The sequence below is a fragment of the Heptranchias perlo genome, chromosome 1, assembly GCF_035084215.1.
Source record: "Heptranchias perlo isolate sHepPer1 chromosome 1, sHepPer1.hap1, whole genome shotgun sequence".
NCBI lineage: Eukaryota > Metazoa > Chordata > Chondrichthyes > Hexanchiformes > Hexanchidae > Heptranchias > Heptranchias perlo.
The window spans coordinates 164,394,347-164,466,435 of NC_090325.1; the positions used below are offsets into that span (position 1 = coordinate 164,394,347).

General features: G+C 42.3%; 2 protein-coding genes across 5 annotated transcripts; one reads left to right on the plus strand and one right to left on the minus strand.

Annotated features, from left to right (window-relative positions):
- Window positions 1-12,882: 12,882 nt before the first annotated feature.
- On the minus strand, window positions 12,883-39,269 carry cetn4 (centrin 4). Of its 2 annotated transcripts, none has more exons than XM_067993363.1 (5): window positions 39,188-39,269; window positions 23,058-23,213; window positions 21,679-21,807; window positions 21,426-21,563; window positions 12,883-13,052 (listed from the first exon to the last, which is right to left on the minus strand). In XM_067993363.1, exons 2-5 carry the CDS (start codon window positions 23,187-23,189, stop codon window positions 12,963-12,965), a joined length of 489 nt encoding a protein of 162 aa, XP_067849464.1. In that variant the 5' UTR covers window positions 23,190-23,213; window positions 39,188-39,269; the 3' UTR covers window positions 12,883-12,962. The 2 variants fall into 2 exon arrangements, with proteins under 2 accessions (XP_067849464.1, XP_067849455.1); XM_067993354.1 differs by lacking the exon at window positions 39,188-39,269 and adding an exon at window positions 38,623-38,780.
- Window positions 38,958-45,714, plus strand: bbs12 (Bardet-Biedl syndrome 12). 3 transcript variants are annotated; one of them, XM_067993331.1, is made up of 3 exons: window positions 38,959-39,254; window positions 42,489-42,643; window positions 42,745-45,714. In XM_067993331.1, exons 2-3 carry the CDS (start codon window positions 42,635-42,637, stop codon window positions 44,884-44,886), a joined length of 2,151 nt encoding a protein of 716 aa, XP_067849432.1. In that variant the 5' UTR covers window positions 38,959-39,254; window positions 42,489-42,634; the 3' UTR covers window positions 44,887-45,714. The 3 variants fall into 3 exon arrangements, with proteins under 3 accessions (XP_067849422.1, XP_067849432.1, XP_067849441.1); XM_067993321.1 differs by lacking the exon at window positions 42,489-42,643 and having other exon boundaries at window positions 38,958-39,254; XM_067993340.1 differs by lacking the exons at window positions 38,959-39,254; window positions 42,489-42,643 and adding an exon at window positions 39,491-39,612 and having other exon boundaries at window positions 42,745-45,712.
- The last annotated feature ends 26,375 nt before the right edge of the window (window positions 45,715-72,089 follow it).

A 72,089-nucleotide genomic window follows, 5' to 3' on the forward strand; every position in this document is an offset into this window, starting at 1 on the left:
TGTTTGTAGTTAAACATTTGGAGTTTTTTTTTACTTTTGACTGAAGAATACTGCTTTAATGTTTACCTTTCTGCCTTCTGCTGTGGAGATTCAAGTTTTCTCCCCTGACCCATTCAGCAGAGCATACAATGGGATTTCTATTAGGAGTACTCCTCTATCTGAATATCTTGGAGGAGGGATAGGAGAATTGAGAAATGCAGGAAGGCCAGGCTGGTCAGGGAGCAGATAGTACCTGTAAAAGTCACCATTTTCCTAATTTTTTATGCAACAAGCTCATTTCAAGTTGCCTCTGGAGATATTTGCCAATTAGCTGTACACAGTTGCACCAAAAATGTCACAGATGCATTGTTTTCAAGAGCTCGCCAATACGTTCTTCCCTAGCATCAGCAGGACAGGGCACTGCAATTTTAGAGTGGCAGGATTCTTCAAGGTACAAGGAGTGAAAGATTACACCTATGTGGCTATATGTGCCCCCTTGGACAATCCCATGAAATACGAAAGGCTACCACCCATTCAATGTGCAGCTCGTTTTGGATTAATAGCCCCAAAACATGCAAGTAAATGCTTGCTTTCCTGGTAGCTGCCACACACTGTCTTCATTTCAAGACAGTCCATCATTCCATCACCAGAAAGGAAAGTATCTGGGTGCATTCTATCAAATCAAGGCTACCCTCTGCCACCATTATTGATGATACCATGTGCTTCCTGAGAACACCAGCTGAGCATGGGTACAAGATCCATCCAGTTACCAGAATCATTATAGAGCAAACAATTGGTATTCTAAAGGCATCCTTCTAGTCAAGGACTGGAGAAAATGGAATGGATTATGGGAATAAAAAAGAAAAGAGTCACATGTGCACAATCCCTGGCACCTCCTAGTGCCTGTTTCCATGGTTCATTGGTGTTAGTAAAAAACCTCTTAAAAAAATCTTGGTAACGCATTGATGTCTTATGGAAAATTCCACTCATAAGACTACATTTTTATTGAACTGGCAGTGATTGTTGTGTAAATATTAAATTCGGCTGAATTGAAAAACTTGCCCTACTAGTCCCATCTTCAGTATGAGGTCACACATACGGACATAGGACACTGCCATTCTAATCAAATGATCTATACGGCAATGACCAAGGCCACTGTTTTAAAGGTCAATGTTGGGACTACTGCTCTTCTCAAAATATAGGACATAAGGAGATTAGAAGATTGGCCAGGCAGATGTGATATCATTATTGCAGAGAAATGTGAGGTGATACATTTTGGGGGAAGAATCAGAGGAAATACACACCAAATCGTAAAATTTTAAAAGTAGAGGAGCAGCTACAAAACTCTTTAAAAGACTAGAATTTTTTTTATGCAGAGGATCGTTAAGCCATGTAATGCCCTATCCAAAATGACTGATGGGAACAGAATCCGTAATAGCTTTTAAAAGAGAAGTGGATAAATATTTGAAAGAGAAAAAAATAAAAGGATATGAGAAAAAGAGATGGGGAAGGTGACAAAGTGGAGAGCTCTTTTGGAGAGCTGGCACAATCTCGATGGGCTGAATCACCTCTTTCTGAGTTGTAAAATTCTATGATTCTTACAGGCATGCAGAAAGAGATACAGTAGATGGGTACATACGAAGACAGAAAAGCTACTGCTATTTTGACTAAATGTCAACAGAAAAGTTGAACTGGGTTGTCTCAGCTTTAGTCAGCTGCATACAGGTATGAGTGGGGCTGAGATTCCTAATTCCAACCACAGAAACATATGCCCATATTAATAACTAGAAAACAACCAGCTGATATGTGACAGACAATTACAGGTCCCACAGACTATTATTTAAAACACAAAACTAAAATTCTAAGAGAGCATCTGTCCAAATGTTTTACCATTAAAATGCTAAATTTAGTAAACATTCAACAAAAAGAAATGATAAAATAATGAAAATCATTTGAGAATAACTAAAGAAATCTACAGAGAATGATCAGTGTTGGTTTGCATAATTGCAGGTCAATGACAAAAGTGGTTAAAAAATGATTTCCCCTATGTCCACACGTCTCCATGTATAGCCGGTTTTATAGTTAAATGTGTGGCAAGCTTTCCCTGAACAGAATTTGATTCCAATTCCATCTGCAAAAGAATGTGCTTATGAACGATCTGCCCATTAACATAATTGAGACCTCTAGTGTTTGTTGTGCAACATAGCAGCTTATACATCATCTTTCTCATTATTTCTATTTGTCAACCTAAATACTTCAATACTTCTATTGTAGTCACACCTTGAATAATATTTCTGTTGCATTTACAAAGTGAGAGAAGATAAACAAATTAACAAAAATATGCAAATTTTAGAAAGCTAGAGGCTAAATTTCTCCCTCCTTCGAATCATAGAAAGTTACGGCACAGAAGGAGGCCATTCAGCCCATCGTGTCCGTGCCGGCCAAGAAAGGGCTATCCAGCTTAATCCCACTTTCCAGCACTTGGTCCGTAGCCCTGTAGGTTACGGCACTTCAAGTGCACATCCAACTACTTTTTAAATGAGTTGAGGGTTTCTGCCTCTACCACCCTTTCAGGCAGTAAATACCAGACCCCCACCACCCTCTGGGTGAAAAGATTTCTCCTCAGCTCTCCTCTAACCCTTCTATCAATTACTTTAAATCTATGCCCCTGGTCACTGACTCCTCTGCTAAGGAAAATAGGTCTTCCCTATCCACTCTATCTTGTCCCGTCATAATTTTATATACCTCAATTAAATCTCCCCTCAGCCTCCTTTGTTCCAAAGAAAATAACCCCAGCCTATCCAATCTTTTCTCTTAGCTAAAATTATCCAACCCTAGCAACATCCTCGTAAATCCCCTCTGTACCCTCTCTAGTGCAATCACATCTTTCCTGTAATGTAGTGACCAGAACTATACACAGTACTCAAGCTGTGGCCTAACCAACGTTTTATACAGTTCTAGCATAACCTTCCTGCTCTTATATTCTATGCCTCAGCTAATAAAGGGAAGAATCCCATATGCCTTTTTAACCACCTTATCTACCTGCCCTGCTACCTTCAGGAATCTGTGGACATGCACTCCAAGGTCCCTTTGTCCTCCACACCTCTCAGTATCTTCCCATTTATTGTGTACTCCCTTGCCTTGTTTGTCTTCCCCAAATGCATTACCTCACACTTCTCCGGATTGAATTCCATTTGCCACTTTTCTGCCCACCTGACCAGACAACTGATATCTTCCTGCAGTCTACAGCTTGCCTCCTCACTATCAACCACACGGCCAATTTTTGTACCATCTGCAAACTTATTGATCAAGACCCCACATTCAAGTCCAAATCATTAATATATACCACAAAAAGCAAGGGACCTAGTACTGAGCCTTGCAGGACCCCACTGGAAATAGCCTTCCAGTCACAAAAACACCTGTCAACCATTACCCTTTGCTTCCTGCCACTGAGCCAATTTTGGATCCAACTTGCCACTTTCCCTTGGATCCCATGGGCTTGCACTTTTTTACCAGTTTACCATGTGGGACCTTGTCAAAAGCCTTGCTAAAATCCACATACGCTACATCAAACGCATTACCCTCATCGACCCTCCCTATTATCGGCTCAAAAAATTCTATCAAGTTAGTCAGACACAACCTTCCCTTAACAAACCTATGCTGACTGTCCTTGATTAACCCATGCCTTTCTAAATGACCTTTTTTCTCCCAAGCATGCTACACTTATCACGTCATGTCTCAAATTACTTATATACTGTATCCCAAAATGTTATTTTCTGAAAGAAATCTATCTAACTTGCATTTGAGTGACGAAACAGCATTGCCTCCTGAAAATTATTGTCTTCCGACACTAACAGATGTGTGGATGGCAAGACTTGCACAAAAATACTGTCAAAATAGATTAAAAGTTTTAGTAAATCTCTAGGAACAATTTACTACCTGTGGGAGTGAGACTCCATAGTTTCATTGTTCCCTTTCAGGGCCTCCAAGGTTCAGTGGCATGTCAGGACCATAAATCATGTCATTAACAGGGTCCTGTACTCAACCTTTTTAAAGTATTTTCAAGCCACAGGAAAAGTCAATGATGAAAGATGCAACCACTTTGAAATGTTAATGTCACTCTTCTTCATGACGAAGTCCTAAGTCTGGACCACTCTATTCTCTCACATGAAGACAACATCAGGTGGCTGGAATTGGGAAAGAAGCATGGAACAAATAGCATTTCAAAGTAGTTGCTTCTTTCATCATTTGACTTTTCCTGTGGTCTGAAAAAAAGTTTTAAAAGGTTGAGTACAGATACTAGCCCCCATCTGGTTTTGCCTTTACAAGATGAAAATCAAACCTCTCCACCCTATAAAGATTAATTTCCTCTACTCTGAACCGGAAAAACTGCAGTCAGGACATGCAGTATAAATCATAGATGTTTGAAGCTATTTATACGCTTAAATGTTGTAGGTTGTGGAGGCGGGTTGTTCCATCTGCAATAAGAATAAATAAAGTAAATTCAATCTAATGACACAGCCAGTTATTTCGGTTCTCAGCTGGCAAAGAAAAATGGAGAAAACAAGAGCGCAAATCATCAGAGCTGTTCTAGTACAGCCTTAAGTGGCTTAAGGAGGCATTTTAGTAAATGGGTGCCTGGGAGCATGTCATCTGGCCAATGTCTCAGCAATGGAACAGCACATGGCGTAGAAATCTAAGGAAAGAGCATCAGCAAAATAAAAGGATTAATTAAGTTGTTTATCTCATTACCAATGCCAATATTAGTTAGTGCCATGGAGGTGGAAAAAAAAATGCAGTTTAAAAAAAAAACCTATAAGTGATTTAATCTTCTAGTAGGTTGTGTAGTAAAAACTAAAGCTAATCTAAAAAGTCCCCTTTTTTCCAGAAATATTCTATGTGTTTATGATACATACACAAACCTACATTTCAACTTTTAATGAAGGCGGCATGCAATTCTCCCAATTTTTCACCAGTTCCTCTTAGTCTCCTATAGTCACACAATAATAGCTCAGTGCCCTGCTCCCAGAACTCCATAATTGCTAGAACTGCACTTATATGACAACACTGAGGCAAGAATACCATAACAGACACAAAATTATGGGTTGGAAGCATGCAATTCCTCAATATGCATTTCTGGCGTATGCCAGGAGCAGCTCTGTAGAATTTCTATCCCATAATGCTCTCTGAATGGACAATTTTTCTAGCATTTGCTCTCCCTGCTCCAGTTTTATACACAGGTTAGGAAAAGCAGATGGTCATGATGAACTGTGGTGAGGATCGTTAAATGATATTAAATTAAGATAGTGCAATCCCACTATCTTAACTTTAGGCATCAACAAATTTAAAGGCCATGATTACATATTCTGGGGTTGTATTTGCCTTAATTTAAAAATTATGTCCCGTTGAGGGTACTATAACAAGGGGACATAGATTCAAGGTAAAAGGCGGGAGGTTTAGAGGGGATTTGAGAAAGAACTTTTTCACCCAGAGGGTGGTTGGAGTCTGGAACTCACTGCCTGAAAGGGTTGTGGAGGCAGGAACCCTCACAACATTCAAGAAGCATTTGGATGAGCACTTGAAATGCCATAGCATACAAGGCTACGGACCAAATGCTGGAATATGGGATTAGAGTAGACAGGGCTGATGGCCGGCGCGGACACGATGGGCCGAAGGGCCTCTATCCGTGCTGTATAACTCTATGACTCTCTATGACTCTATGACTCTAATAGATGTCAGTAATTTCCAAATTTAAGAAAGGTAGTTCATATATCATAATGCCCCAGAAACTGCTGGAATAGCACATCTCACGGTGAGCTACGCGAACTGGACTTTTTTCCTCAGCCTTCAGATCGCACTATATTTACGCCGCAAATTGCTGGAAATGCAAATTGATAATAGCGTAGCAATGTCAACGTCACATCTGAGACCTCATGAATGTCGTGCCCCATGGTCTGTCTCCTTCACCAATGAAACAAAAGGATAGACGAAGAAACAGAGTGAATGACGGAGAAGGAAATAGGGTGAATTAGAGTCAAATTAGAGACAGGAAGAATAATAAAGAGGGGGAACGAGAGTGGAGAGAGAAAAGAGACAGAAAGGAAAAGTAAGAGAAAAATTAAAAGGAACAAGCAGAAGAAGGACATTGTAACCCAGTTGTGTTTGGGAATTGTTGTATTGGTCCTTGAGCAGTTATGAATGAATGGTAGGGTAGGTGTGTGAAATGTACAATCATTTGTGAATCATGAAGTGTCGAATTAGCATGATCAGGAACAGTGGAACTGCTTTCATAGGAATTGCTAGATGAAAAAAGATCAAGATCCATCTAGTTCACATTCTACCATCCTGGTAGTTGCATGGTACAATAATACATATAATTATTATAATAATAGTAATTATATGTATTATAATCATAGTAATCAATCTCTATCAATTACTCTACAAAAGACCCAGATATGAGGTGAGGAAAACACCAGTGGTGAAGAGCTTTAGGAACCGTAGGTCCAAAGTCACCTTTTTCCTCCCAAGCATACTACACTTATCACGTCATGTCTCAAATTACTTATATACTGTATCCCAAAATGTTATTTTCTGAAAGAAATCTATCTAATTTGCATTTGAGTGTCTGAAAATTATTGCCTTCCGACACGAACAGATGTGTGGATGGCAAGACTCACACAAAAATACTGCCAAAATAGATTAAAAGTTTTAATAAATCTCTAGGAACAATTTACTACCTGCGGGAGTGAGACTCCAGTTTTATTGTTCCTTTTCAGGGCCTCCAAGGTTCAGAACCATAAATCATATCATTAACAGGGTCCTGAATTACCAGCACTAAATGGCTGCGGAAGGATTAATTTGCATTAACAACGTAAATCCAGCAATTTCATGACACGTAATTTATTTCAATGGGGAGGCTCATGTTGAGGTGGCAATTTTTTTCAGTTTGTCGTGGCTAGTGACAGAGTGGCATAAATCATCCAGCAATTTGTGGAGAATCGGGAACTCATGGCGTGTCTCTTCACCATAAATTGCTGGATTTTTTATGAACTAATAATGGTTAATTCTCCATTATTTTTCTAGCAATTTCTGGAGCAATGAGATTTTAAAAAGGCTTTAGTTCTTCATAACAGTCTATTATTAAAAAAGTGTTTCAAAAATATATTAAACGTGATATAAAAAGAAAGTCATGGCAAGACAATTTACAAGCCACGAAATAGGATTCATATTATGCTTGAGGCGGACACTAACCAGAACTTGCTGGTCGAGACTATTATAATTTATACATATTTCACAGCTGGCCAGGCTATAACCTACATTTCCCACATTAAAATGTACAGGCATTACCCTGTCATTGTTTAAAATTAACCTCGAGCATAGACTAGTAGTCACAGCCACACTGTAGAAAGCCCTAGTTTAGCAGTGGGTTTCCCAACTTAAAAGCAATTCTACCCAGTTTTCCTAGAACTGGGGCAATCAGCTGGGCAAATTTTATTTTCTCTGATGCAACTTCTTTTGCGAAACCTCCATACGTACGGTTTTTAATAAGACAATGCATTTCAACTCAAAAAAAACCTGACCACAAAAAATCCCCCAACCACACATACACTCATTAAGAAGCTGTGTGCAAACCTATGGCAGATATTTTTTGTTTTGTCACAGATGCAATAAAATACTTAAATTGTATCAGTCTGCAAATGTCACCATTCTCCCCTTTCCTGTATTAAAAAAAAAATCAAATGATTAGTTTGGGTTCATACTATGGTTAAAAATTGTCACACCAATTTTGTATTGCCATTTTAAAGTCCTGAAAATCATCGAAAGAATTATAGTAATCACTTTTTAAGACCTCTCTTTTAGATGACTTTTATGAACTATTGACACCAAAGATTTAGAAGTGTTAATGAGCTGATATCCACAAAGATTTCACATCTGAAACAACCAAACTTTAAAATCTGGCTAACCAGCTTCCTTCTGCTGGCTATCAATCCATTGGAGACTATGATTTGAAATCCCAAGATACAGAATGGTACAGAATTTTTTCCCTATCTTTGCAAAAGGAAAGTTCCATTTATACCTTGTTAATGAGATTTGTCATCGCATCATAAGTGATTATTTTTTCTCACTCCTCCTCTGACACCACTGACTCGTGGTTGGGTACAGTCCCACGGGTGCTGGCAACTCCCCATACCTCATCCAAATAACCTTTTTTAATGTGCAAGCTTAAACAAGTGTCAATGGTGTATTTAAGCACTGGGGAAGGGGGAACAACACAATCGAGCTAGTCTTATCTTAGCATATCTACACACACCTGCACATTCCATCATTAGTCACTGGATCACAATCAGAAGCTGGAGTCTGGGGCAATTTTTCTCTCCTTAGCCTAGGCAATTTTTAAACACCCCTACCACTAGTTGAGATCAACTAACTCAGCACAGACCAGGGATTGAACCTGATCTGAACGGTTCATTACCACACCTGGTAGTACAATAACTATCTGGGCCATCAAGGATAGCGTGGCAAAGTGGAGTTGAGGGGTAGATCAGTCATGATCTTATTGAACAGCGGAGCTGGCTCAAGGGGCTGTATGGCCTACTCCTGCTTCTATTTCTTATGTTCTTTAAATTAATACAAACAAAACGTAAGTGGTAATGATAGGACTACAAATCACTCAAGATCATTTCTGCAGAACTGGGTGGCACCATGGGTTAGGACATTGTCCTTTCCCCCTTGTGATCTCAGTTTGAATCCAAAGTAAAATGAATCTAACCGAGCTCCTATTGGGTATGAGCCCCAGCACAAAACTGGAGTAGGAAAGTGTTGTTGTAAGGTCAACAACAGTGAAGTTTAGTCACTTCATCAAGGAAGAATGGAGGTGAATTTACTCTATCAACCCCAAGTTATATTTAAAATAAAAACAGAAAATGCTGGAAGTACTCAGCAAGTCAGGCAGCATCTGTGGAGAAAGAAAGAGTTAACATTTCAGGTCGATGACCTTTCGTCAGAACTGGAAGAAATTAAAGATTTAACAGTTTTTAAGCATGTATAAAGCCGGGGGGAGGGGGGGGCGAAGGAAGGGGAGGGGAGGAAAGAAAAGAACAAAAGGGAAGGTCATTGATAGGGTGAACGGCAGAAGTAATTAAATGACAAAAGGGATGATGGTGCAAGGTAATGGGACAAGTAAAGAAACAAAAGATGGGTCTAGAGGAGCTGTAAATGGTAACAACAGAACCATTACCAGCACCTGCTATCCGAAAAAATGGGAGCAATGGTTATGATCTGAAGTTACTGAAATCAATGTTGAGTTCAGAAGGTTGTAAAGTGCCTAATCGGAAGATGAGGTGCTGATCCTTGTGCTTCATTGGAACAGTAAAGGAGGCCGAGGACAGAGAAGGGGAGTGGGACGGAGAATTAAAATGGCAAGCGGCTGGAAGGTCAGGGTCACACTTATGGACAGAGCGGAGGTGCTCAGCAAAGCGATCACCCAATCCGTGTTTGGTCTCCCCAATACAGGAGACCGCATAGTGAGCGGCGAATACAGTATACTAAATTGAAAGAAGTACAAGTAAATCGCTGTTTCACCTGGAAGGAGTATTTGGGGCCCTGGATGGTGGGAAGGTAGGAGGTGAAAGGGCAGGTGTTGCATCTCCTGTGCTAGCACGGGAAGGTGCCATGGGGAGAAGAGCGAGTGTTGGAAGAATGGACCAGGGTGTCCTGAAGGGGCCATTCCCTCCGCAATGCTGAAAGGGGAGGGGAAGGTGTGTTTGGTGGTGGCATCACGCTGGAGGTGGCGGAAATGGTGGAGGGTGTGGAAGCTGGTGGGGTGGACGGTGAAGACAAGGGGGACCCTATCATGGTTCTGGGAGGGAGGGGAAGGAGTGAGGGCACAAGTGCGGAAAATGGGACGGACACGGTCGAGGGCACGGTCAACTACAATGGAGGGGAATCCTCGGTTGAGGAAAAAGGAAGACATATAAGAAGCACTGATTTGGAAGGTGGCATCGTCAGAACAGATGCGACAGAGACGGAGAAACTGGAAGAATGGAATAGAGTCCTTACAGGAAGCAGGGTGGGAGGAAGTGTAATCAAACTAGCTGTGGGAGTTGGTGGGCTTATAGTAGATATTGGTTGACAGCCTATCCCCAGAAATGGAGATAGAGTTCTCGAGGAAGGGAAGAGTCGAAGATGGGACCATGTGAAGGCGAGGAAAGGGTGGAAATTGGAAGAAAAGTTGATGAAATTTTCCACTTCGGGGCGAGAGCAGGAAACGGCACCGATACAGTCATCAATGTAACGGAAAAAGAGGTGAGGGAGGGGACCAGAACAAGGAATGTTCCACGTATCCCACAAAAAGGCAGGCATAGCTAGGCACCATATGGGTTCCCATAGAGACACCTTTTATTTAGAGGAAGTGAGTGGAGTCAAAGGAGAAGTCGTTCAACGTAAGAATAAGTTCAGCAAGGCGGAGGAGGATGATGGTGGATGGGGATTGGTTGAGCCTCCATTCAAGGAAGAACCGAAGGGCCCGCAAGCCGTTCTAGTGGGGGATGGAGATGTAGAGAGACTGGACACCCATGGTGAAAAGGAGCTGGTTAGGGCCATGGAACTGGAAACTTTTAAATTGCGGAGGGCGTCGGAAGAGTCACAGATGTAGGTCGGAAGAGACTGGATAAGGGGAGAAAAAGAGTCGAGATCGGAAGAAATAAGTTCCGTGGCGTAAGAACAGGCTGAAACGATGGGTCTACCGAGGCAGTCCTGTTTGTGGATCTTGGGAAGGAGGTAGAAGTGGGCTGTGCAGGGTTGGGGGACTATGAGGTTGGAGGTCGTGGGGGAAAATCCCCAGAGGAGATGAGGTCAGTGACGGTCTGGGAAACTATGGCGTGATGTTCGGTGGTGGGGTCATGGTCCAGGGGGAGGTAGGAGGAGGTGTTGGAGAGTTGGCGTTCAGCCTCCGCAAAGGAGAGGTCTGTTCGCCAAAAACAACAGCGCCGCCCTTGTCAACAGGTTTAGTGACAGTGTCAGGGTTGTACCCGAGAGAACGGCTAGTTTGGAGGGAGGTAGGTTAGAGTGAGTGAGGGGAGTAGAGACGGCCGACGTCACGCCGGCAGTTCCCAATGAAAAGATCAAGAGAATGTAAGTGGCCAGAGGGAGGGGTCCAGGTGGAACGAGAATTCTGAAAGCAGGAGAAAGGGTTCGCTGTGCGGGGGGCAGGGGGGAAAAGATGCCTGGCCAAAGAAGTGGGCACAGAGACGAAGGCGACGGAAGAGCTCAGCATCGTGTCGAGCTCGAAATTCATTGAGGTGGAGGCGTAAGGGGATGAATCTGAGGCCTTTGCTGAGGACTGATCATTCAGCGTCACAGGGGGGAAGCTCAGAGGGGATAGTGAAAACATGGCAAAGGGTGAGATTGGAGGGAGGGACACCTATAAAGGAAGAAAAAAAGTTTCTTTGTTAAAGCGCCAGATGAGGCGAAGGGTGAAATGGAACTGCGGATCAGGACAACTCTGAAGTAGCTCTGAGAGTCGGTGCTGCTGAAGAGAGCGGTCGAGAGCGGGCATGTGGCGGCGCAGCGCGTTAAGCGCAGATCTCAGGAATCGGCAACAGCAGTGGATTGAAGAACGCTGAATATTATGGAGATATCTGTAATCATGGGTGGATCCGAAACATGAAGGGTGGAACTTAAGTTGGAATCCACGTGGAATAAGTCGGAGCTGGAGACAGTTGCCGAGGAAAGAGATGTGGCTGTGAAAGCGAGTTTTATTAGATACCTGATCAAACACGAGAAGGGAAACAGAAAGCAATGAAGGTGAACAAGGTAAAGCTTTTACCATGTTATATTTGAGCCAGGAATGCATGATATGGCTACCCGAAATGGAATGCTTTTCCATTTTCCAGCGTCAACATCCCACAACCCGATGAGCTTGTACACAAAAAAAATTGAATTTCATCAAATCTCAATGATGGGAAATACATAAAACATATTTAGCTTGAAAAACTATACTGATGTATCTCACAAAACAAAACTAATATCCTTTGAAGCCTTTTCTAATACAATGAACTCATTATATTAGTACATGCAAGAGTTTCAAGTCACAATTTGACATCTGTGTTATTAAAGCTGGGTGATTATTTTTTCCCCTAAAAACCAACACCAATAAAGGTTTATTACCGAAGTAGACTTTTCAATATTCAAAAAGGTAAAAATAAAAACAAATTTGTAAAAAAAAATGCCTGCATACTTAAATTTACTCCAACTGACAGTTCCCTGTTGCCCAGTAATTCCACCAGAAACCAGAAGAAATATTGAATATGGGACATGTAATCCATTTATTAAAGAAAAATTGGACTCACCCACAGACCAAGTGCAATAAAGATTTAAGAAAAAAAATACAAGCTGGAGTGAACAGCACCAATTTTTTTTTAAAAGTCATTTCAAATATTCAAACATTTCAATTTAACATTTGATATAAAAGCACCACACATTTTTATCAGAATGTAATGCACTTATTTTGCATTTTTTTTTAAAAATACAGCATCGGCACAAGGATAAATGCAATAAATCTTAATTGCGTCACATCTTTACCGGAACTATTCTTCTGTGGCACTTCAAGGCACATGCTCTATAAAGAGAAACTGGAATGTAATAATTGGGAATGTGACTGTAAAGTCATTATAACTGCTACTTCAGAATATTAATGGCTAGAGTACTATAGAAACTGAATTACACAACATCACCCAGGGGCAACAAGGATGAGCAGAAATATAATTTATAGATCTCTTCCATGGAAATTAGTAAACTATTGATGATAATGAAGGACAATGTGTAGCAATTGCTTGAATTTGTGTTTTCTGGGTTTATTTTAAATAAATGGTACTGAATTCAAATATACCAAAACTCAACAGCTTTTCTTCATTCTTTATTACTTAAATAAAAACAAGTCACAACTAGTACTACTTTGGGACGGTACGACAATATCATAGAAATTAATAAAGGCTTGTTTTTTTCATGATCCGCAAAAATTCTTGTTCATTTATCTCACCATCACCATCACGGTCAGCTTCATCAATCATTTCCTGTTTATAAATGAGAAAAAAATCTTTAAACATGTTATTTGAAGTGCCAATTCTTGCTGTAGGACCATGAAACTGTAAATCCATTGAGAAATATATTTTAAAAAGCTATCACCAGAATAGTATATAAACACATGCTTGCAGATCTCCTGTGGCCTTGGTTACAGTGAGTGTGAGGATATGGTGTCTTATGCGAGATAACATAATGGGCCAGAACTTGCTGGAGCAGGGCATCTTACGGCGCACGCCTTTGGTTCGACTTTTTCCTGCACCCTTCAGCTCGAAATTCTTTTGGGCCGTAAATTGCTGGAAGAATGGGCTTATAACGGCGAGGCAAGGGCAACGGGCATCTGGGAACTTAGTGGGTGGCAGGACCAACAGTCTATCTCCTTAACCAATAAAATTTAAGGATTGAGAAAGAAACAGAGGAACGACGGAGAGGAGACGGAATTAGAATGGGTGAATTAGAATCAAATCAGGTACAGAAAGGGAAATAAAGAGAGGGAAAGAAAGATTGGATTCAGAGAGAGAAAAAGACAGAAAGTAAAAATTTTAAATTTGTTGTTTTTAAAATCCATAACAATAATTTGCTACATGCAGGAATGAGATTAAATTGTTCCCTTTCTGGGCCAGAGAGGTTGATTAACATTGCATTATCAATTATCACATCGTTAAAAAGGTACTTACGCTTTTAAGTTCCAGCCCTGTCTGTGACGAGTTACATAGGAACAGGAGTAGGCCATTCAGCCCCTCGTGCCTGCTCCGCCATTTGATAAGATCATGGCTAATCTGCGATCTAACTCCATATACCTGCCTTTGGCCCATATCCCTTAATACCTTTGGTTGCCAAAAAGCTATCTATCTCACATTTAAATTTAGCAATTGAGCTAGTATCAATTGCCATTTGCGGAAGAGAGTTCCAAACTTCTATAACCCTTTGTGTGTCGAAATGTTTTCTAATCTCGCTCCTGAAAGGTCTGGCTCTAATTTTTAGACTGTGCCCCCTACTCCTAGAATCCCCAACCAGCAGAAATAGTTTCTCTCTATCCACCCTATCTGTTCCCCTTAATATCTTATAAACTTCGATCAGATCACCTCTTAACCTTCGAAACTCTAGAGAATACAACCCCAATTTGTGTAATCTCCCCTCGTAACTTAACCCTTGAAGTCTGGGTATCATTCTAGTAAACCTACGCTGCACTCCCTCCAAGGCCAATATGTCCTTCCGAAGGTGCGGTGCCCAGAACTGCTCACAGTACTCCAGGTGCGGTCTAACCAGGGCTGGATTTGCACAATAGTTTAATGGGAAACTTTTGTGCAAATCCAGCAAGTTCTTAAAATTAATGGGGAGGCTAAGGGTGAGATGCTGTTGGTGCGAAGCAAATGGTGGAGCAGCGTAAATCAATCAGCAAGTTCTGGAGATTCGCAACTCACGTCGTCTCTCTTAATCCCCTGAACTTGCTGGTGTGTGTCGTTAACACGGCGTTATTTTTCCAGCAAGACTCAGCCCAATATATCAGGCCACTCATGTATGGTGATTACAATTTGATTACCGTGTAGTATGGGAGTGTTAATGTTAATTTTGGATTCAAAATATGCACTAATACCCATATTGTAAGTTAGTGCCCTTTATTATGTTTGTTTATCTATGCACTCCATTTTATGTCTTACTTTAAAAAAATGTAGGATGCACAGGAAGATGGTAGGGAAGATGTTCCATGTTGTAGGTAGGTAGATAGATGTATACTGGGAAGAGAGAGGGGTTAACTGAGGTATGGTAACAGCAGGAGGGTGGTTTTGGGCGTGGGAGTACTGCAGTGGCAAAAGTGGCCAGTAAGAGCACTGGAGAAGGGGTTTGGTGGGAATGGGAATACTGGGAGGGAGGTCCTTGGTAGTGGGAGGGAATTAGGGGAACAGGGAGAACTGGGAGTTAGATGTCAGATGTCTGGGAGCAATTTGGGGTGGGTGGCAAAGTTTGGGAGCAGATAGGATCCTGGGCCCTGGGTGTAATGATGAGTGGGGTTGAGATGTGGAAATAGGGGGTGGGGTGGTGACGCAATGCGAACCTACTGGGAAAGAGAATGGAAGGTTCTGAGATGATGGGCGAGGAAGCTTTGAATTCTGGGAGGATTGCGAAAGGGAGCATTTTTATGAAGGGAGGGTGATGGAGAATGAGGGCTATAAACCTCCATACATTCGCCCCTCCTCAAATGATTTAGAACAATGGTTTCCTTGCACTGATCTGGGAATCTTATCTTAGTCAATTAAAGTTCTTACTATGCATTTAGCATCTTAGGGAGCACTTTAAAGAACGTAAAGCAGTGGCCAGGTCACAGTCATCAACATGGTGACAGAGTTGTTCTGGGACCAGGACAAAGGTCACTGGGATTCAGAGGGAGGAAGGGGCTTGTAAGCAATTAGAGGTCACTGGCTCACAGAGCAACTCAGGAAAGGGGAAAGGCATGTTCAGGCAGCCTGCAATGGACCCTGCCTGATTTCTGCCTATTTAAATTAATGGACGGATAATTCAGTGGGCTACCTTAAAGGTGTGCGATCCTCTTCCCCTAATTTTCCTCTATGCACTGCATCCAGGTGACTCATCGAGTTACATCGAAACTACAGCACAGAAACATGCCCTTCGGCCCAACTGGTCTATGCAGACGTTTATGCTCCACTACTTCATCTAACCCTATCAGGATACTAAATGGACCCCATATGCTTGTCTAGCTTCCCCTTAAATGCATCTATGCTATTTGCCTCAACTACTCCTTGCGGTAGCATGTTCCACATTCTTACCATTCTTCGGGTAAACAAGTTTCTCCTGAATTCCTTATTGGATTTATTAGCGACTATTTTATATTTGTAACTTCTAGTTTTGGACTCCCCCACAAGTGGAAACATTTTCTCTACATCTACCCTATCAAACCCTATCATTATCTTAAAGATCTTGATCAGGTCACCCCTTTTCTGGAGAAAAGAGCACCAGCCTGTTAAGCCTTTCCTGATAAGGATATCCTCTCAGCTCTGATGTCATCCTTGTGAATCTTTTTTGCACGCTCTTCATGCCTCTACATCCGTTCTATTTTATGGAGACCAGAACTGTGCACATTACTCAAAGTGTGGTCTAACCAAGGTTCTATACAAGTTTAACATAACTTCTTTGCTTTTCAATTCTATCCCTCTGGAAGTGAACCCTTGTGCACGATTTGCCTTTTTTATGGCCTTATTAATCTACATCGCCTCTTTTAGTAATCTGTACCCCTAGTTCCCTTTGCCTCTCTAACCAATTTAAACTCTTATTATCCAAGCAATATGTGGCCTCCTTATTCTTCCTACCAAAATGCACCACCTTACATTTACCTATACTGAAATCCATTTGCCAATTACACACCCATTCTGCAAGTTTATTAATGTCCTCTTGCATTTTGACACATTCTTCCTTTGTATTAAGTACATCCCCCCCAATTTGGTGTCATCCGCAAATTTTGAGATTGTACTTCTGATTCTCGAATCCAAATCGTTAATGTAAATTGTGAACAATAATGGTCCCAGCACTGATCCTTGTGGTACACTGCTTTCCACTTTTTGCCAGTCTGAGTAGCTGCCCTTAATCCCTACTCTGGTTTCTGTTTTGTAGCCAACTTGCTATCCATTCTGCTACCTGTCCCCTGACACCACATGCTCTGAACTTAGCCATGAGTCTACTATGTGGTACCTTATCAAAGGCCTTTTGGAAATCCAAATATATTACATCTACTACATTACCCTTGTCTACTCTTCCTGTTACTTCTTCAAAGAATTCAATAAGGTTGGTCAAGCATGACTTTCACTTCTGAAATCCGTGCTGACTATTCTTTATTATATTTTTGTTCTCTAGATGTCTTTCTATTCAATCTTTGAGTAAAGATTCAATACATCCAGGCACAGACATAAGAAAATCTGACCCTATACCACCTCAGGATTTAAAAGGATTTTTTAGTTTCTTCGAGTTTTTATAAGTGCTTTGAAAACAAGCTGCGGAATGAATTTTTCATGCTACTAATAACTTACTATTTAATTGAGAAAGACCGCTAGGGAGACAGATAAGAGGTGAGACAGATAAGAGGTGAGAAAGATAAGAGAGAAAGAAAAGGGAGGGAAAGAGAGAAAGAGATAAAGAAACAGCAGGGAGAGAAAACAAATAAGCACAGTCTAGAACCTACACCACCGATACCACCGCGGAGTTCGTGGAGTCGGGGATGGGGGCTCCTTTATTTTTCATGCCATTGTGAAGGAAGAGTGGATATTGCTCCCTCCCCCTGGCAAGGCAGCAAGAGTGCCCCATTGGCCCCCTTTGCATTAAAAAAAATAGTTGCAGGACATAAGCTAGTACATATACCATGCACATTACATCAGAAACAGTTAAGAATTCATGCTTTACTTTGTTCTGATGTTTCATTTAAAAAAAAGTCCATTTAGTATTACTACCATTCCTTCATTCTCCATGAGAAATTTCTTTTTTCATCACTAATCAGGACTACTCTCTAACTCCTCTTTATACTTATTATGTACGTGTTTAGAAAATCCTTTATGCTCTATGTTCCCTGCCAGTTTTTCAATATACTCCCTCTTTCTAATTTTTTTTGATGTGGAGATGCCGGTGATGGACTGGGGTTGACAATTGTAAACAATTTTACAACACCAAGTTATAGTCCAGCAATTTTATTTTAAATTCACAAGCTTTCGGAGATTTCCTGAGGAAGGAGGAAATCTCCGAAAGCTTGTGAATTTAAAATAAAATTGCTGGACTATAACTTGGTGTTGTAAAATTGTTTATAATTTTTTTTGGTTACCCTTCTACATATGCTATATTCATTTTGATTTTCTCTTTTGTATTATTAGCCCTACATTTGTCATATGCCTCTTTTTCAAAGTTTCATTTAAATTTCTTTCCTCATCCGAAGAGCTCCAGCTTTTGCTGCACTGCTGTTACCTCTTGTGGGAATATATCTAGTTTGTACTTTAATCATCTTCTGTTTGAACATTTCCCATTATGTGTCCACTGTCTTAACTGGCAATTTTTCTTTCCAATTTACCTGGACTAGTTCCTTTTTTATCTTGTTGAAATTTACTTTCCCCCCCCCCCCCCCGTCAAGTACATTTATCTTCATCTGTTACCTCTCCTTTTCAATTTTTATATCAAATCTAATTACACTATTGTCACTGTTTTCTAGATTTTCACCTATCCTTACATTATTTAATAGGGTGAGATGAAGTAAGGTGGGAGAAGGCTCGTGTGGAGCATAAACACCAGCATAGATTTGTTGTGCCGAATGGCCCGTTTCTGTACTGTAAATTATATGTAATTATTTATTTGCCCAACTTCATTTCCTGGAATTAAATGTCTATTATTGTTAGACTAAAATGTACTGATCTAGAAAGCAGCCCTGGAGACAGAAGGGTAAATCTTGTGAGGCCTGTACAGCTGCTGGGACTTCACTTGAAGCTAGGGAATACTAAAAAATTGCAGTCAGAGGCCCTACCACTGGCCTTGCAAAGTTTACTTTATTGTAGAAATGTCTCCTCTTTTTTTCCTACTTATATTACATGTAACCCAGTCTATCTTTGGATAACTAGTAATCCATTATTAAAGCTCTCTTATTTCTGCATTTTTCTCTAATTTATCCATATATCTCTTGCTCAATCTCCGTTACCTGTTTGGCAGAATATAATAAACTCCGAATAGAGTAACCGTTTCCTTCTTATTTGTTAACTCTAACCAAATAGATTTAGTCTTTTTCACTATTAACTATGATCCTTACATTCTGGTGCTGTAATGGAATCTTTGATTAATACTGCTATCCCCCTTCTATTTTTTCCTACTCTATCCTTCCTGAATATTTTGTAACTAGGAATGTTCAATTCCCAGTCCTGCCCTATTCTAAGCCACATCTCTTAATGCCATTACACCATACCCCATGGCCATAGCAATTTGTATCTTTAGCTCGTCATCTTTACAGAATCACAGAATGGTTACAGCAAAGAAAGAGGCCATTCAGCCCATTGAGCCCCTGCCAGCTCTTTGTAAGAGTAACCTAGTTAGTCCCATTTTTCCGCTCTTTCCCCGTAGCCCGACAAACGTTTTCCCTTCAAGTATTTATCCAATTCTTTTTTGAAAGCCACGATTGAATCTGCTTCCACCACCATTTCAGGCAGCACATTCCAGATCATAAAAAAAGTTTTTTCTCATGTCGCCTTTGGTTCTTTTGCCAATCACCTTAAACCTATGTCCTCTGGTTCTCGACCCTTTCACCATTGTGAATAGTTTCTCTTTATTTATTTTAGCTAAACCCTTCACCCTTCATGATTTTGAACACTTCTATCAAATCTCCTCTCAACCTTCTCCACTCTAAGGAGAACAACCCCAGGTTCTCTAGTCTATCCATGTAACTGAAGTCCCTCATCCCTGGAATCATTCTAGTAAATCTTTTCTATACCCTCTCTAGGGCCTTCACGTCCTTCCTAAAATGCAGTGCCTGGAATTGGACACAATACTCCAGTTGTGGCTGAAACAGTGTTTTATAAAGGTTCATCATAACTTCCTTACTTTTGTACTCTATGCCTCTATTTAGAGAGCCCAGAATCCCATATGCTTTTTTTTAAAACGGCTTTCTCAGCTTGCCCTGCCACCATATGTGCACATATACCCCCAGGACTCTCTGTTCCTGCACTCCTTTTAGAATTGTACCCTTTAGTTTATATTGCCTCTCCTCGTTCTTCCTACCAAAATGTATCACTTCACACTTCTCTGCGTTAAATTTCATCTGCCATGTGTCCGCTCATTCCACCAGCATGTTTATATCCTCTTGAAGTCTATTACTATCCTCCTCACTGTTCACCACACTTCCAAGTTTTGTGTCATCTGCAAATTTTGAAATTGTGCCCTGTACACCCAAGTCCAAGTCATTAATATATATCAAGAAAGGCAGTGGTCATCATACTGACCCCTGGGGTACACTATTGTTTACCTTCCTCTAGTCCGAAAAACAACCGTTCACCACTACTCCCTGGGGATCTCTACATTGCCTCCAGTTCCCACCCTGATGACAGTGACTCACTTCTCTTCCTCAATAACTGACACTGACTACGTCCGGGAATATGTATTCCAGGACCCCTTCAGCCTCCCATATAAGAAATTCCCAGTAAACACAAACAAGACAATAATTCCGAGAAAATGAATATAAAATACAAGGCTAAAGTGGAAATATTGGCGCAGTATGTTGGTGCACTGTGCATGAAGCGGCAAGATATGGGTTACCAATTACAATTCCCCAAAGAGTGAACGTAGCTTACCAGTGGCTCTAAAACAAATAATGGTTAAGGGGCCGGGGGTGGGGGGGGGGGGGGTGATGGTGGAGGTTGAGGAGGGAGGAAAACTCAAGCAAATGTTGCCACCTAATTGTGACTCATGCAATTGCAGGAGCTGCAGTGGCGCTCACATAAAGGGGCAGTCACCCCAAAGCACTCATTGCTTATCTTCTAGAATATAGTCACAGTAGCACACATAATGAGAAAGAAAGATTGAAAAAAAATGAGCATGAGGGGAGAAACAGCAAAAGCAAGCAATGAGAGAAAAAGAGTGAGATAGGATGGGCAAGAGAGAAACAGAGAGATAGAACGCATGAAAGAGGTGTGAAAAAGGAAAGAGGAGTGACAAAAAGAGAGGAGACAGTGAGAGCAAGAGAAAGCATGACAATAGGAAAAGTGCAAGGTGATAGGAAGAAAGGAAAAAGAGTGTCAGATAAAGAGAGCGAGAGTGAAAGAAAGAGGCGAGACAAAGATGGGAAAAGGAGAAGAGAGAGGTAGAGAAAAAAAAGAGGGGAGGGAAGGAAATTGAGGAGTAAAATAGGAGAGATAGAAGGGGAAAGGGAAAAGGTGCAGACAAAAGTGAGGAGAGGTTGGGAGAGAGAGAAGGAAATGAGAAAAAGAAAAGGAAACAAAGAGCAAAGGAAAGAAATTAAGGAGAGCATGCAATGGAGAGAGACCAAGGGATAGATCATGCACAAGGAAGAGAGAATCAAAAGGAGAGACTGAGAAGAGAAAGGAGAGAGAAAGAGATGAGAGCGTGTACGAGAGAGAAATCAAAGAGAAAAAAATGAGAAAAATGTCATACATATTTCATTATTCACAAGTTATTAGGTCATTCCTCCAGTCAAATATAAATGGTAGCCATCAGCCAGCATGTTCTGTGTAGCACATGAAAAAAAAATCTGAAATTATGTAAGTTTCAAAAAACAAGAAATGCCAGCCTTGATACTTTCTTACATACTACAAGCAAGGAGTTAATACAAATACAACGTTCCTAACCAGAGAATCACAAACAACAAAAAAAATCACCTGCAATTCTTCATCAGTTAGATTTTCACCTAACTCTTTAGCAACTCTCTTTAGGTTCTTGAATGATATCTTGCCTGTACCATCATCATCAAACAACCGGAAGGCTTTTAAAATTTCTTCCTTGGAGTCTTTCTCACTCTGGGATAAAATTGATACATTGGTATCATTATCAAGTCCTTGATTAACTTTATATTACCACTAATGTCACAAAAACAATTCTTGGTTTTATATACATGTACATATGGCCTCTCACCATTTTCTGAGTCATCATAGCAAGGAAGTCATTGAAATCAATGCTGCCAGATCCTTCCTTGTCAATGTCGGAAATCATCTTTCTTATTTCTTCTTTTTTAGGTTCAAATCCCAATGCACGCATGGCAACCTAAAAAAAAAGTTAGCATGTTGTTTAAATCCACTTTATATTATGAATGCAATTGACCAGCCTTGCTGGCCCAAATTAGTGGAATTTAGATTTAGTGGGATTTAGATAAAGATGGAACAAGAAGTGTGATTTTAGAAGGAGAAGGACTGTATGCATTTCATGTCTCCACTCTCCCTGGAGCCAATTTGGTTGCTATCTATTACAGAAACATCAGCATTTTGCTATATGAGTAATCCTATACATCTGTGTCCTTTACAGTTCTGGATGCTGAACAGGAGCGCCCAAGGCAGTAAGTGTCAATCTTGGCTGAGTACCCAGTGTTGAGTTTCCCCAGTTTGGGTACCTCTCTTTACCATCCAGGTTCGACAAAGATGATGGATCTTCACTGTGGGGGGACAGCAGTCAAAAAAATTTCTCCCTACACCTAATTATTAAGCTGAGTAGATGCACTGATTACTTCAAGTCAGAAGTAATACCCTCTATATTATCCTCCCTTTTTTAAAAAACAAGGTAATGCAAAGTTTAAGTCTGTTTTGTGTTAAATTTACAGAATGCAGTGTTTTATTAGCTACATTTCCAGCATCCACATAACGTCTGCCCATGAGTGTTTCAAGCAAGAGTAAATATTTAATTTTAATTCTTTTATAACTTTTTTTTAAATTTAAAGGATTGTATTTGTTTGATTTAAAAAGTATTTAAACACTATATATAGATATTAGAAATTATACTAAAATACACCATCTTACTCTTTAGCATATCAGCTTGGCTCAGGGAGGTTGTGGGTTCAAGCCCAACTGCAGGAATTGAGCATATAATCTCAACTGACACTGCATCACAATACTGTGAGGCTGTATCATCAAAGATGCTGTCCTTTGCTTAAGAGAATAGTGAATCTTAAAAATCCCAGGGATCTATTTGACAAGGAGCAGAATGTTCCTGGTGTTGTGATCAACATTCTTCCCTCTACTACAGCCACCTGCTGTTTGTGGGATCTTGTTGTGCACAAATGGCTGCAGTATTTGCCTACTAGTAATTTTTCTACTTTAAAGCACTTTGCGATGCGGTATGGCACACTAATAAATATAACTCATTCTTTTACATAAACTTAAGTTTTACATTGTTGTTTGAATGGATTTTCCCCAAGAACTGCATATACTCCTTCTAATGCTACCTCTAAGGTTTGAAATTTAAAAACATTAAAAAAATATACAATGTAGCGTAAAATTGATGTTGGTATTATTTAAAAGCACCTTGACTTCCTTTACATCAATAGTTCCAGAACCATCAGTATCAAACAAATCAAAAGCCTCCCTGATTTCTTGCTTTTGTTCCTCTGTTAGATCAGGTCTTGGCCCAGATTTTTTGCGCTGTGAAGATCCCATGGCAGTTTTCCTGAAGTTTGATGCCTAAACAAGAATAAAATACTCAAATGACTGACAAATACTTTTTTAAATTTTAAAAACTGTTAAGAATATTTGTGCATACAGCACTTACTTCCAAACACCCTGCTTAATAAAATCATATAGGTTTACAGCACAGAAGGAGGCCATTCAGTCCACAACGTCTCTGCCGGCTCTTTGCTAGAGCAATCCAAAACTAATCACACTACCCTGCTCTCTCCCCAAAGCTTTACATCTTTCTCTATTTTAAATATTTATCCAATTTTCCCTTAAAGGAAGCAGCAATCTGTACTTCAAACACTCCCTGTGGCAAAGTATTCCATGCCCCAACAACCTTGTGTAAAGAAATTTCTTCGAACCTCTCGCCTCACTGATAAATTTTAAGTTGACGACCCCTTGTCATCGACTCCTCAACCAGAGGAAATAGTCCTATCGAAACTCCTCAATTAAAAAAAAAATCTGTATTAAATCGTCCAGTTGAAATAGTCCCAGTAACTCAAGTCTATCCTCATAACTATAGTTTGCCATCTCTGGCATGTTCATCTTGTACTGTATTCTTTAATTAATGTTGTCTCCGTGTATAATTGCTTTATTATTATCCTGTCTTTAAGTTGTATATTTGCATCAACTGCAAATTCTAGATTGGTTCCCCCATCCCAATGCTGTATTTAAATGGAAAAGATCAACTTTATTTCAAAAGCAATTTGGAATATACTAACTCATATACAGTATTAACTGATACAAGTGGATAGTGCAAGATGCACAACTGAGTCCTTGGGCTCGATTTGAAAAGTAAAAAAGGGGTGGGTTGGGGGACCATTGAAAATTGTCACCATTTCAGACCCGCCTCCAACCGCCCATTTCCGGTTTTCACAGGGGCGGGCGGCCAACCCACTCAGGCCTTAAAACCTATCAAGGAGACTTCAGGCCTCCATTTTTCACTAATTCCCCATTGTAACCCCGGGGGGCTGGGATTCCCGGGCCTTCTGTTTTACGCCTCATGAGGAGCTGAGAAGACCCAAGACTGCAGTTAAGTGCCTAGAAAGGCACAGTATGTGGGCCCGGAGGAGCAAGAGTGCTTTCCCCAGGCCCAACAAGCCTACCTGCACCAACCCCCCACCGATCGTGGACCCCCAACGAGACACTCCCCCTCCAACCCCAATCCACCGACACCGATCCCAATCCTCCCACTCCGACCCCCGCCCCTCAATGATCACAGACTCCCGCGATAACCCCCGATCCCACCCCCCGTAACTGGCCCCTGATCCCATCCCCCATGACTCGCGACCCCCGTGCCCACCTATGCCCACCCGTGCCCCCATGCCTCCCCCCTCCCCATCCATGCAAACAAAGACTTACCTGCAGACGTCCTCTCCCTGGCTGGTCTCCCGTCCGACTGAGACAAGCCTGTCAATCAGCCGGTCAGTTGGACGGGAAAACGATAAAAGAAAAATAAAAGACGTCCTTACATCAAAATCGAAAGGAAGTCCAGAAACCCGTACTAATGGGTTTCTTGACCTCAAATTGACCCTCCATCCCCCCCCTTCCTGTCTTTGTTTGAAAATTGAGCCCCTAGTGTGTGTTGTCCAATATATTAGCTACTGTTGAGAACTGTTTATTGGTTATCTGCTAAAATTGTCTGTAACACGGGTGATAACACCAGACCTCAGCACCATGGTAGCATCAGCAACATTGTAAAGAGGATTGGTTGCCCACTAAACACTCAGCCCGAATTTCCATTCTGCTGCCTTTAACGGACAGGGTGGATAACATCAGCCAATCCGGTATTGCCCATTTTACGCCACTAAAGTTGAAAGTTCTGATAAATATTCCTACTGTGGCCCAAGGTCTTGTTTAGCTTTACCTCCTTGTTTTTATATTCTATGCCTCTAGATACAAAACCAAGGATTCCATTTGCCTTTTTAAAGGCTTTATCTATTTGCACTACCACCTCTAATGACCTATGTACCTCCACATCAAGATCGCCCTGCACCTCTATTGCATTTTAAATCTCATCATTTAAGGTGCATTTCCTTTTCCTATGCTTACTTCCAAAATGTATTACTTCCCATCTTTCTATAAACTCCAGGGGGTAAATTTTAACCCCACGAACGGGAGGGCTGGGGACGGACGGGAAGATAAAAATCGTAAAAAAGTAAAACCCGACCCGAACCCGCCCACTTTTGGTTTTAACGGAGGCAGGTCGAGGGATAGGTGACTAACTCGCTCCCAGGAGGCGGGTCGGTCGGTGAAATCTTTTAAAGGAGGCTGCAGGCCTCCATTTTAATAGCTTTTTTTATTTTTAACTCTTGGGGGCCAGGGTTCCCGGGCCTTCTGCTTCACGCCACATAAGAGGAGGTGAGAAGGTCTGGCTCAACAGGTAAGTGCCTTTATTGCACTGCTTATGGGCCAAGAGGTGCAGGAGTGTTTCCTCCAGGCCCAACAAGCCTACCTGCCGCAATCCTACACATGCGCTCGGATGACCCTCCCCCATCCCCTACTCCCACGACCTCCGAGCCCCCCGATGACCCCCCCCCCCCCCCACCGATCTAAGATTTACCTGCTCCCTGGCTGCTGTCCTGTCCGACTGACAGCCAACTTGTCAATTTGGCTGGCTGTCGGGCGGGAAACCTACAGGAAAAAAACTGAAAGACCCCCGTATGTCAAAATCATAAGGATGCCCGGGAAACCCTACTTTCAGGTTTTCCATCAGGAAATCCCCCCCCCCCCCGCCCTCTTCCCAGCTCCCTGTTAAAATTGATCCCTAGGAGGTCTGAGCAGGTCTGCTTGGGCCTGTTGCTGGAAGACAGCAAGGGCAGAGCTGAAGTAAAGTCCAGAACTCAAGCAGGTTACAGCTTTCCTTCCAGTGAATATTTAACTTTAAAAAAAATCTCACCAGGACATCAAAAAACATCAACAGTTAAAAAACATTGTAGTCTATTCAGTGCAATTGCACACCTTGTTCCACACAAATTCTATTACAATTGTTATCTACAATGTCCCAAAAGATCCCTACAAGCAGGGCCTATGTTGCTGGCTAAAAAAGTCAGATAATCACTGCACTCACTGAACATCTATCCGTACTCTAACCCTACGGCCTCAGAGAAGGGGGAAAGGCCTGTGCAAAGGAAAGCCAATACAACACTCAAGATCTGGTCTGATCAAAGCACTATACAGTTTGAGCATGGCTTCTTTCGGCTTGTACCTTATTGATTCAGTTATATAGTTCAGCATTCTATTTGTTTAATTGATTGCTGCTCTGCAGTGATCAGACATATTTCCCTCAGTTTTAATCCCCCATGGGCAGGTGAGGGTTGGTGGTGGGGGGGGGGGGGTTTAAAATATCAAGATTGAGCAACTTGACCCCATTCCTACCCCTTTAAATTTTAACATACAGAAATCAGGCCATTGATGAGGCTCCTGCAAAAGGCAGGGCCTAGTTAACGGGTCCCAATGTTATGGCCTGATGACATCATCAATGGCGCGATTTAGATTTAACTGGAAGTGAGGGGGAGGCCCCGAGCTGTTGGCTGGCCGGCAGCTGATCCAAGGCGAGAGCTGCCAATTCCCAGAGCTAACTGCTAAAGGTCTGCTCTTTTAGCTCATCCCAGGCCTCACAAGGAAGCTGCTGGGCGGGAGGCAGCCTAATAATATTCTAATGAGGCCCAGCTGTTCAGATCAACAGGACCTCCACATCCCTTGCCTTGACAGGTTCTTCAGACAATTACGGGCTCCTTGTACCCTCCCCGGCTCCCCTTTAATATTGGGGCCATTGAGTAGCAAGTTTACCAAAGCTCCTAGATCCCTTTCAATGTTATCCTTAGCTATTTGAAGATCATTCATGGAGTTCTTATCTTTTATTTCTACATGCACTTTATACATGTCTACATTAAAATTCATCTGCCATTGTTTCACCCACTTACACATTTTATCTGACTCATTTTGTAATTCCTGAGCTGCTCCCTCAGTTTCAATTGGCCCTTCGAGTTTGGAATCAGCTAGAAAAGTTGAGCAATTTGCATTGAGCTTTTGAATCAGTTATTAATGTGAAACAGTAGAGGCCCCAAAACCAGTTCCTGGAACACAGCACTTAGTGTTTCTGACATTCCTGCATAACAAGTACTCTCTTGCTAAGGAATACAAAGAAAGTATTAAGAGGTGCAAAAAGTGAATATGAAAAAAAAACATGCAAGGGAGATCAAAGATAACAGTAAAAGTTTTTACAAATATATTGAGAGGGTAGCAATGGGGAACATGGGCCTATTAAAGATAGATGCAGTTATACTGTAATCATCTTTACAGTAGAGGAAGAGGATAAAATACTATTGGTATACCAACTAAAAATAAATCAAGGAAGAACTTAATTAGATTTAATATAAATTTTAAAATGGTAATGGAAAAATGATTCTGATAGACAAATCTCCAGGACCTGATGGTTTCCACTCCAGGGTATTAAAAGAAATAGGTGAGGAAATTGCAGATGCGTTAGTCATAATTTTCCAAATCTCTCTTGATTCGAGAATTGTGCCGTTGGATTGGAAAATTGCAAATGTCGCTCCATTATTTAAGAAGGGAGCGAGAGAGAAAATAGGTAATTACAGTCTAATGTCAGTTGTAGAGAAGTTACTGGAATCTGTCATCAGGGACAGAGTGACTGAGCACTTGGACAAGTATGAGCTGATCAGAAAGAGTCAGCATGGATTTGTGATGGGTAAATTATGTCTGACTAATTTAGTTGAATTTTTTGAGGTTACTAACACGGTGGATAATGGAGTGTCTATGGACGTTATCTACATGGACTTCCAGAGAGGCATTTGATAAGGTTCCATACAAGATTAGCAAAAATGAAAGTGCATGGAATTGGAGGCAACCTTGCGACATGGGTTGGAAATTGGTTGGGAGGTAGGAGACAGAGTAGGGATAAAGGGAACCTAATCTGATTGCTGGGATGTGACAAGCAGTGCTCCCCAGGGTTCTGTACTGGGGCTTCAGCTTTTCACCGTATATATCTATGACTTGGATGTTTGCAGATGACACTAAGTTAGGAAGAACAGTGAGTTGTGTAGATGGGAGCAGGAAGTTACAAAGTGACATAGACAGAGTGGGCAAAACTATGGCAAATGGAGTTCACTGTGGGGAAGTATGGATCCACTTTGGATCCAAGAATGACAATCGGAGTATTTTCTTACTGCTGAGAAATTAGGAACTGTGGAGGAGCAAAGAGTTTTGAGTGTCCATGTGCACAGATTATTAAAAGCTAGTGGACAGGTCAAAAAGTAATCAAAAAGGCTAATGGAATGTTGCCCTTTATCAAAGGGGCTGGAATACAAAGGTTGGAAGTTATGCTGCAGTTGTATAGAGCCTCGGTCAGACCCCATCTAGAGTGCTACATTCAATTCTGGGCACTGCACCCGAGGAAGGACGTGTTGGCCTTGGAGGGGGTATAGCGCAGATTCACCAGAATGATACTGGGGCATAAAGGGTTAAATTATGAGGACAGGTTCCATAAACTTGGGTTGTATTTCCTGGAGTACAGAACATGAGGGGTGATCTAATCAAAGTGTTTAATACAAAAGGATTCGATAGGGTAGAAACAGAGAAACTATTTCCTCTGGATTGGGAATCCAGAACAAGGGACAAAATTTTAAAATTAGAGCTAGGCCATTCAGGAATGAAATCAGGAAGCAGTTTGCAGGATTTTGGACTTTTCATTTGCTCATGGAGTAGAGTTTGGTTCAACAAAGGATGGAACACAGAACTGTTTGCCACCTTGAGCAGTCAAGTCTTTCTGGGAAGGTTGACCAAGTCCGAAAAGTATTATTACTGTTTAGATGGCTAACCAAGACGATGTACTTTTGCAGATATAAGGAGTGAGGTTAAAGATAAGACAGCTGCCTGTCTAGGCCTTGAAAGTCTGTGGGAAACTGTCGTAAACATTAGATGCTGTAGCATCAGGTTGTTTCAACCATGGGAAAGAGGGAGAAGGAAAAATACCAGCAGCTTGTTTTTGACAGCGAGAATGATATAAAAGCAGCCATTCTAAAGTGAAAGGAGGAGACAGTCTACGAGACAGACCAGAAGAACACTAAGAAGGACGTCAACAGAGAAGTAATCCCTCAGTCTCCCGAAGCAGAAGGGTTTGGTTAGATTTAAGAAACAATGGATGCACCATTACACTACTGGGTGTATTTTACAGGCCACCAACTAGTGGGAAGGATATAGACCAGCAAATTTGCAGGGAACTTAAGAGATTTGTAAGAACTATAGAGTAATGATAATGGGGGAACTTCAACTATCCTAAAATAGACTGGGATAGTAATAATATAAAGGGCAAAGAAGGATTCAGGAGAACTTTCTTGATCAGTATGTTTCCGGCCCAACAAGGAAGGAGGCATTGCTGGATCTAGTTCTGGGGAACGAGGTGAGTCAAGTGGAGCAAGTGTTAGTGGGGGAACATTTAGGGAACAGTGGTCATAGTACCATAAGGTTTAGCTTAGTTATGGAAAAGGACAAGGAGCAATCTAGAGTAAAACTACTTAATTGGAGGAGGGCCAATTTCAGTGGGTTGAGAACGGATCTGGCCCAGGTAAATTGGAATCAAAACTTGGCAAGCAAACAACGAACAGCCTTTAAAGAGGAGATGGTTCGGGTACAGTCTAGGTACTTTCCCATGAGGGAGAAAGGTAGGGCAACCAAAGCCAAAGCTCCCTGGATGACGAAAGAGTTAGAGAGTAAGATGAAGCAGAAAAAGGGGACGTATGACACATGTCAGGTTGATAATACGAGTGAGAACTACAGATTCCCTTCAAGTATTTATCTAATTTCTTTTAGAAAGCCATGATTGAATCTGCTTCTACCACCCTCACAGGCAGCGCTTTCCAGATTGTAACTACTCGCTATGTAAAAAGATTTTTCCGCATTTTTTTTATTCCTTCATGGGATGTGGGCGTCGCTGGCAAGGCCGGCATTTATTGCCCATCCCTAATTGCCCTCGAGAAGGTGGTGTTGAGCTGCCTTCTTGAACCGCTGCAGTCCATGTGGTAAAGGTCCTCCCACAGTGCTGATAGGAAGGGAGTTCCAGGATTTTGACCCAGCAATGAAGGAATGGCGATATAGTTCCAAGTCACGATGGTGTGTGACTTGAAGGAGAACGTGCAGGTGGTGTTGTTCCCATGTGCCTACTGCCCTTGTCCTTCTACATGGTAGAGGTCATGGGTTTGGGAGGTGCTGTCAAAGAAGCCTTGGCGAGTTGCTGCAGTGCATCCTGTGGATGGTACACACTGCAGCCACAGTGCGCCGGTGGTGAAGGGAGTGAATGTTTAGGGTGGTGGATAGGGTGCCAATCAAGCGGGCTGCTTTGTCCTGGATGGTGTCGAGCTGCTTGAGTGTTGTTGGAGCTGCACTCATCCAGGCAAGTGGAGAGTATTCCATCACACTCTTGACTTGTGCCTTGTAGATGGTGGCAAGGCATTGGGGAGTCAGGAGGTGAGTCACTCGCTGCAGAAAACCTAGCCTCTGACCTGCTCTTGTAGCCACAGTATTTATACGGCTGGTCCAGTTAAGTTTCTGGTTAATGGTGACCCTAGGATGTTCATGGTGGGGGATTCAGCGATGGTAATGCCAATGGTTAGACTCTCTCTTGTTGGAGATGGTCATTGCCTGTTACTTGTCTGGCGCGAACGTTACTTGCCACTTATCAGCCCAAGCCTGGATGTTGTCCAGGTCTTGCTGCATGCGGGCTCGGACTGCTTCATTATTTGAGGGGTTGCGAATGGAACTGAACACTGTGCAATCATCAGCAAACATCCCCATATCTGACTTTGTGATGGAGGGAAGGTCATTGATGAAGCAGCTGAAAATGATTGGGCCTAGGATACGGACTTAAGGAACTCCTGCAGCAATGTCCTGGGGCTGAGATGATTGGCCTCCAACAACCACTACCATCTTCCTTTGTGCTAGGTGTGACTCCAGCCACTGGAGAGTTTTCCCCCTGATTACCATTGACTTCAATTTTACTAGGGCTCCTTCGTGCCACACTCGGTCAAATGCTGCCTTGATGTCAAGGGCAGTCACTCTCACCTCACCTCTAGAATTCAGCTCTTTTGTCCATGTTTGGACCAAGGCTGTAATGAGGTCTGGAGCCACGTGGTCCTGGTGGAACCCAAACTGAGCATCGGTGAGCAGGTTATTGGTGAGTAAGTGCCGCTTGATAGTGCCGCATGTCACCTTTGGTTCTTTTGCCAATCACCCTAAATCTGTGACCTCTGGTTCTCAACACTTCTACTAATGGCTGAATATAGAAAGTAGAGAAGTGAAAAAGGAAATAAGAGGGGAAAAGAGACAGTATGAGAATAGACTGGCGGCCAACATAAAAGGGAAGCCAAAAGTCATCCATAGGCATATAAATAGTCAACAGGTAGTAAGAGGAGGGATAGGGCCAATTAGGGACCAAGAAAAGAGATCTACGCATGGAGGCAGAGGACATGACTGAGGTACTAAATGAGTACTTTGCATCTGTCTTTACCAGATGCTGCCAAAGTCACAGTAAAAGAGAAGGTAGTTGCGATACTAGATGGGCTAAAAATTGATTAAGTGAAGGTACTAAAAAGGCTGGCTGTACTTAAAGTAGATAAGTCAGCCAGTCCTGATGAGATGCATCCTAGGTTGTTGAGGGAAGTATGGGTGGAAATTGCAGAGGTGCTGGCCATAATCTTCCAATCCTCCTCAGATACGGTGGTGGTGCCAAAGGACTGGAAAATTGCAAATGTTACACACTTGTAGGGATAAACCCGGCAACTACAGGTCAGTCAATTTAATCTCGATGGTGGGGAAGCATTTTGAAACGATAATCTGGGACAAAATTAATAGTCACTTGGACAAGTGAGATTAATAAAGGAAAGTCAGCACAGGTCTGTTAAAGGCAAATCGTGTTTAACTAATTTGACTCAGATTTTGATGAGGTAACAGAGAGGGTTGATGAGGGCTTTGCGGTTGATGATGTGTATACAGACTTTCAAAAGGCATTTGATAAAGTGCCACATAATAGGCTTATCAGAAAATTGAAGCCCATGGAATAAAGCAGGCAGTGGCAGCATGGATGCAAAATTGGCTAAGTGATAGGAAACAGAGAGTAGTGGTGAATGGTTGTTTTTTGGACTGGAGGAAGATATAGAGTGGTGTTCCCCAGAGGTCGGTACTGGGACCACTGCTTTTTTGATATATATTAATGATTTGGGTGTAGAGGGCACAATTTCAAAATTTGCAGATGGCACAAAACTTGGAAGTGTAGTAAACAGTGAGGACGACAGTGATAGACTTCAAGAGGACATAGACAGGCTGGTGGAACAGGCAGACATGTGCCAGATGTAATTTAACACAGAGAAGTGCAAAGTGATACATTTTGGCAGTAAGAATAAGAGGCAATATAAACTAAAGGGTAAAATTCTAATGGGGGTGCAGGAACAGAGAGATCTGGGGGTATATGTGCACAAATCTTTGAAGGTGGCAGGACAGGTTGAGAAAGCGGTTAAAAAAAGCATACGGGATCCTGGGCTTTATAAATAGAGGTATAGCATACAAAAGCAAGGAAGTTATGTTGGACCTTTATAAACCACTGGTTCAGCCAATAGTGGAGTATTGTGTTCAATTCTGGACACCACACTTTAGGAAGGATGTGAAGGCCTTAGAGAGGGTTCAGAAAAGATTTACTACAATGGTTCCAGGGATGAGGGACTTCAATTACGTGAATAGACTGGAGAAGCTGGGGCTGTTCTCTTTAGAGCAGAGAAGGTTAAGAGGAGATTTGATAGAAGTGTTCAAAATCATGAAGGGTTTAGATAAAGTAAAGAGAGAGAAACTGTTCCCATTGGTGGAAGGGTCGAGAACCAGAGGACACAGATTTAAGGTGATTGGCAAAAGAACCAAAGGCAACACGAGGAAAAACCTTTTTACGCAGCGAGTGGTTATGATCTGGAATGCGCTGCCTGAAAGGATGGTGGAAGCAGATTCAATCATCGCTTTCAAAAAGGAATTTGATAAATACTTGAAGGGAAAAAATTTGCAGGGCTACGGGGAAAGAGCAGGGGAATGGACTAACTGGATTGCTCTTAGAGAGCCAGTAGGGCTTGATGGGCCGAATAGCCTCCGTCTGAGCTGTAACCATTTTATGATTCTATGATGTGACCATTCTGAGTTTCGAGTTGTACTATAAACTTCAGGTTGTATGCATCTTTATCTGTAAATGTGTTGTATTTTATTGTTAATAAAACCAATTGTCAGAAAAGTTTACGGCCTTGGTTGATCTTACCTCTGATTACTCTAAAGAGTAAAGAGAGAGTTTTTTAAAAAAAACCCTACTACTTTTTCACACAAAGGAAGTGGAAATTTGGAACTCTATCCCCCAAAAGTCTGTGAATGCTGGGTCAATTCAAATTTAAGATTTTTCCTGTTATTCATTCTTGGGATGTGGGCATCACTGACAAGGCCAGCATTTATTATTCATCCGTAGTTCCCCTGAGACTGTAGTGGTGGGCCTTCTTGAATCAATGCACTCCACATGGTGCAGCTGCTCCCACAATACTGTTAGGTAGGGAGTTCCAAGATTTTGAACCAGCGCCGATGAAGGAAGGCAATAGAAGTCCAAGTCAGGATGTCGTGACTTGGAGGTGATGATGTTCCAAACACCTGCGGCCCGTGTCCTTGTCCTTGTCCTTCTCCTTCTAGGTGGTGGTGGTCGTGGGTTTGGGAGATGTTGCCGAAGCAGCTTTGGCAAGTTCCTGTAGTGCACCTTGTAGATAGAACACACTGCAACGTCGATGGTGGAGGTAGAGGATGATTAAGTGGGTAACGGGTTGATCAAGCGAACTGTTTAATCCTGGATGGTGCAGAGTTTCTTGAGTGTTACAGCTCACCCACCCAGGCAAATGGAGGGTATACCATCACACTCCTGACTTAGGCTTTGTAGGTGATGGAAAAACTTTGGGGAGTCAAGAGGTGAGCCACTCACTGCAGATACCCAGCCTCTGACCTGCTGTAGTAAACACAGCATTCATGTGGCTAGTCCAGTTGAGTTTCTGGTCAAAATGGTGACCCCAGGATGTTAATGCCAATGAATGCAAAGGGAAGTGGTCATTGCCTGCCACTTGTGTGGCATGTATGTTACTTGCCACTTATGTGCAAGCCTGGATATTATCCAGGTCTTTCTGCATGCCAGCATGGACTGCTTCATTATCTGATGAATTGCTGAACAGTGTAATCATCAGCGAATAGCCCCACTTCTGACCTTATGAAAGAGGGAAGGTCATTGATAAAACAGCTGAAGATAGTTGTGCCGAGGACAATGGCCTGAGGACCTTTTGCAGAAGTGTCCTGGGGCTGAGATAGCTGACCTCCAAGAACCACAGCCATCTTCTTTAATGCTGGGTATGACTCCAGCCCATGGACAATTCTCCCCCTGATCCCCAATGACTTCAATTTTACTAGGGCTCTTTGGTGCCATACTCAGTCGAATACTATCTTAATATCAAGGGCAGTCACCCTCACTAAGTCTAGAATTCAGCTCCTGTCCATGTTTGGACTAAGGCTGTAATGAGGTCTGGAGACGAATGGTTCTGGCAGCACCCAAACTGAGCATCGGTGAGCAGGTTATTGGTGAATACACGTAACTAGAAAGCACTGTTGATGACTCCTTCAATCTGGAAAGGTTCCAGCGAATTGGAAAACTGCAAACGTCACACCCCTATTCAAGAAGGGAGTGAGACAGAAAGCAGGTAACTATAGACCAGTTAGCCTAACATCGGTCATTGGGAAAATGCTAGAATCCATTGTTAAGGAAGTAGTAGCATGACATTTGGAGACTCATAATACAATCAAGGAGAGTCAACATGGTTTTATGAAGGGGAAATCATGTCTGACAAATTTATTAGAGTTCTTTGAGGACGTAACAGGCAGGATGGTTAAGGAGGACCCAATGGATGCAGTTTATTTGGATTCCACATAAGGTGCCACATAAAAGATTACTGCACAAGATAACAGCTCATGGTGATGGGGGTAATATACTGGCATGGATAGAGGATTGGCTAACTAACAGAAAACAAAGAGTCGGGATAAAAGGGTCATTTTCAAAATGGCAATCTGTAACTAGTGGGGTGCCGCAAGGATCAGTGCTGGGGCCTCAACTATTTACAATATATATCAATGACTTGGATGAAGGAACAGAGTGTCTAGTGGTCAAATTTGCTGATGATACAAAGATAGGTGGAAAAGCAAGTTGCAATGAGGACACAAAGTGTCTGCAAAGGGATATTGATAGGTTAAGCGAATGGGCAAAAATTTGGCAGATGGAATATAATGTGGGAAAATGTGAAGTCATCCACTTTAGTAGGAAAAATAAAGAAGCAAAATATTATTTGAATGGAGAAATACTACAAAATGCTGCGGTACAGAGGGATCTGGGTGTCCTCGTACATGAAGCACAAAAAGGCAACATACAGGTGCAGCAGGTAATCCGAAAGACAAACGGAATATTGGCCTTTATTTCTAGGGGGATGGAGTATAAAAGCAGGGAAGTCATGCTACAACTGTATAGGGTGCTGGTGAGACCACACCTGGAGTACTGCATACAGTTCTGGTGCTCTTATTTAAGGAAGGACATACTTGCATTGGAGGCAGTTCAGAGAAGGTTCATTAGGTTGATTCCGGGTAAGGAAGGGTTGTCTTATGAGGAAAGATTGAACAGGATGGGTCTATACTCATTGGAGTTTAGAAGAATGAGAGGAGATCTTATTGAAACATACAAGATTCTGAGGGGACTCGATAGGGTAGATGCTCTGAGGATGTTAACTCTCATGGGGGAATCTAAAACTAGGGGGCATAGTCTCAGAATAAGGGGTCGCCTGTTTAAGACGGAAATGAGGAGGAATTTCTTCTCCCATAGGGTTGTGAATCTTTGGAATTCTTTACCTCGGAAAGCTGTGGAGGCTGAGTCACTGAATACATTCAAGGCTGAGTTAGACAAATTTTTGATCAGCAAGGGAGTCAAAGGATATGGGGAAAGGGCGGGAAAGTGGAGTTGAGGTAAAAAAAAAATCAGATCAGCCATGATCTCATTAAATGGAGGAGCAGGCTTGAGGGGCCGAATGGCCTTCTCCTGCTCCTGTTCCTATCTCTTATGTCTTAACTGATTATTGGGAGTAGGCTGATAGGATGGTAATTGGCTGGGTTGGATTTGTCCTGCTTTTTTTGCACAGGATATACCTGGGCAATTTTCTATGTTGTCGGGTAGATGCCAGTTTTGTAGCTGTACTGGAACACAAGTCTTCAGCATAACAGCCGAAATGTTGTCAGAGCCCATAGCCTTTGCTGTATCCGATGCACTCAGCTGTTTCTTGAAATTGAAATTGAAATTAAAATTAGAGCTAGGCCATTCAAGGGCGATGTCAGGAAACACTTCTTCATACAAAGGGTAGTGGAAATCAGGAACTCTCTCCCCCAATAACCCGTTGAGTCTAGGTCAATCGAAAATTTTAAAACAAACAGAGATTGATAGATTTTTTGTTAAGCAAGAGCGTTAAGGGTTACAGAACCAAGGTGGGTAGATGGAATTAAAATACAGATCAGCCATGATCTAATCGAACGGCGGAACAGGCTCGAGTGGCTGAATGGCTTACTTCAGCTCCTATGTCATGTGGAGTGAATCGAATTGGCTGAACATTGGTATCTGCCATGGTGGGGACCTCAACGAGAGGCCAAGAAGGATCATCCACTCGGTACTTCTAGATGGTGCTTCCAAGTGCTTTTCAACAACAGGTGTACTGAGGGACGGCAGTAGATGGTAATCAACAGAAGGTTTCCTTGCCCGGGTTTGACCTGAAGCCATGAGACTTTATGGGGTCCGGAGTCAATGTTGAGGACTCCCAGGGCCACCCCCAGCCCCCTCTGACTGTATACCAATATGCTCCCATCTTTGGTGGGTTTGTCCTGTCAATAGGATAGGACAGGACATTGCCAGGGATTGTGATGGAGGAGTCTGAGATGCTGGCTGATAGGTATAATTCTGTGAGTATGACTATGTCAGGCTTTTGTTTGACTGGTCTGTGGGACAGCTCTCCTAACTTTGGCACCAGTCCCCAGATGTTGGTGAAGAGGACTTTTCAGGGTCGACTGGACTGAGTGTGAGTTTATCATGTTCTGGTTCGATGCCTAGGTTACAGCCAAGTGGCTCGTCTGGTTGATTTTTTTTTCTTTCTAGCGGTTTGATACAACTGAGTGGCTTGCTAGGCCACTTCAGAAGGCAGTTAAGAGTGACAGGCCAGACCGGGTAAGGATGGCAGATTTCCTTCCTTATAGGACATTAGTGAACCAGTTGGGTTTTTACAACAACCAGACAGCTTCACGGTCACTTTTTTTAAATTACCAGATTTTTTTTTTAAAAACTGAATTCAAATTCTCAAACTGCCATGTTCTCTGGATTATTAGTCCAGGCCTCTGGATCACTAGTCCAATAACCTAATTATAATCTGTTACATGAATAATGCAGCAGACTCTCGCATCAGTTAAGTTCAGCAAAAGACTAATACCATTGCTTTTCTGAAGCTGAAAAAGAGAGGAGCATCATGCACGATGACAATATACACGTTAGAGCATAAGAGTTTTGGAGCTGGGATTGACGGCATGTGGTTGTTGTGGTCTTGACTTGCTAAAAAGCCAGGTGGCATTCTACAGAGACTGAGATTTAACAAGTCCAGTTGAAATGGGATGGGTCTGGGCAAACTGGATCATATATCCTGGATTTTGTTAAATATTTTTAAACTGACTATATGATTTCTTTCCCCTTACAGTATACATTAACATCAGATTTTTAAAACATTAAAATTAGCTACATTTTGATTTTGAATTTGCTTGACCTAAACCTGCAGTTGCAGATTTAAAAGGTGAATTACAGTGACCCCATCTATCATGTTATTGCTGACCAAGATAATGACACTTTTTTTACCAATTGAAAGCATACATTTTTAAAAAGATAGTACCCAGAAATGTCAATGGAACCTACTTAGTGCAGTAACTTTATCATTGTGATAGTCTAATAGAAACGCCGTCTTGCGCCTACATTGCGTCCAGTGAAGAACGGTGTTCTCAGGTTGTGGCTGCGTGTGGGTCCACCTGGCAGGAGTAAATCAACAAATTGCCCCCTGAATAACACACGCCGCTGGTCGTCGAGAACAAGTAGAGGGACCACTTATTGGAGTCAGAAATCTTCCCTAACAAACCTTACACACACTTATAGATGTGACATATTAAAGTGGAGGGCAGTGAAATAACCAATCACAACCATGACATGAATTAGATATTAAAAATACCTTTCCTTTCACTCAATAAATAACGGCTTAAAATTACTTTTTTAAAAAAAAACTCTTACCATTGTCCAAAGCTAACCACTTAAACTGTATAAAACAAACTGAAACGCTGAAATCTTCCACCAACTGTTTTGTTTTTCCGCAACGTAAACAAACTCTCGAACACCTCACTTAGTTTTCCAGACAAATCATTACACGTTCACCCGTCAACAACCAGGGCGGGTGCACTGACGTCAATTTAACTGACACCTCAGCTGGCCACCCAGAAGCAAGGATCCGCATTCAAACGATGATGACGCACCTTCCCAAACCAATTGTGTCAGAGAGTAGGCGTGAGCCATGACATCAGGTTTGGTTGCGCGGGAGCCGCTCGCTCGGTATCGCAGCAACCCGCTCAAACTACCGCCTCACACAGTCCGCATGCGCAAACGGGCAAGTTTCTTTAAAAAATGGACCCTGCAAATTAAACACCGAAAACTGTAGGATTTGGTCGCAGTGTTTTATGATTTAATTTTTGTTATTAGTACTTTGGCGGCTAACTGGAAGATTAAAAAGCTTATATGCGTCATTTCCGTTTTTTAAAACGGCATCTCCAGTACCAAATGTGGTTTGTGTCATGACAACTACCTGAGTTGAAGAAGTGTTTGTGTTGGTGGCATCACAACAAATGGAGCAGGCGGCCGGCGACGCGCAGGTAATGGTAACAGCCGCAGCACGGGGCTCGTTTCCTGAATTTGGTGGAAGCGCGGGTTCCGCTTAGGATGCCTATTTTAGTTGACCAATGAGAATGGCACTGGGTTGCTCCAATGTCATCAACAGGAAAACAGATCTACAAGTGACCCCCTCGTGAGGAGGCACAACTAATATAATCCAAACATAAAATCTAATTTAGACAAAAGGAAACATTACAGATCATATTATTTGTGTCTACCAGACATGCCTTGCTGTGCCCACCAGTCACAGAAGGCCATGGGTACCAGTCAACACTACATGCTCCATCTCCAGGGTCACCTGGGCGTGGATAAGACCGTGGAAAAGAGGCACGCAGCCAGGTCAGTCTTCCCCTTGAGCTGTGCTCATCCTGGAACTATAAATGGCTGTCTTTGCTAGGCCCAGGAGCAGACTCTGGGGGAGTCTAGGACAAGGGGGCATAACCTTAAAATCAACGACAGGCCATTCAGGAGAGAAGTTAGGAAGCACTTGTTCATGTAAAGGGTGGTAGGAGTGTGGAACTCTCTTAGTTCAGGAACATTGTGCTAAAATTTAACCAAAAATTGAGGAGCAGCTCCCCTGAACAAATGGCTGAATAATTTTTTTTTTGTAATCTCAAAGTATTCCCCTCCATCACTGTCGATTCACAACAGCTTGGTAATGAGAATTCAGAAAGAAAACATATATTAGTAAAAAGTTTCCACTCATTCAGCATTGTAACTGGGTTTTAGTAAAGCGTATTGATGGTTTGTGATACTTTTGTGGCTTATGTGAACTATGAAAAACTAGCAGTACAATTGCAGTCTTTGTCCTAAACATGGCTGGAGAGAGCATAGAATTTACAGCACAGAAACAGACTATTCAGTCCACCAGTCTATGCTGGTGTTTTTATGCTCCACAAGAGCCTCCTCCCACTCTACTTCATCTAACCTTATCTATTCCTTTCTCCCTCATATACCTATCTTGCTTCCCCTTAAATGCATCAATTCTATTTGCATCAACTATTCCCTGTGGTAGTTCCACCCTTTGGATAAAGAAGTTTCTCCTGAATTCCCTACTGGATTTATTGGTGACAATCTTATATTTACGGCCCCTAATTTTGGACTCTCCCACGAGTGGAAACATCTTTTCTATGTCTACCCTATCAAATCCCTCCATAATTTTAAAAACCTCTATTAGGTTCCCCAGCCTTCTCTTTTCTAGAGAAAGGTGCCCCAGCTTGTTCAGTCTTTCCTGATAGGTATAACCTCAGTTCTGGTATTATCCTTGTAAAGTTTTTGCATCTTCTTCAGTGCCTCTATATCCCTTTTATAATATAGGGACCAGAACTGCACACAGTAATCCAAGTGTGGTCTAACCAAGGTTCTATATATGCTTAACATAACTCCTCTGTTTTTCAATTTTATTCCTCTAGAAATTAACCTCAGTGCTTTATTTGCACTTTTTATGGCCTTGTTAACCTGCATTGCTACTTCTAATGATTTGTGAATCTGTAACCCTAGATCACCTCTACCTCATTTAGACTTTGATTTTCCAAGGAGTATGTGGCCTCCTTATTCCTCCTTCCAAAATGCACCACCTCACACTTGTCTATATTGAAATTATTTAGCCATTTACATACCCATTCTGTAAGACTTGTATTTTGTTGCAGTCTTCCTCAGTATTAACTATACCCCCCAAATTTGGAAACTTTGAAATTGTACTTCCGATTCCTGAATCTTAATTAAATAACTGGTGAACAATAGTGGTTCCAGCACCGATCCTTGTGGAATACCACTTCCTATCTTCTGCCAGTCTTCTGAAATCCATGCAGACTACTCTTTATTATATTTTTGTTTCCTAGATGTTTTTCTATTACTTCTTTGAGTAAAAATTCCATTATCTTTCCTACCACCGACGTTAAGATAACTGGTCTATAGTTCCCTGGACTTGTTCTATCTCCCTTTTTAAATATAGGATAACATTAGTTGTCCGCCAGTCCTCTGGCATCATTCCCTTTTCTAATATAAATTTTATATATAAAGTGCCTCTGCTATTTGTTCCCTAGCTTCTTTTAATATGCGCAAATGCAATCCATCTGGACCAGGGGTTTTATCCTCCCTTAGTTTGACTAATTTATCAATTATCTCCCCCTTTTATATCTGTTTTGTTAGCTTCTTCTAATGTCATGTCCACCTTGTTAGTCTCCCCAATAAATACTGAGGTAAAGTAATTATTTAATATTTCTGCCATTTCGCACTATCCCTATCCTGAATTTCCTTTAGTTATTCATGTGTATGTAGAATACTTTGCTATTTCTTTTTATATTCTTTTATGTGATAAGTGTTAATTACTGCCAATCAACCCCTCTGGCACTGAAAATTAACTATTACAAGTGTGGAGTCTCATTCCTTCAGATGATTGATGTTGGAGATTTTTTTAAAAATGCCAAATTTTAAAATAAAAATGTTTACTTTTCCTTTCTGTCTCTTTTTTTCTCTCTCTTAATCCAATCTTTCTTTTCCTCGCTATTTCTCTTTCTGTACCTGATTTTGACATTGAATTCACCCATTCTAATTTATTTCTTTCTCAGTCCTTGCGCTGTTTATTTCACAATCCTTCAAACTGATTGGTTAAGGAGATACACAGTTGCTCACCCTGCTCACTCAGGTCCCAGATGCCCTGTTTCCCTTACTGTGTTGTTATCAGCTCGCACTTTCAGCAACTTGCCACACAAAATTTAAAATTTGATTGTGCAAGGGCTAGTCTAACTAATGGCAGATGCTGTAAAATGCCCTGCTACTGCAAAATTTGGCCCATTCTATGTCTTTTACTCATTTCATGGATTTGCTTACATATTTCTTCCTCCACTTCCCTTCCATTATTAGGTAGTCTATAGAATTAGGTCCCTATTAACGTGATCGATTCCTTCTTATCCTTTATCTCAATCCATATCGATACTGTTTCTATCTTGATGCTAGTTATGTCCCTTTTTTCTGCCATTATGTTATCTCTAATTAGCACAACTACCCCACACTCCTTCTTCCTTTCCCCCCCCCATCCTTTCTAAATATGTTGTAACCTGCAATATTTAATTGCCATGTTTTAATTATCCTTACTACATCTGGTTCCTCGCAATGAATTATTGCCTCCAGTTCCCCTGAATTGTTTCAGATGCTTGTGCACATTTAATTCATTTTTATTAATCGTTCCTCTCACTTTAAATCTATAATATTAGGGTGAAGTACTAGGACGGATAAGACCATCACAGGTGGTGGAAGCAATTTCAGATGACGAATTAAGAGGATGACACAGTATTAAAGTGGATTGGCTTAAGTGCAATTTTTCCTAGAGCATAGCAGTACCACTGCAGTGAATACACCTATGACACAGGTTTTTACCTTTTCATTAAACAGAAAGTGAGGAAAAGGTTTAAATTTACAAAATTATGACAAAAGTGTAATAGTGTTTTTGACTTTCTCTTCTATTTACAGTCTGTTGAAGTACAGTGCAGATTACTAAACAGGAAATCCCATATGGGCCTGGAGCAGATCTCCGCAGTGGCTGCATCAGGCAGAACATTGCTTGGTTCCAAAAAGTGCTACAAGTTCATTGTAGATGACAACACTGGTGAAACAGCTGTGATTTGCTCTGCATTCAGACTTCTAGAGAATCTACAGTTGGATTGTCCTGTGGGACAGTTGTTGAATGAAGCAGTACAGGCACACTACAAACAATACAAATCTGGAACGTCCACCCTCCTTTTCCTTGCTGGAGCATGGAGTAAAGCTGTTTTAAATTGTATAAAGCAAGATATTCCCATTCCTACCATAGTGTCTGTGATGTATGAGGGACTAGAACATTGCTTTGAGGTACTAAAATCACATCAGATATCCATTGATAGCATTCTAAAAACCTCACAGTGTGAACAAAATCCACAAACAAGTAAACCTGAAAGATTATCATGTGCTTTAACCAGTTCTCCTATCCATCTGATGAATGAAATGTATTCAGTAGCAAAGAGACACACTCCATTTCAGTCAAGTACATCAATAAAAGGGGATTCCACAAAAAACTGCTGTGCTAACAATGAGACTGGCTCCTGTAGGTGGTTTTTTTCAAGTAGTAATATGGCTCATGCCTCTTCTGGCCAAGGTAGACCAAAGCCAAAAGTAAATCTGAGCCGACACTTCAGGAATCCTGTTAGAAACAGACAAGAAGAAACTTTGCCGGATTTGTCAAATAGTTTTCAAGAGGATACCTTTGACACTACAGCTGATTATGCTTGTTTTACAGCGCTGGCTTTATCACTGAGCCATGGAAACCAGAGGATGATGAAATTAGCAGTAAAGGCCTACAAAATTCAGACTGAAAGTTTTTTAGCAGAAAATCATTCTTGCAGAACTCTCCCTGAATTTGAAATTGGTAAATTGCTTACGTATTTCCTGCCAGGACAACCTGAGCACTATTCCTGTGTTAGTTCTGGTTTCATCACATTAATCTCAGGAGAGCAGTCTATGATTGTCAAGCATTTGGCAACTTTGCCTCTTCATACTATACTTATAAATGGAGATTTGACTGATAAGTACCATCATCCAGGGTTCAACAGAATTTCAAATATTAAAATGGTCACTCAGACTGTTAAGGACATTTCTAAAAGTTTAGAAGAAGAGTGGTTAAATACAGCAATGGATATACTTCATAGATTTCACATTCATTTAATTCTGGTAAAGGGAACAACATCTCCATGTTTAATGGATAGGTGTGTGCAAGAAAATATTTTAGTAATTCAAGAAGTGAAAGACCCTGTGTTTCAAAGGTTTGCAGAGGCTATGGGAGCTATCCTTGTAAGTTACATTACACAAGTAAAAGAGAATTGTGTGGGAACTGGAGCACATCTATGTTTCTGGAAAACAGGAAATGGGAATATTCCAAACTTGGGAGAAAGAGTTGCTGTGCAGATAAGTACCTTTAAAACTGCTGTGATCACAGTAGTGCTTTGTAGCCCCTTAAGTTGCAAGCTGCAGACAATAGCAGACCAATTCTGGACTTGTGCATATCGTCTAAAACATGCCCTTAGTGAGCGACGAATCTTTCCTGGTGCAGGAGCCACTGAGCTTCTATGCCTCTGCCATCTAAAACAGCTAATATCAGAAAAAAATGCTTTAAAACCAGAAATTGATGCAGCAAGTTGCATTGATGCACATTGTTCTTCATGGTTTACAGACACCACAGTATTATACAAATCACAAGTCCTGCAGTCCTTGGCTGATGGCTTGGCTGAATACCTTGTGGCAGCCATGTTTAATACTGGCATGTATGGAACACCACTAGACGCTTTGTCAGAAGTGCAAAAGCGTCTTCACAAAGGTGTTGGTCTATTTCCTATCATTTCAGAGTTATCAGGGAAATGTGTGAATGTTAGTGTCCCATGCAGGCCTTCCTGTAGAAGTCCGAGTGAAGACTGCTTTGATTATGAGGTCTATGATAATGTAACAGTCAAACTAGAAGCTTGGAGAAGGGCTTTGAATCTAGTGTTACTGGTACTGCGGGCAGATGCTGAAATCATCACTGGCAGCAGAGCTAAAACGTCTACAGCTGCTGAAGACCAGTTAAGGGAAGCAACATTTCTATAGCGTGAATGGCAAGATCAGCGAATGTGCCAGGACCTTCCCCAATATGGTAGGTAGGTAGGTCTGTACAGACGGTTTGACAGCTTAGCCCACTTTAGAAGTTGTCACCAAAGGCACTCAGCCCACTCCAGGAGGGTTTTGATGCCTTTGAATCCACTGCAGCTGGCTTGGTTATTAAACACTCTGATTAACAATTGGATATAATAAAAATATTGACAGCTGGAATTCATTTTACAAAGTACACTATACTGTGTACATATACACAAAGACTCTGGTTATTCCTTTGATAGTGTTTCCTTAAAGGAAGTAGATACTTGTGTCATTGAGTGATCTGCTCCACTGTGTAGGAGATGTTTCAAGAACTACAGGAAGCTGAACCCTGTAAGTTTTTTGCTGCTGTTATATTTTTTTTAAAATAAAACAATGAACAGCTCAATAAATTTGCCAACTTGTTTTAATTGACAGATTTATTTACCAGTACAGATGACAACAAACTGAACATTTTATTCTTCCTTTAAGAGTAACTAACTCTTCTTGCTTCTAAATGGAACAGTTGATTTGGGTGAGAAGGTGACTTTGTGTGTATGAAAGGCCACATTTCCACAGATGAACATGCTGTCATGTAGTTGGGAGATGATGGATGGCATGCAAAATAATGTATTACTGTTTTTACTATTGCTTTTGTATTGATAGTTGCAGATAAGATTTTTAATGCCAAATGGTGATAGACAAGGGACTGGTAATTGATTCCAGTGATTAGGAAGTATAAAACTAAATGACGTCACTAATCTTGGAAGTTTTTCTTTTCTTTTGTAAATGCACTGAATACTAATGTTACTAAAATGTCCACAATGCTAGTTATAAACATATCTGATCAACAAATATAATACATTCTTTACAACAACAACAGTTTGCATTTATATAGCGCCTTTAACATAGAGAAACATCGCAAGGTGCTTCACAGATGTGTGATCAGCTAAAAATTGACACTGAGCCAAAGAAGGAGATACTGGGTCGATTTTCACTCTCTTGACCTGGCATTAATAGGACAATAATGGCCACAAAATGGGGTCAGTAGGCTTACCGCCCCATTAACCCCAACGATGCAGCCGGCACCATTTTAAAAGGGGCCGCCTTCTGCACCTGTCTGTTTCAGGCGATAGACCCCTTTTTAATATAGAAATTGGGTCTTGTGACATAAATAGGATCCCGATTGCCATTTTCGGTAGGAACTGGTTGGAGCCTGCCCAGCGCAGGTTCCAATCTGTTCCATGGGCGACGGAAGAAAAAAGGCCCAGCAAAGGTAAGTCTTGAATTATTTTTGTGGGCCCCGAAGGAGCAGGAGTGCACCTCTGGGTCCACAAAAATAATCTGGGCTGCTGCCACCTCGGGATCTCCTCCCGCGACTTACCTTCCAGGCGGCAGGTCCAGTCCGTTTTCCTTTGGCGAATCTGGTGAGCTGCATCGAGACGCCTATTTGGCGCCGTGCAGCTTGCCTGGCGAATGTAAATGAGGCTGGAGCCAGCGTGCTCCGCCAGTCGGCCGCATGAAAGCCAAAATAGACCCCATTAGGAGGGGTGACCAAAATGTAGGTCAAAGAGGAAGGTTTTAAAGAGGGTCTTAAAGAAGGAGGAAGAGGCAGAGAGGTTTAGAGAGGGAATTCCAGAGCTTAAAGCCTAGACGGCAGAAGGTACGGCAACAAGGGTGTGGGTGATGCATAAGAGGCCAGAGTTCTCGGACGGTTGTAGGAGACTACAGAGCTCGGGAGGCGAGGCCATGGAGGGATTTGAACACAAGGATGAGAATTTTTGATTTGAGGCGTTGATAGACCAGGAGCCAATTTAGATCAGTGAGCACAGAGGTGATGAGTGAGTGGGATTTGGTGTGGGTTAGTATACAGGCAGCAGAGTTTTGGATGAGCTCCAATTTATGGTGAGTGGGAGGCTGGCCAGGAGAGCATTGGAGTAGTCAAGTCAGGAGGTGACAAAGGAATGAATGAGGGTTTTGACAGCAAATGGGCTGAGGTAGGGGCAGTGACGGGCACTGTTACGTAGGTAGAAGTTGGCCGTCTTTGTGAAGGAGAGGATATAGGGTCGGAAGCTCGGCTTAGGGTCAAATAGGACACTGTGGTTGTAAACAGTCTGGTTCAACTTGAGACAGTGGCTGGGGAGGGGGGGATGGAATCTGTGGTGAGGGCACAGAATTTGTGTTGGGAGCCAAGGACAATAGCTTTGGTCTTCCCAGTATTTAATTGGAGGAAATTGAGGCTCATCCAGGATTGGATGTTGGATAAACAGGCTGATAACACAGAGGCAATGGAGGGGTCAAGGGAGGTGGTGATGAGTTAGAACTAGGAGTCGTCAGCATACATATGGAACGTGGCATCATGTCTCTAGATATCACTATGGGGCAACATGTAGATGAGGAATAGGAGGGGGCCAAGGATAGATCCTTAGGGAACTCCAGAGGTAATGATGCAGGGCTGGGAACAGAATCCATTCTCTGGTTATGATTGGGTAGGTTAAGAGTGAAACCAAGCAGTCCCACTCAGCTGGATAATGGAAGAGAGGTGTTGGAGGTGGGTGCCCATGGTCGACTGTGTCAAAGGCTGCAGACAGGTCGAGAAGGAATAATGCACCATGGTGACAGTCACAGAGGATCTAATTTGTGACATTCATTAGGGCTGTTTCCGTGCTGTGGCAGGGGAGGAAACCTGATTGGAGAAGTTCAAACATGGAGTTGTGAGATGGGCACGGTTTTGGGAGGTGGCAACACATTCAAGGGCTTTGGAGAGGAAAGAGAGATTAGAGATGGGACAGTAGTTTGAAAGGGCAGAGGGGTCAAGGTTGGGTTTTTTGAGGAGTGGGTTAATGATGCAGTTTTGAAAGGGAGAGGGGAGGGCATTACCTGAGGGGAGGTAACCTGCTAGCATAGGTGACGGTATTGATTGAGCAGATCAATAGGTGCAAAAGTATCGTGGCAAAATACCCAAGGGGGGAGAAATGAAAGGTGGCATAACTGGGTGACCGGAAGGGGAGGAGACAGGAGAAAAAGACCCAAGAGAGGTAAAGAAAAGAAGGGAGATACAAGTAATGGGTTCGGGACCAGAATGGCAGCCAAAATGCGCACAGGAAATGGGCACATGAAATTCAGGTTACATGGGCATTGGAAAAATATCCCCTGATTGTAAACAGGAGACAATAAGATAGAGTCCAAAGTTGAAGTCAGAGGTTCCGTGGTGGGATAAAGTTGACTTGCAGATGAACCCACAACCATTTAGAAATAACGTTTTTGTGTGCATTTTATAAAATACAGGGTATTATTTCCTTGATGTCTTTTCTAAGTACTTTTATATTAGAAATGTACAATAATGCACCTTTTCCCTGTTAAGTTCTTCCTGCTGGAATATTTACCCCAGCTACAAGAATAGGATAATTTGGCCATAAACTTTTGAACGGTTTCAAACAGTGTTTGAACTGGTTAGTTACCAGCTACAAATCAAGGGGCTTATTAAAACAGAGTAAAATTGGATATTCTACGATTTTCCCATAAAGCGTTTTAGAATATTATCAGTTGTCTTGAAAATCTCAATTTTCAGCTTTTTCAGATAGCTTACTTTTTAAAGAGGCTAGATCTCTCTCAGGTTCTCAAGAATACAAGGAAAGACTTAAATAAAAACAGAAAATGTTGAAAATACACAGATCATCAATTAGAGGGCTTGATATTGTAGTGGTTTTGGTACTGGGCTACCAACCTAGAGGTTAGGATTTCAAATTCCACCTATGACAAGTTGTGGAATTGAATTCAATAATGTAGAAATTTGTGGTCTAATATCAGAAAATGACCTTGAAAGCTGCTGGATTGTTGTAAAAACTCAACTAGAACCTGCCATCCCTATCTGGTTTGGCCTAGATGTGATTCTAGTCCCACGTTACTTGGTTAACTCTTAATGCCCTCAAGGCAAGTAGGGGTGAGCAATAAATATTGCCTTGCTAGTATCGCAGACATCCAAAGAACAATTTTTTTTAAAAATTAGCATCTGTAAAGAAAAAAGACAAGTTAACATTTTGGATTACCCTTCATCAGACCACCTGAAATATTGGCCTGGAATTTGCTGGAGCAGGGTATCTCGCAGTGTGCCCGGTTAGTTAGAGTTTTTCCTTCACCCTTCAGCTGAAAATTTTTTTGTCCTGTAAGTTTCTGGAAGTGCGAGCTGATAACGGCACGGCGAGGGCAATGGAGCACCTGAGACCTTGGTGAACGACGGGACCAACAGTGGATCTCCTTAGCCAATTAGATTTAAGGATTGAGAAATAAACAGGAAGGACTGAGAAGGAGGGTGAATTAGTGTGAGAAAATTCATTGTCAAATCAGGTACAGAAAGAGAAATAAAGATGGAAAAAAAGATTGGATTAAGAGAGAAAGAAAAAAGAGACAAAGGAAATGTAAGAAAAAAAAATTAAATTTAAAATTTGACATTTTTAAAATCTCCAGCAACAATTCACTACTTGAGGGAATGAGACTCCACACTTTTAATTGTTCATTTTGTGGGCCAGAGAGGTTGATTGGCAGTTATTAACAATTATCATGTCATTAAAAGGGTGCTTGCACTATTAATTACTAATCTTAACTTTCTGTGACAAGTTTAATGGGAAATTAATGTGCAAATGCAGCAACTTCAAGAAAATCACGGGGAGGTTAAAGCCGAGATGCCACTTTTGTGAAACTATTGGCAGAGCAAATTCGCAATTCTCTTCCTCACCACAAGTTGCTGGCCGATTTGCACATTAATAACGGCGTGCGTCGTTCACACACTGTTATTTTTTCAGCACATTCTGGGCCGTTAACTTTTCTTTTCTCCTTACAGATGCTGACTGACTTATTGGGCCCGATGTTAGCAGGGCTGCGGGTTCTCGGCGGGGGGGCTATCGGGCGCGTGGGTAACGCGCCCGGTGAAATTAGTGAGCTCCCCGCGCGATTGTAGCATACAATCCACTAATTGGATCCACTTACCTTGTCCTCCGGGTTCCCCACTGCTGATCTGCGTGGCGGGCGGACTGCGCATGCGCAGTAAGATCTATCAGCTGGAGGAGCTCTATTTAAAGGGGCAGTCCTCCACTGACAGATGCTGCAACAAATAGAAAAAAATCACAGCATGGAGCAGCCCAGGGGGAAGGCTGCTCCCAGTTTAATGATGCCTCACTCCAGGTATCAATACATGGGGTGAGGAGGAGGGGGAGGACAGAGATCTTCCTCCCGGCAGGGGGGAGGAAGCGGCCTGCCTCTGCCACCAGGAAGGCCTGGCTCGAGGTGGCAGAGGAGGTCACCAGCACCACCAACATATCACCCACCTGCATACAGTGCAGGAGGCGTTCCAATGACCTCAGTAGGTCAGCCAAAGTGAGTACACTTACTCTGTCCCCTACACTCCGTCTGCCACATCACTGCCCCCAACCCACATCTCCTTCTGCACTACCAACACTACTCTGTCACATCACCCCTCATACCCACTCAAACCTCATCCTCATCGTACCTGCACCTACTCACCTCGCCAATACTCATCCCGCCACTACCACTCAACCCAATCCTCATACAATCTCATGGCTCTATCTCGTACTCACCCTCTCATGCATCTCTTTCATGGCCAGCCTCACTCAACCTGCCACTACCTGTGCTGCAGCCACAGGGCATGCATCACATATGTGCAGTAGGAAGCGTAAGGCAAACGTGTCATGAGCATGAAGGGGATGCACAAGGGTGTTTGAGGGTTTGTCATGGTTGTTACTTATATTGAATTTCTGACCAACTCACATCACTTATTATATTGGCACCACTACTGCCATGTCTTCGCGAATCTTGTCTGGTCTTTCCTGAGGATCACTATGAAGACCCACAACTGATGCCACCCATTGTGTCACTGCAGAGTGGGTGTAGGTGTATTTGCAGGGCTATTTTGTGCAGACGGCTGAGAGACGTCGGCGATGTCCCCGGTTGCACCCTGGAAGGATGCGGAGGAGAGGTTGTTGAGGGCAGTGGTGACTTTGACAGCGACAGGTAAGAAGATGGTGCTCGAGCCAGCCAGGAGCAGCTTGGCATGAAGGAGGCTGCAGATGTCCACGACTACATGTCGAGTGACTCTGAGCCTCCGTGTGCACTGCTGCTCAGAGAGGTCCAGGAAGCTGAGCCTCGGTCTGTGGACCCTGTGGCGAGGGTAGTACCCTCTGCGACACATCTCTCTCTGCGGTTGCCCTCCCTCCTGCTGTGCAGGTGGATGTGTCACAGCACTCTGTTGTGGAGCTCCACGTGTCAGAGGTGAATGGCGAGGCTGGTGATGCTGTTCGCCCTCCGAGGAGGTCATGACTGCAGCTACGGCGGCCCCCATCCGGAAGATGTACATCTGAGGGGGTCCGCAAGGTAGGTACATGTCTCTGGACCCCGGGTGAAGTGTGCAAGTTGGTGACTTTGATTGTCAGGCGGAGGGTGGTGGAGGCCAAACTTTGTCCCAAGTGACAGAGTGGCCTCCTGCAATGAGTGTGGGTCTCCCCTCACCTGTCAAATGGACCTTTGCAGCTGCCACAGGCTGACAGCTGCAACAGGTCCATTTGAACTGGGAGTGTTTCCCCCAGTGTGGGAAACAGTCCCAGTTTGCTCTAAAATCCCACCCCTCCTCACATACTCCCTTAATCAGGTCAGTTAATGACCTGAACAAGCGAAATAAATGTCTTCAAGTGGCATCCCGCTGGCTTTAATTGCCTGTGAGATTCCCACCAGCGGGGGCTGCGCGTGCACGCCGGCGCGTCAGCGGGGAACCCGGAAGTGCGCGGGTTCGAGGCGGGCTCCGGTCCTGCTCCGGGATTTCACGATTTTCGGGGCCTCTCCGCCAGGAACGCACCCGATAGCGGGTGCTAAAATGCTGCCCATTGTGTATTATTAGCAATTTCTGTTTTTTTTAGATTTTAGAATTTGCAGTTTTTTTTATTTGTACTTAGGAGAGATGTATCCAGCTTTCACAAGAATTAAAGCAAGCAATTATCACTTGTCTGCAATCTAGAAAAGCCTGAGATAGCAGTAGATTTGCAATTGTTTTTATTTCAATATAAAAGTGGTCTAGGCATAGCTTTGTCACATGCTCCAGTAAATTCAGACTGGAAAACTGCAGCCAAGGCATATGAGGGCTGATTTTAACTCACTTTGTCCGGCGGGAACAGGGTGGTAGCAGCCCTAAGATCAGAGAGTGCTGCACTTACTGTCATGTTCCTGCTCTTGCCTGGCGCCTTCACAAGGGCAGGCCCAGGGGCGTGACTGAAACAGGCGAGAGCTTCATTAAAGTATGTAAATCGGGTACTAGGACCACAATACCGTTTTAATGTGTAAAAGCCGAATTAGCACGAGCACTGAACCCACCCAGTACAAGTATGAAATGGGAATTGAAATTGGTATTTAAAGGCGCACTCATCTACAAGCACTCAGATCATTGGTATCTGTGTGAAATTCACCTGGTTGGATTTCTTCACAAGTCGTTCCATTGGAGTGTGCTGTTTATCACTATTCTGTTTCTATAACCTCAAGAAGCACAGGGCTCAAGATGGAAATTATAGAGACTATTGACCCAGAGTCGGTTACCTCCAATTTTCCAAGGAGCAGTGTTATCAGGAGGCTATGCTTCTCCAGAAAGGCTGTCACAGACCTCTGCAGCCTCTGACAAAAAGACCTGAAACCTCTCCCAGCTGACCATGTGATGCTTATGGCTCATTCCAGGCTGCAGCAGTCACGTTAGTGAGTCTTCAATCCATGCTTGCATCAAGCAGGTCACTGACGCCCTCTTTGCCAGGGCCAACAATTTCACGACATTCCCCACGGACGGCAGCAGTCAGTAGGAAAGAGCTGTAGGCTTTGCTGCCATAGGAGGCTCCCCACAGTCTGTCATTGACGGCACCCATGTAGCTACGAGGGCACTTCCCAATCAGCCAGCAGCCTTCGTGAATAGGAAAGGCTACCACTCCATCAATGCTCAGTTGATGAGTCATCACTGCCAGTGAATCATATAGGTCTGTGCTCGGTGCCCTGGAAGCTGTTACATAGAAACATAGAAAATAGGAGCAGGAGTAGGCCATTCGGCCCTTCGGGCCTGCTCCGCCATTCAAAATGATCATGGCTGATTGTCTAACTCAGTACCCTCTTCCCGCTTTTTCCCCATATCCCTTGATCCCTTTAGCATTAAGAAATATATCTATCTCCTTCTTGAATATATCTAATGACTTGGCCTCCACTGCCTTCTGTGGTAGAGAATTCCACAGGTTCACCACCCTCTGAGTGAAGAAATTTCTCCTCATCTCGGTTCTAAATGGCATACCCGTAATCTGAGACTGTGACCCCTGGTTCTGGACTCCCCAGCCATCGGGAACATCCTCCCTGCATCGAGTCTGTCCAGTCCTGTTAGAATTTTATGTGTTTTGATGAGATCACCGCTCATTCTTCTAAACTCTAGTGAATATAGGCCTAGTCGACCCAATCTCTCCTCATACGTCAGTCCTGCCATCCCAGGAAGCAGTCTGGTAAACCTTCGTTCCACTCCCTCCATGGCAAGGACATCCTTCCTCAGATAAGGAGACCAAAACTGCACACAATACTCCAGATGTGGTCTCACCAAGGCCCTGTATAACTGCAGTAAGACATCCCTGCTTCTGTACTCAAATCCTCTTGCAATGAAGGCCAACATATCATTTGCCATCCGAACTGCTTGCTGCACCTGAATGCTCGCTTTCAGTGACTGGTGTACACCCAGGTCTCGTTGCACCTTCCCTTTTCCCAATCTATCACCATTCAGATAATAATCTGCCTTTCTGTTTTTACAACCAAAGTGGATACCCTCACATTTATCCACGTTATACTGCATCTGCCATGTTCTTGCCCACTCACCCAACTTGTATAAATCACATTGGAGCCTCTTTGCATCCTCCTCACAGCTCACATTCCACCCAGCTTTGTGTCATCTGCAAACTTGGAAATGTTACATTTAGTTCCTTCATCCAAATCATTGATATATATTGTGAATAGCTGGGGCCCAAGCACTGATCCCTGCGGGACCCCACTAGTCACTGCCTGCCACTTGGCAAAAGACCCGTTTATTCCTACTCTCTGTTTCCTGTCTGTCAACCAATTCTCAATCCATGCCAGTATATTCCCCCCCAATCCCATGTGCTTTAATTTTGCACACTAACCTCTTGTGTGGGACCTTATCAAAAGCCTTCTGAAAATCCAAATACACCACATCCACTGGTTCTCCCCTATCTATTCTACTAGTTACATCCTCAAAAAACTCCAGTAGGTTTGTTAAGCATGATTTCCCTTTCATAAATCCATGCTGACTTTGTCCAATCCCGTTAATGCCCTCCAAGTGTTCTGTTATCACAATTTGCGGACAATACCAAATTGGGGGTGTAGTTACGACAAAGGAAGAATGCGTCAAAATACAAGAGGACATTAATAAACTTGCAGAATGGGTGTGTAATTGGCAAATGAATTCCAATATCGATAACTGTGAGGTAGTATATTTTTGGTAGGAAGAATAAGGAGGCCACACATTGCTTGAATAATAAGTCTAAATGAGATAGAGGAGCAATGGCATCTAGGGGTACAGATAGACAAATCACTAAAAGTAATGACACAGGTCAACAAGGCCATATAAAAGGCAAATCAAGCTCCATTTCATTTCTAGAGGGATAGAATTGAAAAACAGTGAAGTCATCTTAAACTTGTATAGAAACTTGGTTAGACCACACTTGGAATACTGTGCACAGTTCTGGTCTCTTTAGAAAGGATACACAGGCATTGGAGAGATTGCAAAAAAGATTCACAAGGATGATACCAGAACTATCCGGAAGTCCAGAGAGGATATAAAATCATAGAATCATAAAATAGTTACAGCACAGAAGCCACTGAACCCGTGCCCGCTCTTTGTAAGAACAATCCAGTTAGTCCCATTCTTTCCCCGTAGCCCTGCAAATTTTTTCCCTTCGAGTATTTATCCAATTCTTTTTTGAAAGCCACAATTGAATCGACTTCAACCACCCTTTCAGGCAGCGCATTCCAGATCATAACCACTCGCTGCGTAAAAAAGTTTTTCCTCATGTCGCCTTTGGTTCTTTTGCCAATCACCTTAAATCTGTGTCCTCTGGTTCTTGACCCTTCCACAATGGGAACAGTTTTTCTTTATTTACTTTACCTATACCTTTCATGATTTTGAACACTTCGATCAAATTTCCTCTCAACCTTCTCTGCTTCTCGAGTCTATCCACATAACTGAAATCCCTCATCTCTGGAACCATTCTAGTAAATCTTTTCTGCACCCTCTCTAAGGCCTTCACAGCATTCCTAAAGTACGGTGCCCAGAATTAGACATAATACTCCAGTTGTGGCTGAACCAGTGTTTTATAAAGGTTCAACATAACTTCCTTGCTTTTGTACTCTATGCCTCTATTTATAAATTGTAAACAATTTTACAACACCAAGTTATAGTTAAGCAATTTTATTGCTGGACTATAACTTGGTGTTGTATAATTGTTTACAATTGTCAACCCCAGTCCATCACCGGCATCTCCACATCATGGCTACCATCTATTTATAAAGCCCAGGATCCCATATGCTTTTTTAACCGCTTTCTCAACTTGTCTTGCCACCTTCAAAGATTTGTGCACTTATACCCCCAGGTCTCTCTGTTCTTGCACCCCCTTCAGAATTGTACCATTTAGTTTATATTGCCTCTCCTCATTCTTCCTGCCAAAATGTATCACTTCGCACTTCTCTGCATTAAATTTCTTCTGCCATGTGTCCACCCATTCCACCAGCTTGTCTATGTCCTCTTGAAGTCCATTACTATCCTCCTCACTGTTTCCTACAATTCCAAGTTTTGTGTCATCTGCAAATTTTGATATTATATTTATCAGGAAAGGCTGAACAGGCTGGGCTTCTTTACTCTAGAAAAAAGAAGGCTGAGAGGTGATCTGATAGGATAATGAAAGTGTTTGATAGGGTAGACGTAGAAAAAATGTTTCCACTTGTGGGAGGACCAGAACTAGAGGTCATGAATATAAAATAGTCGCTAATAAATCCAATTGGGAATTCAGGAGAACTTCTTTACCCAAAGAGTGGTAAGAATGTGGAACGCGCTACCACAAGGAGTAGTTGATGCAATAACATAGATACATTTAAGGGAAAGCTAGATTAGCACATGAGGGAGAAAGGATAGAAGGGTATGCTGATAGGGTTTGATGAAGTCGGGTGAGAGGAGGCTTGTGTGGAGCATAAATACCGGCATAGACCAGTTGGACCGAATGGCCTGTTTCTTTGCTGTAGTTTCAATGTAACTGGATGTAATATCTTGTTAGTCTCCATGATAAATACTGAGGCAAGGTAACTATTCAATATTTCTGCCATTTTGCTGTCACTACCTGTGAGTTTATCTTGTGTATCCATCAGTGTTCATATCCCTACCCTGATTTTTCTTTTGTTATTATATGTCTGTAGAATACTTTACTATTTATTTTTATATTTCTTGATAATTTAATTTCATTGTCCCTCTTTGCTTTCCTAATTGCTTTTTTGACTTCTTTCCTAACCTCTTCGTATTCCCTTTTGTCATCCTCTCCTTTATTGTCTATGTACTTAGAGTATGTTTTTATCTTTAGTTTCAATTTGATCCTTATCTCTTTATCCATCTATGGTGTTTCATTAAAGTTTGTTCTTGTTTTTTAGAGGAATATATTTCTCCTATGCTCTATTAATCACCGTTTTAAATATTTCCCATTGCTGTTCTATCCCTTTTTTTCCAGTTTATCTTCCATAGTTCCATTCTCATCCCCTCAAAATTAGCTTTTTTCCAATCTAATTACATAGAATCTTACAGCACAGAAACAGGCCATTTGGCCCAACAGGTCTATGCTGGTGTTTATGCTCCACACGAGCCTCCTCCCACCTTACTTCATCCCACCCTATCAACAGATCCTTCTATTACTTTCTCTCTCATGTACTTATCTAGCTTCCCCTTAAATGCATCCATGTTGTGATAGACTTCATTACCTTTGCTGATCAGCATTTCTCTGTATTTCTGTATCTCTGCCAAACTTCATTGCACTGCTTTGTCATTGCTACACATCCCAAAAATGAACAGCAACAATTGAACCATCGCCCCCTCTCCCTGGCCAATACCACCTGCTACTTCTGGAGTAGTAAGTACATCTTGGAAAGCAGAAACAACATCAAAGTCAATTTCTGTACCATAAACCACCTCATAACACCATTCCCACTCCCACCCATACCGTCACTCAAAATGCGAGGAAGTCAGATTTATTTTGTGTCCAAAATCGAGACCGTCGACATAGTGAGCACTGCTTCCTCTAACTGCCCCCAACCACATCCGACTCTCTCAAACACCTAGCTCTCTCATCTGCCCTCCACCTAACTGTGGCCTTACCCTTCACATTCTCTATAGTCCTCCCCATCTTCCTCAGTTAAGTTGTCTTAACTGTCTCATCACCTGCTCCCTCGATCCCTTCCCATCCCTACTCCTGACCAGCTAACGTCATCGCCACATCCCCATGATTACTAACATCATCAACCTATTTCCCTTGTCCAACGCTGTCTCCATCTCTGTCATAACTGTCATTTTCAGTCTCCTCCTTGAGAAACCAATCCTGAACCATTCCATTTTCTCAAACTAGCACACTCTCAAACTTTCCTTCCTCTCCAAAGTGCTGGAATGTTTCTCACATTTTGTGATTTTTGGCCATTTTTTTCTTCACAGAAAAGAATTTGGGAATGAGTATGTTTAAGTGTTGCGTTTTAAAACAAAGAGAATTTGCACAAGTTTTTTTATAAAAAAGCATCTCAAGCGGCAGGCATTGAAGATGTATATTAAAGCCAATATATATTATGAGCCAATTTGTGGAATGTTGCAACTCACAGTCTATTTCAAACTGATACAATGAGAGTCAATTGTTTCATCCCAGGCCGTTAAGCCAGGATGGCCCTTAATCATTTTGAGAATAGCAGGAGATGTTTTCTTTAAACCCGGATACTGGAGGTAGCCAATTTTATTGGCAGGCCTAGTGGTAAATCTTGTAACAGCATTATTTCCTCATAGCTACATTTCCACCTCTCTCACCACTCTTTACTTGAGTCCTTACAATTTGGGTTCCCCCTCCGACAATATCAAGACTGTATTGGTCAAAGTAACAAATGACATCCTGTAGGACTGTGACCATGGCTTCCTATATCTCCTCATTCTTCTCAACTTTTCTGATATTTTGACACCATTCCATTCTATCTTCCTCCAATGTGTCTGCCCTGCAGTCCAACTCTGAAGCATTGCTGTCTTCTGTTTCCACTCTTAGCGACTACACAGACACTACTTTGTTGCCAATGGCTTCCTCTCTTCTGCTTCTGCCATCATCTATGGTGTACCCCAGGAATTGATCCTTGCACCCCTCCTCTCATTATCTACACGCAACCCCTTGGTGACATTATCCAGAAGTACAGAATGAGATTCCACATATACGCCAACAACACCCAGCTCTATCTCATTACGTCCTCCATGATTAAGGTTATTGTCACACTGTCAAATTGATTATCAAGACGAGGATAAGCCAAATCCTCCTCCAGTTAAACGTCAGCAAGCTGAGACCATCCTCTTTAGATCCCATCAGCACCTCCAAGCCTCAGTTCTCAACTCCATCAGCCTACTTGGCTGCCATCTTGAGCTGAGTCAGAAGATGCACACTTTGACTTTCTGCTTGACCCCAACCTTAGCTTCCTCTCCCACAACCATTCTGTTACCAAAACCACTTGACTTCTCCCATATGCTCCAAACCAGCCTCTCTTAACCCTTCATAAGTTTTAATTCATCCAAAACACTGCAGCCTGCTTCCACACCCACACTCCCATTACTTTCAAAGCTCCAATGTCTCAACATGTCAATTTAGTTAAAAAAACTCTGATCCCTGTTTTCAAATCACTCTATGGCATTGCAACACCCTATTTTTATGAACTTCTCCTGCTTTGTGTCCCTGCTTCTCTAACATCAGACTTCTCCTCACACCTTGCTCGCTTCCTCCACTCCACCATTGGTTGCCACTTGTCCAGGCACTACGCCATGCCCCCTGAACTGCTCCACCTAGGTCTCTTCACTGCTACTTCCCGCTGTGCTGCCAAAATCCTCCTCAAAATCATTCTCTTTCATTGTACCTTCAGTTCCCCATCCTAGCCTCCTTTTTTCCTGACCTGGTTAGTTATATATTGACCAACCCATCTATCCTGGTCCCAGAAATTTCCTATATGCACATGATCTTTATGTAATGGCCCAAAGCCAGACTTTTGATAGGATTGAAAAAACTCTGCGGACGCCCTAGCTGGCCTGATACAATACTATACCTCCAATCAATTGAGGGCTATTCCGAATAAGACAACGGTCAGTGCATTCCACCTTAAAAATAGAGAAACCAAACTGGAATTATATATTGAGTGGTAGGAGAAAAGACTTGATCATTGTTTCAACCCTGTCTACCTTGGTGTGACATACTTCGGATCGCACTTTGAGCGACAAGGAACACATCATCAAGACCAAAGCTAAAGTTGGAGCTAGGAATAACATCCTATGAAATTTGGCTAACTCAAAGCAGGGCACTGATCCAAATTCTATCATGGCTACAACTCTGATACTCTGTTTTTCTGCTGCCAAATATACTTGCCCAGAATGCCAACACTCTGCCCATGCAAAGAAATTGAACTCAGTTCTTACTGTCTGCAGCAGTCGCATTACTGGCAGCCTTAAACCTACCATGATCTTTACCTACTGTTAAGTATTGTACCTGCAGACATACAAAGAGCAGTGTAGCCAGAGTCCAAAGAAACAGACAATCTAATGATCCTCGTCATCCATTGTTCCAGCACCATCCTGCTCAGACTCTGCATCTTTTATAATAGATCTAGCATTTTCCCCACTACTGATGTTAGCCTAACTGGTCTGTAATTCCCTGTTTTTTCTCTCCCTCCTTTTTTAAATAGTGGGGTTACATTTGCCACCCTCCAATCTATAGGAACTGTTCTAGAGTCTATAGACTTTTGGAAGATGATCACCAACGCATCCACTATTTCCAGGGCCACTTCCTTTCGTACTCTGGGGTGTAGATTATCAGGCCCTGGGGAGTTGTCAGCCTTTAGCCCCATTAATTTCCCTAGCACTATTTTTTTACTGGTTTCCTTCAGTTCCTCCGTCTCACTAGACCCTTGGTTCCCTAGCATTTCTGGGAGGTTATTTGTGTCCTCCTTTGTGAAGACAGAACCAAAGTATGTGTTTAATTGTTCTGCTATTTCTTTGTTCCCCATTATAATTTCCCCCATTTCTGACTGTAAGGGACCTACATTTGTCTTCACTAATCTTTTTCTCTTGACATATTTATAGAAGCTCTTACAGTCAGTTTTTATGTTCCCTGCTAGTTTACTCCCATACTCTATTTTTCCCCTCTTAATCAATCTCTTTGTCCTCCTTTGCTGAATTCTGAACTGCTCCCAATCCTCAGGCTTGCCGCTTTTTCTGGCAATTTTAAATGTCTCCTCTTTGGATCTAATACTATCCCTAATTTCTTTTGTAAACCACGGTTGAGCCACCTTTCCTGTTTTATTTTTGTGCCAGACAGGAATGAATAATTGTTGTAATTCCTGCACACGTTCTTTAAATATTAGCCATTGCCTATCCACCGTCATCCCTTTTAGTAAAGTTCCCCAATCTATCATAGCTAACTCGCACCTCATACTTTCGTAGTTTCCTTTATTTAGATTCAGGACCCTAGTTTTGGATTCAACTACTTCATTCTCCAACTTAATGAGGAATTCTATCATGTTATGGTCGCTCTTCCCTAAGGGACCCTGCACAACAAGATTGTTAATTAATTCTTTCTCACTGCATAATACCCAGTCTAGGACCGCCTGTTCTCCAGTTGGTTCCTCAATGTATTGGTCTAGAAAACCAGCACATACACACTCCAGGAATTCCTCCTCCACGGTATGACATATACGCTGCACTTGTCCACCAACTCACCCCCTTCCCCCCCCCCCCCCCCCTGCAATATTTGACCCAGCTCAGCACATCAGAGGCTGGGTGCTTGGGGACAGGGACTATCTATATACACATGGTTCATGTAAGGAGTCTTACAACACCAGGTTATAGTCCAACAGCTTTATTTGAAATCACAAGCTTTCGGAGGCTTCCTCCTTCGTCAGGTGAGTGTGGGATTCCATAAAGGTACAGCATATATAGTCAGAGAACAATGCCTGGTGATTACAGATAATCTTTCCAACTGCCCGTTATCAAAGCAATCAAGGGAGTTGAATGGTGTTCAGACAGAGAAACATTACATACAAGACTACTGAATACACAAACAGTCAGAACACAAAAACAGAGAGAGAGAGAGAGAGAGACACCTGAAAGGCAGAGGAAGAGAGAGAATGACCAGTTGTATTAAAAACAGATAACTTTTATTCGCTGGTGGGGTTACATGTAGCGTGACATGAACCCAAGATCCTGGTTGAGGCCGTCCTCATGGGTGCGGAACATGGCTAAAAATTTCTGCTCGACGATTTTGCATTGTCGTGTGTCTCGAAGGCCGCCTTGGAGAACGCTTACCCGAAGATCGGAGGCTGAATGTCCTTGACTGCTGAAGTGTTCCCCGACTGGGAGGGAATCCTCCTGTCTGGCGATTGTTGCGCGGTGTCCGTTCATCCGTTGTCGCAGTGTCTGCATAGTCTCGCCGATGTACCATGCTCTATGGTTCGTGACACATCTACATTATCTGCACTTACCTGTGGAATGGAGATATAACCAAAGCCATGGGACCACTAGAGCCATCATAGAGCACACCGTCAGAATGCTCAAACAATTTTCACTGCCTGGACAGGTTTGGGGGCTTTCTGCAGTACTGCCCACGGACAGTCTCTTGCATTGTGGTTGTGTGCTGCATTCTGTGCAACTTTGCTAAGCAACAGGGACTCCACATGGAACAAGCCAAGCTGTTGGCCTCTAGCCAAGCTGTTCCAGTACAGCTACAACACTGGCATCTACCCAACAATGTGGAAAATTGCCCCGATATGTCCTGTCCACAAAAAGCAAGACAAATCCAATCCAGCCAATTACCGCCCCATCAGTCTACTCTCGATCATCAGTAAAGTGATGGAAGGTGTCGTTGACAGTGCTATCAAGCAGCACTTACTCACCAATGACCTGCTCACCAATGCTCAGTTTGGGTGCTGCCAGGACCACATGGATTCAGACCTCATTACAGCCTTGGTCCAAACATGGACAAAAGAGCTGAATTCCAGAGGTGAGGTGAGAATGATTGCCCTTGACATCAAGGCAGCATTTGACAGAGTGTGGCATCAAGGAGCCCTAGTAAAATTGAAGTCAATGGGAATCAGGGGGAAAACTCTCCAGTGCCAAGAGTCATACCGAGCACAAAGGAAGATGGTAGTGGTTGTTGGAGGCCAATCATCTCTGCCCTAGGACATTGCTGGAGGAGTTCCTCAGGGCAGTGTCCTAGGTCCAACCACCTTCAGCTGCTTCATCGGTGACCTTACCTCCATCATAAGGTCAGAAATGGGGATGTTCACTGATGATTGTAAAGTGCTCAGTTCCATTCGCAACCCCTCAGATAATGAAGCAATCCATGCCCAAGTGGCAAGTAACATTCGTGCCAGACAAGTGCCAGGCAATGACCATCTCCAACAAGAGGACCCTAGGCAAGACAGAGGGTCAGAGGGATCTTGGTGTGCAAGTTCACAGATCCCTGAAGGCGGCGGAACAGGTAGATAAGGTGGTAAAGAAGGCATATGGGATACTTGCCTTTATTAGCCGAGGCATAGAATATAAGAGCAAGGAGGTTATGATGGAGCTGTATAAAACACTGGTTAGGCCACAGCTGGAGTACTGTGTGCAGTTCTGGTCGCCACACTACAGGAAGGATGTGATCGCTTTGGAGAGGGTGCAGAGGAGATTCACCAGGATGTTACCAGGGCTGGAGCGCTTCAGCTATGAAGAGAGACTGGGAAGATTGGGTTTGTTTTCCTTGGAGCAGAGGAGGCTGAGGGGGGACATGATTGAGGTGTACAAAATTATGAGGGGCACAGATAGGATGGATACTAAGGAGCTTTTTCCCTTCATTGAGGGTTCTATAACAAGGGGACATAGATTCAAGGTAAAAGGCGGGAGGTTTAGAGGGGATTTGAGAAAGAACTTTTTCACCCAGACGGTGGTTGGAGTCTGGAACTCACTGCCTGAAAGGGTTGTGGAGGCAGGAACCCTCACAACATTCAAGAAGCATTTGGATGAGCACTTGAAATGCCATAGCATACAAGGCTACGGACCAAATGCTGGAATATGGAATTAGAGTAGACAGGGCTTGATGGCCGGCGAGGACACGATGGGCCGAAGGGCCTCTATCCGTGCTGTATAACTCTATGACTCTATGACTATGAAGAGAGAGTCTAACCACTTCCCTTGACATTCAATGGCATTACCATTGCCGAATCCCCCACCATGAACATCCTGGGGGTCACCATTAACCAGAAACTTAACTGGATCAGCCACATAAATACTGTGGCTACAAGAGCAGGTCAGAGACTGGGTATTCTGCAGCGAGTGACCCACATCCTGACTCCCCAAAGCCTTTCCACCATCTACAAGGCACAAGTCAGGAGTGTGATGGAATATTCTCCACTTGCCTGGATGAGTGCAGCTCCAACAACACTCAAGAAGCTCAACACCATCCAGGACAAAGCAGCCCGCTTGATTGGCACTCCATCCACCACCCTAAACATTCACTCCCTCCACCACTGGCGCACAGTGGCTGTAGTGTGTACTAACCACAGAATGCGCTGCAGCAACTCGCCAAGGCTTTTTCCGCAGCACTTCCCAAACCCACGACCTCTATCACTTAGAAGGATAAGGGCAGCAGGCACATGGGAACAACACCACCTGCACGTTCCCCTCCAAGTCACACACCATCCTGACTTGGAAATATATTGCCATTCCTTCATTGTTGCTAGATCAAAATCCTGGAACTCCCCACCTAACAGTACTGTGGGAGAACTTTCACCACACGGACTGCAGCGGTTCAAGAAGGCGGCTCACCACCACCTTCTCAAGGGCAATTAGGATGGGCAATAAATGCTGGCCTTGCCAGCGAAGCCCACATCCCATGAACGAATAAAAAAAAATATTGCTGTTGTATGTAAACTGTTCCATTATGTGCCTATCTTTGCTGAACTAAGTCACCTGAAGTGAGAATTATGTTTTTGGAGAAACTTGATGCTAAATAAACAATGAATTCTTTGGACTAATCTATTTTTTGGTGCGGTTAACCATACTCGAGCCTAAGGCACGACTCCCTGGCTAGTGATCCGCAGTCTGGTCTGCCAGAGATAGCGGACAGTAGGGCGGTACTTGAGATAGAGGTTCTCAGGTCCCGATCCCATCCATCGTGACAGTCAGCACCAGCCTTCTGTTTGTATATTTCTGATCTTATTTTAACAATCTCACGTTTGCTTCACTTGATACAAATATGCAAAACATGAATAAATCTACAATTTTTATTTACAATTCGATAATCATGATGCAGTTCTTCTGAACAGAATCAAATGTAACATGCTTGATCTTAACTCAAATTGGGTTTTGCGAGGTTAAGCTATGGAAGTGACTGCTCTGTGTCACTTTTCGATCACCTCTGTGTTCTGTACATAATCTCATGTCATTACGGCTTAAAGTTGTTCTGGACACAATTATATGACATCTATCCAAAACCCAGATGTCAAACCTTAAATCAAGCTAATGCAATTGATTTAAAAAATAAATCCATTTAAAATTATCACAGAAATATACATGGCCTGGTATTTATTTGATCTATTAGGTTTTAATTTTGATGAAGGGAAAAATAAATATGTGTTATGTGTGGAGAAATCAATGAAGTTTAATTCAAAACAAAATTTTACCACACTGACTTGGTGGAATTCCACAAAATGTAGTTTTAAGCAGTATGGGGAGTTTTGTGCAATTTTTATTTGAGGTTATGTTTAGTATTTCTACGTATTGATAATATTATTTAAAATAAAAAATGTGCACATTTCACTTTTTTTTAAAAGGGTGATTGCCTTTTAATACTACATTTTGGCCAGAAGGAGGAGCTGTGAATGAAGGATATCTTTAGTCAGGAGCTATCTTGCAGGGTATCGCCGTGTTTGGCTATATCTAATTTCATCTCAGCAGATTTGCTACATCTGATTGGAGCTATTTATCATACCACATGGCTGCCAAACATGTACTTCATTTATAACTGCTGTAAGAGCATTTCAAGTTTAAAAAACACGTAAGCCAAAAAAAAATCAACTGAAACTGCTTTGTGATACATACTCGTGGGAATACAGAGAATAATGGGTACCCGGGACTGACCACAAGGCATGTTGGGGTTTAAATGGGTATTGTAAACTCCTGAAATTTATGTCTGTTATCTGAACCTGAGATGAGATTAATTAGAACTGTTATTATTATGGAAATGTTCTTAGTAAAATCTGTGATTAGGGAAGAGTTGACAGATAACAAATCCATTTAGAATGATATAACTGTTTAATTTTAGGAGATGCATCAAAATAAATTACATTTTAAACCAAAATGAGTAAGTTTCACTTTTAACGAATGAGGCTTGATAGATTTGAATTCATGCCTTGAAATCTCTGCAATGTTTCTGTGATTTTTATAATGTATACACTGCAGAGTTTGGGGTTGGTGTTATTCTTACTGGGTACTTTTCTCTTTGCTAATAGCACATACTCTGACAGACCTCAATCAGGACCCTTCATGTTGAAATGTGAAGATGTCCACATTGAGGGATAAACAGTTGTAATTTTCTGAATTTGTGCTGTAATTGCAGCTGATTGCTGGGAATTAATGCAGTTGGTATGTACTGTGATATTTATTTTCACCAGTATTTTGCCACTAAATGTCATACATAAAGCATGCATGTCACAAATATGCTAATAAGCCAGATCTTGCTGGAAAAATAACAGGGTGTTAACGATGCACGCCATTATTAATGCGCAAATCCGCAGTGAGTTGCGAAACTCCAGAACTTGTTGGTCCTCCCCCTGGCCCACAAGGAGTGCTGGAAAAGGCATTTACCTTGGGGAGCCGGCAGCTCCTGCCTCCCTTTCACTGCCGAGTTTCCCGGTCCCTGGGAAACCCAGGCAGCAACTGTAAAATTTGAATTGGGCTCCCTTTTGCACTGTGGCAACCCAATTTAAATATGTTAATGAAGTGTCTCGCCACAAAACTTGCTGCCTAAAACAACAATGAGTTGCGGCGAGTTGGGGTCGTGTTCCCCATTTTTTCATTTTTAGCCCGACCCTCTCCCGTTCATCGTAGGGGAATTACTATCGAGGCCTTTATAAAATATGTTTCAACATGAAATGGGCTTAAGAAAGAAAGCAGTATGATATAGGACCTTATGTCCTTAGAACATCTCAAAGCACTTCACAACCAATGAACTACTTTTGAAGTGCAGTCACTATTGCAATGTATGCAAACACAGCAGTCAATTGTGCATAGCTTGATACCACAAACAGCAAATGAGATGAATGAGCAGTTAATCTGTGTTTTTTATGGTGTTGTTTGAGAGGTAAATGTTGGGCAGGGCACCAGGAAAACTCCCTGCTCTTCTTTTGGTGGCACATGGGATCTTTTACATCCACCTGAACAGTGTTATGTCTAATTCAAAAGACGGCATCTCTGACATTGCAGAGTTCCTTCAGTACTGCACTGAAGATGATATGCTCAAGACCTGAAATGGTGTTTGAACCCACAACCTTTCGACTGAGAAACAAGGGTGCTACCAACTGAGCCAAGCTCATTAAATGACTGGACGATTGGGAGTGATGCGAATTGGTCACATTGACTCCATGCCTGAATCTTCAATCCACGTTCCAGTTAAGTGAGACTGTTCAGTCGTGGAGTGGAGTCTGATTTTTACAGGAATAGTTACCCTGGGTTGCTCTTGCACATCTCCTAGCTGTCAGCCATAGATTGGCACTGGCAGGTCCCCAGCTACGCTCTCTGCTAGGGAAAACACAGCAGGGGAGAGAATTATAAAAATGAAAACTAATCAGCCTCTTTATTTTAAAGTAGTAGTACATTTACCTTTACAAATATAAAGGAATCACATTAGCAGTCCGCCAGTCTTCTGGCACTATTCCCAATTATCTCCCCCCTTTCTAGCTTAAATGTCTTTATATCATTTTTGTTCTCTTTTTCTAATGTAATGCCCACTATGACCACCAGAGAGGGGTTAAGAGTAGCTTCTCAGACTGGCAAAAGGTGGAAAGTGATGTTCCACAGGGATCAGCGCTGGGACCACTGTTGTTCACAATTTACATTAATGATTTGGATTTGGGAATCGGAAGTACAATTTCAAAATTTGCGGACAATACCAAATTGGGGGTGTGGCTACTACAAAGGAAGAATGCGTCAAAATACAAGAGGACATTAATAAACTTGCAGAATGGGTGTGTAATTGGCAAATGAATTTCAATATTGATAAGTGTGAGGTGGCATATTTTTGGTAGGAAGAATAAGGAGGCCACACATTGCTTGAATAATAAGTCTAAATGAGATAGAGGAGCAATCAAGGGGTACAGATAGACAAATCACTAAAAGTAACGACACAGGTCAACAAGGCCATATAAAAGGCAAATCAAGCTCCGGGGTTCATTTCTAGAGGGATAGAATTGAAAAACAGTGAAGTCATCTTAAACTTGTATAGAAACTTGGTTAGACCACACTTGGAATACTGTGCACAGTTCTGGTCTCTTTAGAAAGGATACACAGGCATTGGAGAGATTGCAAAAAAGATTCACAAGGATGATACCAGAACTATCCAGATGTCGAGAGAGGATATAAAATCATAGAATCATAAAATAGTTACAGCACAGAAGCCACTGAACCCGTGCCCGCTCTTTGTAAGAACAATCCAGTTAGTCCCATTCTTTCCCCGTAGCCCTGCAAATTTTTTCCCTTCGAGTATTTATCCAATTCTTTTTTGAAAGCCACAATTGAATCGACTTCAACCACCCTTACAGGCAGCGCATTCCAGATCATAACCACTCGCTGCGTAAAAAAGTTTTTCCTCATGTCGGCTTTGGTTCTTTTGCCAATTACCTTAAATCTGTGTCCTCTGGTTCTCGACCCTTCCGCCAATGGGAACAGTTTTTCTTTATTTACTTTATCTATACCCTTCATGATTTTGAACACTTCGATCAAATTTCCTCTCAACCTTCTCTGCTGTAAGGAGAACAACCTCAGCTTCTCCAGTCTATCCACATAACTGAAATCCCTCATCTCTGGAACCATTCTAGTAAATCTTTTCTGCACCCTCTCTAAGGCCTTCACAGCCTTCCTAAAGTACGGTGCCCAGAATTGGACATAATACTCCAGTTGTGGCTGAACCAGTGTTTTATAAAGGTTCAACATACCTTCCTTGCTTTTGTACTCAATGCCTCTATTTATAAAGCCCAGGATCCCATATGCTTTTTTAACCGCTTTCTCAACTTGTCTTGCCACCTTCAAAGATTTGTGCACTTATACCCCCAGGTCTCTCTGTTCTTGCACCCCCTTCAGAATTGTACCATTTAGTTTATATTGCCTCTCCTCATTCTTCCTGCCAAAATGTATCACTTCGCACTTCTCTGCATTAAATTTCATCTGCCATGTGTCCACCCATTCCACCAGCTTGTCTATGTCCTCTTGAAGTCCATTACTATCCTCCTCACTGTTTCCTACAATTCCAAGTTTTGTGTCATCTGCAAATTTTGAAATTTTGAAATTATATTTATCAGGAAAGGCTGAACAGGCTGGGCTTCTTTACTCTAGAAAAAAGAAGGCTGAGAGGTGATCTGATAGGATAATGAAAGTGTTTGATAGGGTAGACGTAGAAAAAATGTTTCCACTTGTGGGAGGACCAGAACTAGAGGTCATGAATATAAAATAGTCGCTAATAAATCCAATTGGGAATTCAGGAGAACTTCTTTACCCAAAGAGTGGTAAGAATGTGGAACGCGCTACCACAAGAAGTAGTTGATGCAATAACATAGATACATTTAAGGGAAAGCTAGATAAGCACATGAGGGAGAAAGGATAGAAGGGTATGCTGATAGGGTTTGATGAAGTCGGGTGAGAGGAGGCTTGTGTGGAGCATAAACACCGGCATAGACCAGTTGGGCCGAATGACCTGTTTCTTTGCTGTAGTTTCAATGTAACTGGATGTAATATCTTGTTAGTCTCCATGATAAATACTGAGGCAAGGTAACTATTCAATATTTCTGCCATTTTGCTGTCACTACCTGTGAGTTTATCTTGTGTATCCATCAGTGTTCATATCCCTACCCTGATTTTTCTTTTGTTATTATATGTCTGTAGAATACTTTACTATTTCTTTTTATATTTCTTGATAATTTAATTTCATTGTTCCTCTTTGCTTTCCTAATTGCTTTTTTGACTTCTTTCCTAACCTCTTCGTATTCCCTTTTGTCATCCTCTCCTTTATTGTCTATGTACTTAGAGTATGTTTTTTTCTTTGGTTTCAATTTGATCCTTATCTCTTTACCATCTATGGTGTTTCATTATAGTTTGTTCTTATTTTTTAGAGGAATATATTTCTCCTATGCTCTATTAATCACCGTTTTAAATATTTCCCATTGCTGTTCTATCCCTTTTTTTCCAGTTTACCTTCCATAGTTCCATTCTCATCCCCTCAAAACTAGCTTTTTTCCAATCTAATTACATAGAATCTTACAGCACAGAAACAGGCCATTTGGCCCAACAGGTCTATGCTGGTGTTTATGCTCCACACGAGCCTCCTCCCACGTTACTTCATCCCACCCTATCAACAGATCCTTCTATTACTTTCTCTCTCATGTACTTATCTAGCTTCCCCTTAAATGCATCCATGTTGTGATAGACTTCATTACCTTTGCTGATCAGCATTTCTCTGTATTTCTGTATCTCTGCCAACTTCATTGCACTGCTTTGTCATTGCTACACATCCCAAAAATGAACAGCAACAATTGAACCATCGCCCCCTCTCCCTGGCCAATACCACCTGCTACTTCTGGAGTAGTAAGTACATCTTGGAAAGCAGAAACAACATCAAAGTCCATTTCCGTACCATAAACCACCTCATCCATACCGTCACTCAAAATGCGAGGAAGTCAGATTTATCGAGACCATCGACATAGTGAGCACTGCTTCCTCTAAATGCCCCCAACCACATCCAACTCTCCCAAACACCTAGCTCTCTCATCTGCCCTCCACCTAACTGTGGCCTTACCCTTCACATTCTCTGTTGTTCTCCCCACCTTCCTCAGTTCAATTGTCTTAACTGTCTCATCACCTACTCCCTCGATCCCTTCCCATCCCTACTCCTGACCAGCTAACGTCATCGCCACATCCCCATGATTACTAACATCATCAACCTATTTCCCTTGTCCAACGCTGTCTCCATCTCTGTCATAACTGTCATTTTCAGTCCCCTCCTTGAGAAACCAATCCTGAACCATTCCATTTTCTCAAACTAGCACACTCTCAAACTTTCCTTCCTCTCCAAAGTGCTGGAATGTTTCTCACATTTTGTGATTTGTGGCCATTTTTTTCTTCACAGAAAAGAATTTGGGAATGAGTATGTTTAAGTGTTGCATTTTAAAACAAAGACAATTTGCACAAGTTTTTTATAAAAGAGCATCTCAAGCGGCAGGCATTGAAGATGTATATTAAAGCCAATATATATTATGAGCCAATTTGTGGAATGTTGCAACTCACAGTCTATTTCAAACTGATACAATGAGAGTCAATTGTTTCATCCCAGGCCGTTAAGCCAGGATGGCCCTTAATCATTTTGAGAATAGCAGGAGATGTTTTCTTTAAACCCGGATACTGGAGGTAGCCAATTTTATTGGCAGGCCTAGTGGTAAATCTTGTAACAGCATTATTTCCTCATAGCTACATTTCCACCTCTCTCACCACTCTTTACTTGAGTCCTTACAATTTGGGTTCCCCCTCCGACAATATCAAGACTGTATTGGTCAAAGTAACAAATGACATCCTGTAGGACTGTGACCATGGCTTCCTATATCTCCTCATTCTTCTCAACTTTTCTGATATTTTGACACCATTCCATTCTATCTTCCTCCAATGTGTCTGCCCTGCAGTCCAACTCTGAAGCATTGCTGTCTTCTGTTTCCACTCTTAGCGACTACACAGGCACTACTTTGTTGCCAATGGCTTCTTCTCTTCTGCTTCTGCCATCATCTATGGTGTACCCCAGGAATTGATCCTTGTACCCCTCCTCTCATTATCTACACGCAACCCCTTGGTGACATTATCCAGAAGTACAGAATGAGATTCCACATATACGCCAACAACACCCAGCTCTATCTCATTACGTCCTCCGTGATTAAGGTTATTGTCACACTGTCAAATTCATTATCAAGACGAGGATAAGCCAAATCCTCCTCCAGTTAAACGTCAGCAAGCTGAGGCCATCCTCTTTAGATCCCATCAGCACCTCCAAGCCTCAGTTCTCAACTCCATCAGCCTACTTGGCTGCCATCTTGAGCTGAGTCAGAAGATGCACACTTTGACTTTCTGCTTGACCCCAACCTTAGCTTCCTCTCCCGCAACCATTCTGTTACCAAAACCACTTGACTTCTCTCATATGCTCCAAGCCAGCCTCTCTTAACCCTTCATAAGTTTTAATTCATCCAAAACACTGCAGCCTGCTTCCACACCCACACTCCCATTACTTTCAAAGCTCCAATGTCTCAACATGTCAATTTAGTTAAAAAACTCTGATCCCTGTTTTCAAATCACTCCAAGGCATTGCAACACCCTATTTTTATGAACTTCTCCTGCTTTATGTCCCTGCTTCTCTAACATCAGACATCTCCTCACTCCTTGCTCGCTTCCTCCACTCCACCATTGTTTGCCACTTGTCCAGGCACTACACCATGCCCCCTGAACTGCTCCACCTAGGTCTCTTCACTGCTACTTCCCGCTGTGCTGCCAAAATCCTCCTCAAAATCATTCTCTTTCATTGTACCTTCAGTTCCCCATCCTAGCCTCC

Bases quoted from the DNA above. Each gene is read 5' to 3' on its own strand.
- cetn4 (XM_067993354.1), bottom strand. The intron at 21,564-21,678 runs GTGAGAGGCCAT...ATTTTATCCCAG, and splicing joins CTATGATGACTCAGAAAATG to AGTGAGAAAGACTCCAAGGA. The intron at 13,053-21,425 runs GTGATTTTTTTT...ATTTATAAACAG, and splicing joins TAACTGATGAAGAATTGCAG to GAAATGATTGATGAAGCTGA.
- bbs12 (XM_067993321.1), top strand. From the start codon at position 39,228: ATGGAGCAGGCGGCCGGCGACGCGCAG. The intron at 39,255-42,744 runs GTAATGGTAACA...TTCTATTTACAG, and splicing joins AGGCGGCCGGCGACGCGCAG to TCTGTTGAAGTACAGTGCAG.